At 36.3% G+C, this 51,808-nt stretch overlaps 6 protein-coding genes across 11 annotated transcripts in view; 4 read left to right on the plus strand and 2 right to left on the minus strand.

Annotated features, from left to right (window-relative positions):
- Positions 1-3,658, minus strand: part of GTL1 (GT-2-like 1) — a 4,224-nt gene extending 566 nt beyond the window's left edge. Inside the window, exons 1-2 of the mRNA XM_086228332.1 lie at positions 2,544-3,658; positions 153-1,827 (exon numbers count right to left, since the gene is read on the minus strand). Of these exons, the coding sequence (XP_086084458.1) occupies positions 153-1,827; positions 2,544-2,932 (2,064 nt within the window). The 5' untranslated portion in view covers positions 2,933-3,658. The remainder of the gene's footprint in view (positions 1-152; positions 1,828-2,543) is intronic.
- Positions 3,659-9,453: 5,795 nt separating this feature from the next.
- On the minus strand, positions 9,454-12,090 carry LOC147274419 (beta-1,3-n-acetylglucosaminyltransferase radical fringe protein, putative (DUF604)). Its single transcript, XM_086227841.1, has 3 exons — positions 11,002-12,090; positions 10,063-10,614; positions 9,454-9,961 (listed from the first exon to the last, which is right to left on the minus strand). Exons 1-3 carry the CDS (start codon positions 11,872-11,874, stop codon positions 9,854-9,856), a joined length of 1,533 nt encoding a protein of 510 aa, XP_086083967.1. The 5' UTR covers positions 11,875-12,090; the 3' UTR covers positions 9,454-9,853.
- Positions 12,091-19,420: 7,330 nt separating this feature from the next.
- On the plus strand, positions 19,421-25,947 carry LOC147274420 (Protein kinase superfamily protein). The gene is made up of 6 exons (XM_086228333.1): positions 19,421-20,227; positions 20,332-21,028; positions 22,147-22,496; positions 22,615-22,679; positions 24,753-24,840; positions 25,591-25,947. The coding sequence occupies exons 1-6, from the start codon at positions 19,537-19,539 to the stop codon at positions 25,710-25,712; spliced, it is 2,013 nt and encodes a 670-aa protein (XP_086084459.1). The 5' UTR covers positions 19,421-19,536; the 3' UTR covers positions 25,713-25,947.
- Positions 25,948-33,046: 7,099 nt separating this feature from the next.
- Positions 33,047-39,053, plus strand: NIP5;1 (NOD26-like intrinsic protein 5;1). Its single transcript, XM_086256601.1, has 4 exons — positions 33,047-34,029; positions 36,508-36,933; positions 37,137-37,198; positions 38,376-39,053. Exons 1-4 carry the CDS (start codon positions 33,814-33,816, stop codon positions 38,572-38,574), a joined length of 903 nt encoding a protein of 300 aa, XP_086112727.1. The 5' UTR covers positions 33,047-33,813; the 3' UTR covers positions 38,575-39,053.
- Positions 39,054-40,388: 1,335 nt separating this feature from the next.
- On the plus strand, positions 40,389-46,974 carry LOC147274422 (forkhead-associated domain-containing protein / FHA domain-containing protein). 5 transcript variants are annotated; one of them, XM_086256730.1, is made up of 13 exons: positions 40,389-41,800; positions 41,963-42,097; positions 42,193-42,337; positions 42,652-42,954; positions 43,461-43,719; positions 43,975-44,144; positions 44,271-44,381; positions 44,554-44,605; positions 44,732-44,835; positions 44,930-45,058; positions 45,269-45,358; positions 45,635-46,440; positions 46,533-46,974. In XM_086256730.1, exons 1-12 carry the CDS (start codon positions 40,494-40,496, stop codon positions 46,163-46,165), a joined length of 3,336 nt encoding a protein of 1,111 aa, XP_086112856.1. In that variant the 5' UTR covers positions 40,389-40,493; the 3' UTR covers positions 46,166-46,440; positions 46,533-46,974. The 5 variants fall into 5 exon arrangements, with proteins under 5 accessions (XP_086112856.1, XP_086112858.1, XP_086112859.1 ...); XM_086256732.1 differs by having other exon boundaries at positions 44,771-44,835; XM_086256733.1 differs by having other exon boundaries at positions 44,783-44,835.
- A 3,971-nt stretch (positions 46,975-50,945) lies between these two features.
- Positions 50,946-51,808, plus strand: part of ERD1 (Clp ATPase) — a 6,243-nt gene continuing 5,380 nt past the window's right edge. For both annotated transcript variants that reach the window (XM_086228614.1, XM_086228615.1), the window contains exon 1: positions 50,946-51,768. In XM_086228614.1, coding sequence (XP_086084740.1) covers positions 51,071-51,768 — 698 coding nt within the window. In that variant the 5' untranslated portion in view covers positions 50,946-51,070. The remainder of the gene's footprint in view (positions 51,769-51,808) is intronic.

The following is a 51,808-nucleotide window of genomic DNA, read 5'->3' on the forward strand; positions in this document are numbered from 1 at the left end:
AATGTCTTCTGGCTTCAACAATAGCCAAAACACAATAATCAGCATAGTATCCAATGCTCATTGCATAAAAGCAAACAACCGATTTTTGGACATAATTAAGCACCATATATTATATATACTAAGTTATTTATGTATGGAATAGCTTTAATTACCTTCTTGGCCGCCTCTTCCGCTCCCTCTCCAAAGAGGCTTGCTGGCAAACCTGTGTTGCTTGCTTCCGCATTTGTGCTATGATCTCCATTCTTGTTCTCTGATTCAGTGGCTACTGTCTGTTGTTGTGTTTGTGGTGCAGCCACATGGCTTGGTTGGACCTGAGTAGTAGTAGTAGTACTCCTATCTGGGGGCTTTGTAGCTGAATCCAATTTGGGGTTCTCCTGCTGACTCCTATTCTGGTTACCCAATGAGCTGCTGCTACCACCGCCACCGCCACCGCCAAGTATCCTTTTCCGGTAAAGTGCATCAAGTTCGTGAAAGTAGGGACACGTTTTTGCATCTTCTGGGCGTTGCTTGTTGCTTTCCTTCACCTTCTTGAAGTACTTGTTGATGTTCTCCCATTTCTCCTTGCATCTCTTGGAACTCCTCTTGTACCCCATCCGCTGCATACCGGCGGAGATTTCTTCCCAAAGTGGACCCTTTGGCCCTGCCTCTTGATACCGCGACTCGAGCCCACTCCTCAATTTTATGAGCGCCAGAACTTCTGCCTTTGGCCATCTTGAAGATGAGGAGGAGGAGGTTGGTTCGAAGCTCCCTCCTCCACTAGCATGGATCTCCTGTGGCGGGAGCTGCTGTTCCGGGATAGCCATGACTACCTCGGTAGAAATATTCGATGCTTGCTGATGATGCCTTGTGAGTCCTTGAGCACTTTGAGACTGCTGATGATGAGGTGGTACTTGTTGTTGTTGCTGCTGCTGCTGTTGTACTTGTTGATGTATTTGCTGTTGATGATGTGGCGGCGGAGGTGGCTGCAGCGGCGTGGCGACAGACACGGATGGCGGCACAGGTGGCGGTGGGGCTGCGTGAACGTTGACAGGAGGAGGTAAATGAATTGTCTGGCCAGTAATTTTCTGTAGAAAGGCAATAATGGCAGCATCTCTAGAAGCAGAGATGGCTCGTTCCTGAGTCATGAGGTCGTGCTCACGGGTGAGCCTGGCCATCTCCTGGCGCTTCCAAGCCTCTTCCCTTATCGTCCTGTCCTGCTCTCTCTTCTCTATCACCTCCAGAAACCTCTGCTGCATGGCCTCTTGCTTCTGCATCACCTGCTTCATTAGAATCTCAAAAAACTCCATCATCTTTCTTGTGCTACTGCTCCCTCCCCTCTTGCGTTTCCGGCTAACCCCGGTGTTCGATGGCTCTCCTTCCAAATCGTCGTCATCGTCAGAGCCCGGCGAAGATGATGTGCTATTCGATGAGAAGCTTATGCCCATTGGGGCGGCGGTTGATGCAGTAGCCGGTGCAGTTGCAGTTGCAGCTACAGTTGAAGTACCGAAATCTGTAGCGAACATTCCCATAGTAGCAGGTTGAGATGATGGGATTGCCGGAATTGTAGGAGACATTCGGAACGATGAAATGGGCATCGGGTTGCTAATGGACCCAAATCCAACGGAAACCGGGTTGGCGGCGGTGTGGGTGGCGTGGTGGACCGGTGGAGAAGCCGACACGTTGGCAGTGGTGCCGTGGAGAGCCTCCAGCTCGGTGAAAAACTTGTAGCTCTTGCCGTCTTGACGACCCGCGCGGCCTTCTTTAGTTCTCTTGTAGTACTTGTGCACGTTCTCGAATTTCTCTTTGCATTTCTTGGCATTTCTTTTGTATCCCAACTCCGCCAATTTCCTAAAAATGTACGCAACCATGCACTCACTCACTTGCATATAAATATATATTTATTATTTTGTACAATAAAAAGAAGCATTAATATCCATTAAAATAAACAAACCGTCATCTTCCCAACAATGACTTGAGAGGGGGGAAAAGAAGACAAAGAAGAAAGAACCTCCCAGGCTCCCACGGTCCCTCACTTGGTCTATTTCTCTCCCCATTAAAAATTAAATGATTTATTTTAAGGGTAAGAAAAGGAAATCTTATCGGGATTTTCAAATTTGCATAAAATAAAAAATTATTTTTAAAGAGGAGACAAAAAAGGGGGATTGGCTACAAGTCATGCAGTGGATCTGAGCCCCGCTCTATATTCCAAGAAGGAAAAGAAAGGAAAGATGCCCAACTCGTGAATCGTGATGGAAAGAGATAGGAGGCCATGTCCCATGTGCGGCTCTTTCTGCCTCTCTGGCTGGCTCTCTGTGTGTGTGTGAATTGTATGTATGCAGAAATAGCAGAATGATTCATTTTCTCAAGAGGAATTTTGCGAAAAAACCCATCTAACTATAATCAGTGATTCAGTATTGGGAATGCCGAATGGGAAAGAAAATGAATGAATTTTGATACCCAAAAGAAGAAACGAATTAAATTTTTGTAATTTGGAATTTGATTTGGTTTTGAAAAGAAAAGAAAAAAAAAAAAAAAAGAATAAAATTCGTATTGGGAATATATACCTGGAGACATCTTCCCATAAGGGACCTTTGAGGGTGGCGTCACGGAACGCCGCATCCATCTCAGACCTAATCTTGAGAAGCGCTAAAGTCTCCTGGCGCGGCCATCGGTTCCCTCCGGAACCGCCCCCACCGTCTCCTCCTCCGCCGCCTCGATCCGCTGCATCTTCGGCAGCAGCTGCGCCGGAGAGAGTCATGAGCTCGTCCAAATTGATGGCGGTGGATGCAGGCGGCCTGCTGCTGATAGGCGAGGCCGCTTCCACGAACTGAGCTGGGTCTGCTGCTGCTGCTTCTCCAGCCATGGAAGGAGCAGCAGGAGTGCTCATCTCTTCAGCTGACACGTAATGGGATTGGGATTGGGTAGCTCCTCCTCCTCCTCCTGGTTGCTGCATAATCCTCCACTTTGTGCCTAATTCGTATTAATCCCAATGAATTCTAGCTCCGCAGCCGGTATAGCGGTACATTAATTAAGCGGTGGATCTCTTCTTCTTCTTCTTGTTCTTGTTGCAGTTGCTTAATTGTTCTCACTCTCTCTCACTAAGCGGTGAAGAGAGAGAGAGAGAGAGGGAGGTGGGTAATGGGAAAAATTGAAGTGGGTACAAAGGGGAAGGTTGGTGAAAGATAAGAAGGGAGAAAAAGGGGAGGATTAGACAACTGGAAAGATGAAAGATAGGAGGCAGAAAGTGAATTCCTATGAGTTAGTGCTGGCTCTGGCTTTGGCTCTGGACTTTCACCGTCTCCGTAGTACTGCCACTACTACTCTCTCTATCTCTTTCAGATTTGATTTTTATTCCTTTGTGGGTTGCTTAAACAAACCCAAAAATAAACAAACCAACGAATAAACAATTAGGGAAAAGATGAAAGCAGTAAAGGAAGAGGTTGTGGTGGTGGTGATGAGCATGAGGAGAAGGGCATGAGAATCACCATCATCATCATCATCATCATCCCCATCAACTGCACTGCGGGCTCGCTCTGCAAAAATGACAGAGGAGAGAAAGGAAAGACAGAAAGAGTGGATGGCCTGTGGGGGGCGAGAGATAAATGAAGAGAGAGAAAGAAATGAATGAATGGAGAGATGACGATTATGAGGGTGATGATGATGATTAAGTGAGAGAGAAAAGGAGAGATAAAACCATATGAGATGCTGTGTTGTCAGCGGCTCTCACTTTGCTGCTAATAATTGTCAATACCATTTACCTCTATATTTTACTCTTTTTTTCCTTTCATTTTTCAAGCCTACAAATCTACAGCTGCCAAAAAAAACAAGTTGAGCATCTAGATTTATAAAATTGAGTCCGATTTTTTTTACATTCATTGTATAACATATACTCACATCTAATAGTAATAATGGATAGAATATTTAGCTAATGAAGGCATCAAAAAATTTTAAGCTATTCGATCAATAGTCAACATACTAGCTAATCGCCATTTAATTTAGTAAATGACATCCAATTTTTTTTTGTCAAAATTATAAAAATACAGTTTATCGAGTGTTTGAACGCTTAGATAGCATTCATTAGGCATGCATTTGAATGCTCAAACTAAATTCTATTTTTTCTTATTGTTGAACCCTAGTAGTGACCTAATAGTGGATAGCGAAAATCACATCCTAATAATAATTAGAAGGTGAATATATCAATATCAAAAAGACAAAAAATAATTATATGTCATACAATAATTATTTGATATAAAGTTTCTCGTATATAAAATAAAAACAATACATAATATAATACAGTACAAAACTCAAAATCAACTGAAAGGAAGAGCTAGCAAGAGGCCGGCATAGCTATTCCCAACCCTCACATCCATCTTTAGGAATAAAAATCCAGGGCCATCTTTCTTTGCCATTCCAATAATGTCTCTTTGAATTGACCCTACAATCCCTCTCTTGTGGGTGTGCCCTTGTCCAATTGGACTTTGCTTTCACTTTACCATAACTGGCCAGCACCAAATTTTGCCCCCCTCCCCTCAACTCCTCACACTCTTTACAACCAACTCACACAAATAAATTCTTGTTGCAACAAGATATTCATCTAAAGTAGAAATTTATATGTTTATGATCACGACTTATAAATTTAAACTCTATTGTTAATAATTAAATTTGTCAATTTTAAAAGTTAAAAAGTAATTATTTAGCATGTAAATTTCTATTATAAAATTTTCTGCAATGGATATATATAAGTTCTTTTGACAATAACTGATTACGTAATCAGATGGATTATTTGTCAAAATTGTTCCAACCTAAGAGAGTCGTAGAAGAATCTTTTTTTTTTTACATCCAAATTGACATCCTTTATACAAATTTATGAGCTGGAACAAACTCGAAAACCTGGGCATACCTACTAGCACAGGAATAAGAATATGTACACTTGAGACTTAACCATGGTTAAAATTGAACCCAACCACACTCTCTCTGGCTGCTAAGATCTGCTGCGGCTTTAATCGCTAGCAATTAAATTATACTACACAGTCTACACGCTCCTCTTTCTCTATCCTCAAATCTCAAACCTCATACAAAATTGTATATTTATTGTTAATTAATAAAGTGACTATTGAGTAATGATATGATGGAAAGAGGGAATTAAATTTTAATCCCACATGGAAACTTTGAATTAACCTGGAGGGAGGAGGGACTGGTTGTGATGTTGTCAGATACGACTTTAGTTTAAACAAAGTTGGTCGGTCCCATCTCCATCTGACATGCTTAATAAGTCCCATGTGATTGGAGCTCTAGGGAGGTTCTCAGGTTCATCAATATGTATATGGAATTCATCATTCATATATATTTATATATATGAGAGAGAGAGAGAGAGAGAGAGAGAGAGAGAGAGAGAGAGAGAGAGAGAGAGAGAGAGAGAGAGAGAGAGAGAGAGAGAGCCTATTTTACAACAATAATGCCAGCAGCAATTAATAGATAATTATATGCTCAAAATTAACACTTAATGACAGCGAACAACTCCTGTGTGCAACTCGATCATTTTTTCCATTTTAAACTTGCATGTTTGATTCACACAAACAAACCTCATGATCAAATGGTAACCATTCCAACTTTTAATCGCATTAACACATTGTGGGACACATTAAATACAGTACTGATCTCAACCTCATCATGATGATGCTGAGCAAACCAAATGTATCTATATCGATCATTGTGGCAATCATACGTTTGTGTAATATATGTGTATGCATGCATGCATGCATGTATTAATTAAGCTAATGTACTAATTATATGTTAAAACGAATTAAAGGTATTAATTACATTTGAGGAGCTGGCTAGCTGGAGAGTTTTGAAACAAATAATTAATTAAGACTATTCTTAATGTGGTGAGCTATATATATAGAATCATTAATCAAGGAACAGAATATATATACACATGGAATGAACTTACTAAGCCTAAGCAATCTGATTCTGGTATTAGTTGTCCGACAAGTTTTTGCTTCGTTGTGTGTGATTCTTTTTAATTAATTAGTAAAAATATAATATAATGGCACAAGTTAGAAGGGAACTTTTTTTTTTTTCTTTTCTTTTTTTCTTCATGATGAGTAGGAAGGGAACTTGGCTGCCATCACATGACAACCATCTTCGATCTGTTGCTCAAATGAAAATTTTATTAGGCCACCGGATTCTAACATGGATGCATATGCCCATGCAATAAAAGGAGGCAGCTAGCACTTGGTAAAATGTTGTTTAATTCGTTTCACCCCTTAGAATCACCAAAGACTAATGCTAACCATGCAATTGATATGTTAGCTAATATGATTAGAAAATATGACTCTTTTTAATATATTCTATCACAAATAAGGGCCTTAGGGTCGAAAATAAGAGGTTAAGATTAGTCTAACATATTATAACACAATAAATTTAAACAACTGTTGAGGTAAAATTATGTATAAATGTATTAGTGTTGGATTTATATTACATGATTATGATTAAAAAAGTAAAATGAAAAAAAAAAAAAAAAAAAGTAGAAACCAAATCCATGACCTTCATTGAATTAACTGTCGGTGAATGAAATGAAAATATGAAATATATAATTTACTGAAATAGGAAAAATAAAAAATTAACTGAACAAGGAAGAATAGAGGGAAATATAGAAAGTAGACAAGGATAGGATGGGTGGGTAAGAGTAAAAGTGAATGAATCTAAGGGGATAAGAGTTTGGGAAAAGGAAGAGAGAGAGAGAGAGAGAGAGGAGGCGCATTAGCATTAAGGAGGTTGAGGAGGGGCAGACAAGAACAGATTGGCACAGCTGTAGAAAGGGGACCCATACTCCATGAAAAGAGAGAGAGAGAGAACGTGCGTGGCGTTTCTCCCGGATTTCAGAAACCCCTAACTGCCTGGCATCTACCCTCCCCCCCCGATCACTCCACATGCCACTTGCTTCTCCTATCTTACCTTTCTCATTTTTAACCACTTCTCATTTTTGTTTTTCTTTTCCTTTTTTATTAATTAATACCACTACTCGTCTACTACTTCTCACCTCTGAGCTGGCCCCTAACATGCTCTCCTATCTCTTCTTTCTTGTTTTTACACCGACCTACCCTCAAACTGTCACACACACACTAATACACTATAGTGTTATGTTTGCATTATTATTAGATCAAACAAAATACATATAACAATCTTTTCCAATTTATTTCCTTCCATTCCTATACATGATCATAAGAGAATTTTTAAAAAAAAAAAAAAAAAGGACTCTATTTAAACCCAGTAAATTACTCTCTTTTTTTATATGGGGGTGAGAAAATTTGAATTTGAGACCTCTCTAAACTAGATTAACTAGCTCAATAAATTACTATTTAAGCTCATTATTAAGATATTTGGATTCCTAATCCCACCAAAAAGACTTTTTGGCTTCCACCCTAAGGTACAGCTAGGGAATTCCTACCATCCATATCCACAGGATGGGAGGTGGTGATTTCTTTTCTTTTTGTTTTTTTGTTTTAACTTTTTGAAGTTTAAAAAAAATAAAAAAAAAATGAATGTGTCAAATGCTTAAATATACTCTATCGTCCTTAAGTCCTGGTCATGGACATGAGGGCCTTGATTCAAAATTAAATAGAGCTTCAGGCGACACATAAATTTTGACAACTCCCATACCAAGCCCAGTCCAAGAAAAAGTCTACCCTCATGTCCTGGTCCTCAAATCTAAAATGCTCAAACTATTGGACCTAAAAAGGCAGTCCACCGTCCAAACTGGTAAAAAGTCAACAAAACCTTATAACGGTTCCACAATCTAAAAACGAAACCACAACGATTTATACAAATTGCTTTTCTTTTCTTTTTTGGTCATCAAGTGTGGTCCGAGTACTTGGTTGAAGGAGAAGGACTATAGTCTATACCAATTGCTTTTCAATGATATATGTACACACATTATATATTCTTTCTCTACAGTTCTCTAGTGGCTTTTGAACACATAAGCATTGCTATATAAGCTACAATGTGCATAAAATGTTTGCTTTAACCACTTCAGTCTTACCATTCCAATTGGTGAGGTTGAAGTTCTGAGTTCGAGTCTCCTCTCCTCTCTTTAAAAAAAATAATTAAAAACACTTGGTACAACCTTACCATCTCTCCAACAGTATAGCATATTAGTCAAGCAACATTTTCAAAAACATTTCGTTTTCACAAGCTTCAAAAAAGACAAAAAGGGTCCGTATTTGAAAATGCTAGAAACATTTTTTTTCCCATGGAAACAATCCGTTCATGCTAGTAGACTTCAACGTTATCACCAACTTTGTAAAATTGCCATACTTCATAAGCATGTATAAGAATAGTCGGTTCATCAACATGCAATTTCCACTCTGCTCTTATAGCCATGAAGTCCTATCCATGGCATCATCACCAACTAAATACAGATAATCCCTACCAAATACATTAAATCAACAGAAAGACCAAAAGTCATCAATATCTTCAGTAGGAGGGGACATCCTTCAGCTTCAAACTCATTAAGATTATAGTATATAAGCTCACCTAAATTATTCAGAAAATTATGATATATTTTGGCAAATACAATGCATATGTTAACTAAAATGGATGTTTATTAATTAAGGCTAGACTTGAACTTCATAGTGAATGCTTTATGCGCTTCTAATAACTAGTAGACAAATACTAAACAGATAGAAAGTTCAATAGAGGTGTATTAAGTTTAAATTCTCTAATGTTAACAAAAAAAAAAAAAAAAGGATTATATTGGTGGGCGAAAAACATGTAGCTCTTTCAGTGTCATTTCAACTAAAAGAGCTCCCATACTTGACAAACTTTGGAAACAAGCAAAGGAAACCATATTTTCACATAATAAGGGGAACAAAGACAAGTCCATTAAGGACCAAAGAAGTTTACTTGCACGTAATTGAGTTTATTCTCTAGATGGGCTTTTCTTTAAAATCAGGCAATATCAAGTGGCTATATCTATAATGTAGCTAATTGGCAAAATGAATTATACAGCCAACATCAAGTGGCTGAAAGCCTGAAACTATGTTGACATCATAAGAACTATATCAGTACATCACCTTCAAACCTGCCACTCTCTCACTCTTCAACCTTAAGTTCCTCAATATTTACAAGTCTCAGGTTTATCCACAAGGAAGTCCTATTCTCTAACCTAAGGGCCTGTATCAAGACCTCAAATTCATGTTTAATTTGTCATAAGTCTCGTTGAACCAACAAACAAACATAAGTCAGCAATTATATCGCCATCAATTTATGCACATCCCAAATTCAATTATTAAATCATTTTTTAAGAAGCAGGTTTTACTTGTAAACAATGCTCATTTTCTTGACTCAAGCAGCTCCATGGGCATAACAAGATATGTACTATATGTAAGAATTCTTAGCATTCTTACTTTAGATGATGATCTGCCCACAGCCTTTCTAATTTGCTCAAATCATTTCAACCATTGGGCCATAAATTGAAAGTTCTCTTGAGTAAATGTAGCTACACCACGACCAAAGAACAAAAGGAATAAAGAGAAACAGAAGCTCAACACCAAAGGTTCAATAAAATTATCACTAGTTTGCATATCTCATTTGTTAAAAGCTACCACTTTGTCTCACTTAATCAGCAAGTAGAAGATGTTATATCTCAATTTATGATTAGATACCTTCTGAACAAAATCGAAGGCAAAGAATGTAATCACCAAGCCGAATACTTGTCTTCAACTTTTTTGGGTTCAATGAAGCACTCTCATATCTGCAAGCACATGTTTTCAGAATTTGCCAGACGTCAGCCGAACAGATAGCAGCAAGTGATGATCATGTCCAAAATCCAAATTGATTGAGAGTATACCAAGCTCCACCATCCACCAAATAGTCATTTAGGCTCAGTATAGAACCGGGCTCCCAGAGCGCACTGTCCCACTGTCAATCTAAGGACTTCCTCACTTGTTTGGTTCAGTTTGCAACATAGCCGGCGTGGTACCTGTGAGAAAGGCATTCAAGATATCACTAAAACTAGGACAGACAGACAAGCCAACAGTGTGCACATGAAAAATAAAAAAACAGCTGAGTGAGGAAACACACCAAATGCCATTTCTTGGTGAGTGGATAGCCCAACACCTGAATTTTTCGCAGATTGCACAAATGCCGGGATCGGGGAAAGCAGAAAACTTTTCTCTTGAACTCATCTTTCGCTCTAGTCCGCATATATGAGCCCAATGTAGCATTACCCTGGGTCCTAACATCCTTCAAGAAGAAGAGGATAGGCTTCTTACAAACAGATCTATAAGGGTCCTTGGTATCGAAATCAAATTCATTCCTGTCACTTATCCCATTCCAAGCAGAGTAAGTCTGCTCTGAGCGCTCAAGGTCACGAGGGAGCACAATATGTGGAAACACTTGCACCACATAACCAAGCGAGACTGCAAATGTAAGACGGCGTCGACGATCATAACAAATGGACCGCTGCAAAAAGCTGGTGGGTTGGAGTCTCATAGCCTGTGTAAAGAGCTTCAAACTTTGTAGAGAGGTGGAACCAGGATACAAAGGGTCAACAGCTTCAACATGGTGAATGGACACAAATGGTGCTATTGGATGAGAAGACAGAAGACCATGCGCGTTTCCCCTAATATCACACTACCAGAACAAACCCATTTCAACCAATAAAACAATGCTCTACAAAATAGACAGAAATATGCACATGTATGCCTAATTAATCACACTAACAGAACAAACCCATTTGACTAATTAGGCAATGCTCTACAAATTTAGATAGATGTATGTATATGTACCCCTAATATCACACTACCAGAACAAACCCATTTGACCAATTAAGCAATGCTCTACAAAACAGATAGAAATATGCATATGTACCCCTAATATAATACTACCAGAGCAAACCCATTTGACCAATTAAGCAATGCTCTACAAAATATATAGAAATATGCATATCCACACCTAATATCATACACCAGAACAAACCCATTTAACCAATTAAGCAATGCTCTTCAAGATAGATGTTACCTGGTGGAAGCCAGGCTCTCTGGTTAGAGGGACACCAAGTTCAGTAATGCAGGCATGGAGTCGATCATCGCTTCCATAGAGCTTTGGGTACCTGTCAAGGCACTCGTCTTGCATTTCAGAGAGGGCTTCGGCGAGAGGGTGGCTGATAGCGATACCCCCACCACCGAAAGCCATGGAGTGACTGAAGTACGTGTTGGCCGAGTGGCTCTCGGAGGGGCTTCCCACGTAGACCATCTCCGTAGGGTCGTACTTGCCGAGCACCGCCACGAGGTTCTCGGCATTGATGATGGTGTCGTCATCGGCAAGGACGAACCAGCGGACGCGTGGCAAGCGGAGGCGGAAGCACTCGGAGACTATGCGGGAGATGCGGAGCCCTGACGGGTGACCCGTCGGGTTGGTGTACCGGAACCGAGACGTGTCCTCGGAGACCATGATCGGCGGCAAGGCCGAATCGCCGTCTTCTTCCGGAACCTTCTCTTCCAACCAAACGTGGCCGCGCATGTCATTTGGACGCCACCAGAGTTTGACGTACTCCTTGCGACGCTTCCAGAGTTGGGCCGACCCGGCAATGCCGAAAACGACGTCGGTTAAGGACAGCTCCGAGTTTTTCCATTCTTCGCTTTGGGAAACCGAAAGGCTGCGATTGTGGGACTGAGTCCGGTACCGAGTCAGGGACTGAGGGTGTGGTTTGTTCCAGTGGGGGACAGATAGAGACTGGGGGGTGCCGGAGAAAACGAGAGAGAGCCAAGCGACGCTGGAGATTAAGAGTGCGGCGACGGCGATTGCAGCTGTGGCCACGTGGCTCTGCCGCCACCGTCGGATTCTGGGTGATGGGTTGTTGTCGTGGTCTTTGATCATCATCACCCCCAACATTCATTTCTATCCACCGGTCGCCACCGAAAAATCGAAACCCCAAAGAATCCAAACAAATCAAGATTCAAGACAGGTTGAGTATTACATGGGGATTATGATACGGACCATTTTGGATTTGGGACTACCAAACGCACCGTTTTGAGTGTGTAACTGACTGACGAACTGACTCACTCTGGGTACTGAGTCTGTTTGTATTCATTTGTTGTTTCGTTTTTAAAAAATTTTGGAGCTCCGAGAGTGAGAGTGAGAGTGAGAGAGAGACTCTGATACAATATAACTATAAGTCTATAACCAATGCACGCGTGCGTTAGGTAAAGGGACGTTGGCGCGGTTGTGTGGCGCGTGGCGCAGGATGCGATGATGGATTGACAATTGGGGAAAGGAAAATTGTAAAAGGCTGAAAATCGTGGCCGTACACTGGGATGAATCGCGCCACGTGTGCGGTGTGTGGTAGCGGCAAAACCTCTGCTAAACCCTCAACATGCCACGTAAATAAAGCATTTCAACCGGGAATGATTCCCGCAGGCGCCGAAAACAGCAGTCGACGATGAGTCAACCGTTTATTTCGGCTCAATGTAGATCCCAAAAAAAATATTGAAACTTAGGTTCGAAATGATCAAATCTAATCCGAATTTGAATTTTATCAGCGGGTTCGAAAATAGTATTGTTAAGAGTTTGAGTTAGAGAAATTACCAATACAGTCAATAACATTTATGGATTTTCTCTTTTTACAACTTATGTGGCATGTTTTAAACTTTTGATATAATTACATTTTTTAAAATTTTACAATATTGAGATCTGTTCATACTTTTTTTTTATTATTATTAAAGAAGTTTTATTTACAAAATTAAAGCTGCAATATATCCAAATATAACATAGAATAGAAGACAGTCAATTTAGGCTGTCTTCATTTTACGCTTGAAAATTTGGAAATAAAAATGCATCCTTAATAAGAGATCCATTCATGTAAGTCTCAATGCATTTTGTGCTATCTTAAAATTTGAGTGTTAAAATTTAATCTTTAAGCTTTAAAAATAATTAACACATTGATATGAGATCAAAATGGATAAAAAAAAATATAAAAAATTCACATTTCCACACTTTTGTGATACATGTTAGTTTTTTTTTTTTTTTTAATACAGGGGAGGGGGGAGGATTCGAACCCGGGTGTGTAGGGGGAAGCTATTGTCCTCGGCCAACACATAAGATAGCCATACATTGAGCCAATTGATAGATATAAATCAAAGAGAAAACAAATTTATGAGTTTCATGTGACACAATGCATGTTAAACTCAATCTTGCACGTACGTCACAATGCATGTTAAACTAACAGTTGTGTAAATTCACCATATTAAAAAATAGTTTCGTAAGTACTCACTACCAGGGACGGACGCACATACAAGGTTGGGGGGTCGTGCGACCCCCCGGACGGCGGAGCAAGAAGGCTGCGACATCTGGACGGCGACACGGGCGACCCCCCAAAGAGAAGAACGACGACCCCCCAGGCTGAACGACGACCCCCCAAAGAAAAGCTTGTTTACAGATCTTATGGCAATAGCTTCATTTTCTGCTTCTTCTTGGCCTTGGGTTCTGTTTTCCTCTACCAAGTGAACCTGATGCAGAGGAGTGCAGACTGCAGAGGAGTGATGCCTGCAAGCTGTACCCACGTGCACTTTCTATGACGTGGCTGCTTTCTTGGGGTCTCCATCTTCACGTGCATTCCCTTGCTTATGGGTCCATATATATATTTACAAAGTAAAGTGAAAAGGACTCAGCAGCGTTTTGTAACCAAAAAACGGACTCACAGTTTGCTAGCATGTCTACCAAACAATGAATGTCGACCTTCAGCAATAACCTCCCCAGTTGCTTTGTTTCTCATAAGTATTCACCCAGCCCCTACCACCGGAGCCGGTCACCTGTCCGGTCCCTAAAAAATTTTGCCGCCGCTTCGCGGCGCCAAGTTCTACCTAACCATGACCCCCCAGGTTGGGGATCCTGGATCCGTCCCTGCTCACTACTCACTTAACAGTTTTGGTTTAGATAATACAATATGAATGCCATTGTCAATCAGCTAGTGCAGTATAGCCTATAGGCATGTAAATGAATCAGGTCGGGTCACCCGCAGATTTTTGAGCCCCAAACATTACTTGGTCTCGGTCAATCTTGGCCCGTTAGGGTCATCAAACCAGGTTGGCCCAAACCAGGTATTCAGTGTTAGTTGGGCTCAAAAGTATAAAAAGTAGTTGTAGTATTCCTGTCCCCTCCTCCAGTAAACATGGAAGACAATCCCTATCTACAAATTTGGTACGAAGTTGCTTTAGTTTGTGGTTACGTTATCATCATCAAACCATAAAGTTTAAATATAATACACACATAAAGAATAAGAGGATGAAAAATATGTATAACACAAAATAATAATTAAATGCTAACACAACCTCTAGGTCCTTTACTATCACAGGCTCACAGCACATATATATACAAGCATATAAAGATACTGATGTCGGAATTTGGTAGCCAGGTTCATGAAAACGATGTCGTGCCTGCAGCTTCATGGAATTTAATCCAAAACAAAGTCAGATTATACAAACAAGCAATTGTGAGGTTTGTCTTCTTAGCAAAGAGAGATGGACATAAAATAAAAGAAATTGAAATGGAGTTGGTATGTGCAAGGGTGATATAAGATAAGGCAATTTTTTAAAGAATTGTATATCCAACAAACAATGAGGAGCAGGCCACATATAAAAAAAATTATGAAATAGAGAAATGAGGCAAATTCTAAGTTCATTCCTACTTGCAAAATGCAATGGATGTGCCACATGATCACAATGGGTCAATGGTCCTTGCTTTGCTATATTGATTCATATGCTCTTTCTTAATTGTTCAAATGAAGCCCCACAGTCCCTAGCTACTTCTTTTTGTTGATCATATTCTCCAAACTAATTATTCAAATTATTTTAAGCATCAACTAAAGTTCATCAAAATCGAGTGCATTATGTTTTCAATGGATTCCTTAGTCTCATTAAAACGTGATTTTTCTGTTTTTTAACTTTTTTCAATTTGGGGAGGAAAAAAAAAAGGAATAGTTGAATTTCGGCGTCAATTTGAGGATAAAACATATTCTTATATGAATAATGCTGTAGGGACTTTTCCAACTGTCTATATGGGCTGACCATATGAAGTGTCAGTTGATATGTTAATCTCGATTGCAGTGTTAATGAAGATAGAGACGGATCATACCCCCTAAATTTTAAAAGAAAAAAAAAAAGCTATGTATCTATTATAGCTCAGCCCAGCCCAATTTAAAAAAATACAAATCATCACCTGCTCACCCATCACTTCCAGCAACAAGCACGTTTTCATCTCAGCAAGAGCAATCACATTTTCTTTTCTCTTGTATTTGCATTGCTTATTTTATTGTTTTGTTGTTGATTTTTAGTCTATATTTTTTTATAAATATGAATTTTTAAGGGTAAGACTCACTATATCCCCTTTAAGTAAATGTATTTTTTTTATTTATTAATAAAATTTTTTCATAGTACTGTCGAAGCTTTTTTAGTTTTGACATCTCATATAGTTCAGCTCATATAATTAATTGAGAAAGTCCTAACAACATTACTCATACTTATAGTACATGCTGTTAGTTTTGTCAGAAGTAGCACCAGTTCCATACTTATAGCTATAGAACAACCCAAAAATTCATATCCAAAACTAGAACAACCCCAAATTTCTACGTGACTTATGAAATTTTTAACATTCAAACATTGGGAGTTATTAAAACGTGTTATTCTAAAATGTTATCAAAATCATTTTTCCATTAATATACAGACAAGTACTGTGCCACAAGCAAACATGTAAATGTTATTGAAAATATGTTTGCTCACTTTGCTGGCATGCATGATGCATCATGTCATGACGGTCAAAATCAGAACCAAGAGGAGGACTAAAATGAATCGAGTAATTCACCAAAAAAACAAAAAAAAGAATGGAGTAGACTTGAAGAAAGATATTTAAAAGCCACGTGATATAAATATATAATCATTTATAATTTGATGGCTCTCATTTTTAATGTGAAAATTAAAAAGATAGCCCAACTGCCCAACCTAGCTTAATAATAATTTGGTGTGGGCTCATCTCATGTATGAATGTATGATGACTTCATAATAATCCAAAGGGGAAGCGACTTTTTACCAAATGTGATATATAAGTGTGATTTTGATGGTAGCGTATTGCATTTAATGAGAATAAATATAATCCTATTTTTTTCTAATACAGTATTAATTATTACTTATTAGTGGAAACACTAGCCTGTATATAGTATATACACAGTGTTTTCATATAATTATTTTGGTGCTCATTTCGATATGAAACCTTGATTTATTATAATGAGAGCAGTTTTGCTCACCTCCTTTAATTCAGGTGTATGCTCACCTCCCATCTAAAATGCTGTCATGTGTTTAAAAAATTAACCATGAGTTAATCTATTATATTTAATTATTTATGATATTATAATGATGAGAGAGAAAACTAATTTGACAACTATTTTCTACTTTTATCCTTATCTTTTATTACTCAACTTTTTTCCACTTTTTTTATTACCTATTAATTTTTATTTTCTCTTTTATTTAATTATTTCTAATAATTTTTGCTTCTTTTGTTTTTTTGCTCTTCTCCAGTACGCCTCTAGTATCTAAAAAACCACATGCATTTAATAATTTTTGCTTTTTTTTTTTTGGCTCTGTTCTAGTATGCCTCCAGTACCCAAAAAACCACATCCAATTTTTTTGGGTCTTCTCATGTATACACCTTTTATCTACTTTTTTAATTAATTAAAAAAAATAATCCAACAACACATTTTTTTTTTTGCCTAAGAATTCTTCTTTCTTGTCTCATACATGACCTTTTCAAATCAAACAAATTCTTAGGTCAATCCAAGGTGTTGCAGCATTTGAAGAGAGAAGAATAGTTGTAACGACGTAATTTTTTTTTTTTTTGAACTCATGTAACTTTTTTATTGGATTTTCTATGTATGTAAATGAGTTGTTTTAGATTTTTGTTTGGCCAACATTTTAGATTAAACTTTGCAAATGAGTTTTTTGTTCGAATTGCAAATGTGTTGTTAGAATATTTTTATTTTTTAATTAATTAAAAAAATAGATAAATGTGTATACATGAGAAGACCCAAAAAAATGGATGTGATTTTTTGAATACTAGAGGCGTACTGGAGAAGAGCAAAAAAACAAAAGAAGTAAAAATTATTAGAAATAATTAAATAAAAGAGAAAAGAGAAATTAACAGGTGATAAAAAAAAGTTGAGTAATAAAAGATAAAGATAAAATAAGAAAGGAGTTGTCAAATTATTTTTCTCTCTCATCATTATAACATCATAAATAATTAAATACAATAGTTAACTCATGGTTAGTTTTTTAAACACGTGGCAGTATTTTAGATGGGAGGTGAGTATATACCTGAGTTAAAGGAAGTGAGCAAAACTGCTCTCTATTATAATTAACATATCTAGGATGAAATAGAGACTCATATCAATGATATCTAGGATGTAATTTTTTATTTTAATTATATATTATAAATTTAAGAATTTATAAATAAAAAAATAGGTCCGTTGATTTTAGGTACCAAATTATAATGTTTTTTCATTTTAACTACCAAAACATTTATGTCATTTTACTTTAGGTACTAAATTTCAGTTTAGGTACCAATTTTTAAAAACATGGTTATATCGAGCTGTGATTGTCTAACAGTCATAACTTTTTTATTGATTTGTTATTTTTTCAATATTTGCAAGGCTTAAACTTTACTATTTAGTCTTTGAGTTAAATAACTTCATCCTCTAAGCCTAAATCAAAAGTATTAAACTCTTAAAAATTTTAAATTTTTATAAATTTGAAACAGTCACAGTTTAATCACAACTGTGATTGTTCGACAGTCACAACTATATAACAAACTGATTTGTGACCTTATCCAAAATGTCTTACTCTAGGTTAATACCTAAACTAAAAAAAATTAGTGGTTTGCTGCTTTATTGAAAAACTATTGATATTTGATATTTAATCCTAATTTTATATAAAAAAATAGTTTATAATACATCTAGAATTGAAACAAGTGAAAAATAAGCAATGCATATAATTCAAATCCAATCGATTAAGTCCATGTTAGAATTGACCAAAAAAGATATGAAAAATAATAATAATAATGTAAATTTTGACACCAAAGAATAACATTTTTTCTCATCTTGAAAATAGTAGTTTCCGTAGGGAAATCAAATATAAAACTACATATTTCTGTACTTTTTCTTTTGGGTCGAATAAAGCAATATCTTTGATAAATAGCATGTTTTAGGTACATGCAATTAATAAAGTTGAAGAGAGATCTGAAAATTGACATGAAATCATTAACGCAATAATGCCAGTATTGAATGACCGCTTTCAAATGTGCAAAAATTGACTACTGGTCACCAAGTCCTCGCAAAACAATGAAAAACATTGTAGTGCAAAACTTAAAAATAGTGAGCAAATAAGGAACTGCCAAGTGGCAACCTTATTTTGACTGGACCACAATATTAAACAATTGCTTGATAATAACCAGAAAGTATTTTATAGTTAGTAATTTAAATATTCCTTGTACATTTTTCTATAATATAAACTAATTATTTATATTTAAATTAATTTAGTATGTATTATAAATAAGCGTTTGATTCGTTTGAATACCATTATTACTGTTTTTTTTTTTTGGCCAAATACCATTATTATTGTTAAAATACTTACAAATATGTCATTGATCCACAATAACAATAACAATTATATTTTTACTTTTAATTTTTTTAAAAAATTCTAACATCAAGTATTTAAGAAAAAAAATTACATGTAACAAGTGTATTTTTTTTTTAACAACATCTTCTTATATGTTTGTTATGTGATCATATATTGTGAGAAAAATAATATGTACACTTGTTACATACAAATTTTTCGAGAAATTGTATGTACACATGTTATATACAAGTTTTTCGATAAATTTAGAAAACTAACCCATTTTGGTTGTCATTAAAGGCTTTTCACCCTTTTTAAAAATTTTTAGAATTTCAATCTTGTGTTTAAGAAGTGCTCGAACCCCCTCGAGTAGTACTTGAACCCCATCAAGTAGTACTCGAACCCTATTGAGTAGTGCTTGAGGGTGTTTGAGCACTTCTTGAGGAGAGTTCGAACATTATTCAAAGGTTAAATTTTTTAAAATTTTAAAAAGAAATTAAAAGTCTTTAATTGACTTCAATTTAGGTTAATTTTGTAAATTTCATCACTAATCTTGTGTGCCCAAACGGTTAATGCAAAAAAATTGAAAACAATTGGGTTTTGATTATTTTTGAGCGTCTCTTCTTATTTGTCTACTTTTCTATCTGTATTATTAATTAATAATTTTTTCTATATTTATTATGGAAATATTGCTGGTGTGAAGTGGGATATATGTTTTCGAATATTTAAGAAGAAATAATTAAAAAAACACTAAGACGTTGATTTGATTGGCTAGAGTCAAATACTCTCTTTTTCAGGTCCCTCTCTTTCTCTAAAAAATAGTGAGAAGGAAGCTTCAAGCTGGTGTAGTTTGTTTCCTTTGTGGGTAGATCGGGATCTGAGACTGTCAGATTGTGCTTCCATGGCCAAATCTAGAGGCAGAGTATTGAAGCTTTTATTAAGACCAGCACGCTCACACGGGTCTCAATCTGTCTGCTTGTGTAGCGACCATTACACCTCCATATCCATTCTCTTATTTCTCTCTTTCTCTTCCCAATTCATCACTTTCTCCGAGGCTTCTCGCTCCATACCAACCAATGTCTCTTCCTCTTCTGCCTCCTCTACTACTACTACTACGTCTTCTATCACAAACACACCACCAACCTCTCCTTTAAAAACCAGTCACACCCACTTTGACTCAAGAATCGTCATAGCTCTGGTTATATCCTCTGCTGTCTTCTTTGCATTTCTGATTCTGATCATGGCTTTTAAGTGCTTTGGGTTCAAATTGGAACGCAAACAGAATCGAGTCAGTAGCACTGTTATTGAAACCGCTGTTGATGATGATGATGATTTGGGCTTCGACGGTGAGAAGTCTGTGAAGAAATTCAGTTGGGAAGAGATGGAAAAGTCCACCGACAACTTCTCCATGGTGATTGGATCTGGAGGGTTCAGCACCGTCTTCTTGGCTCGATACCCAGTTGGGCTTCGAGCAATTAAGATCCACAGTGGCAGTGAGCGTCTCAACCAAGTTTTCAAGCAAGAACTGGACATTCTCCTCCACCTCCGCCATGACCACATAGTCAAGCTTCTTGGCTACTGTGACGATCGAGGTGAGTGATTCATTGTTAATTATCAGTAATGGTAATTTGTTTCCATTTCCAAACAATTATGAGTTCAAATGTGAATTTTTCGATTTGGGTTTTGTATATAACAGAGGAGGGTGCTCTGGTTTTCGAGTACGTCGCCAATGGAAACTTGCAAGAGAAGCTTCACGGTGAAGCTAGTGAGCTTCCATGGAAGAATCGAATGGCGATAGCTTTCCAGGTGGCACAGGCAATGGAATATCTGCACGAGAAATGCGCGCTGCAAATCGTTCACATGGACATCAAAGCCTCGAACGTATTGCTCGACGAGAATCTCAACTGCAAGCTCTGCGACTTCGGATCGGCGAAAATGGGGTTTTCCTCGACGGTGCAACCCCCATCATCTTCGTCGTCGCTAAAGATCAAGCAGGTGATGACCGGGTCGCCCGGGTACACCGACCCGCACTACATCCGAACCGGCATCGCCTCGAAAAAAAACGACGTCTACAGCTTCGGCGTCCTCCTCCTGGAGCTCGTGACGGGCATGGAGGCCTTCTGTCCGGAAAAGGGTCAGCTGCTGACGTCGGTTGTGGGGCCCAGGCTGAGTGATCTGGACACGACGGCGGAATTGGTGGATCCGCGGCTGGCCGGGTCGGGTGGGTTTGACGTGGAAGAAGCAAGGGCCGTGCTTTCGGTTGCTGCCACGTGTCTGCGGCAGTCTCCGAGTCTCAGGCCTTCTGCCACGTGCCTCATGGAGACCATTCAAAGCCAAATTAATTCTATCTCGTTCTTACAGGACCAGGACCGACACTCGCCCCACAAGTCATAGATGCCGATTAATTGCTCGCACGCAACGATTCGTCTGAACAACCGTAGTGATTGTATACAGCTGTAGATTTTTCACCAAATTTTAGTTTTTTTTTTTCCAAAAACAAAAAAAAAGTTTTAATAATGGTTCTGAATCTTCTGATGTAAATTGTACCGATTATTGTACACAAAAGGTTAGGAAAAAAAGAAATTTATGTTGCCCAAATTACATGTACCGATGATGGTCATCATTGTATTTTCTTTTGGCTTGGATATATTCCAAATGGTCACATGTACAATTTAAAAGAAAAAGAAATCAACAGAGTTAAAAGCTTTGTGCAAGGTTTGTGAAGATATACCCTGTAAACTACATAGTAGCTAGAATCATCGTTTTTTGTTTTTTTTGTTGGCATTTTCTCCTTCTTTAAATGTTCATGTGTATATGTTGTGGTCGTAGCTTTATATGCCTATTGTCACCATATTATTGGTAATTATTTTGTAATTGTCTTTCAACACTTTATGAATGTGATGTATTACTAGTTATTAGTGGTATTTTTCTTCATTTTATTGGTAGAAGTTTCAAGTTTGAATCACCTTTTCCCTAATGAAAAAGAAAAAAGAAAAAAACATTCTATAAAATGTAGTGCCAGATAAGTTTGTTCTCCCAATTTGGGGTGTAGGGGAATAGAGTGGGATGGTGAAGATAGAAAATAGAAAACTAAAAGCTAATAAACCAATTAGAAGTAAAATAAGGAAGAAAGAAAGGAACATACTAGGTAACAACAAAGGGTGATGCAATTCACAAACAAACAATTCCTTTCCACACCAAATCCTAATTTAAAAATAAGACTTTTACTCAATAATTGAATTTTAAATATTTGATTGTTTTTTAATTATAATCATGCTTGATAACAATTTTAAATTGGATAAATTTGTCATTAAAAGTCTGATATAGAAATGAATTATTATGTGTGAATAGAACTACCAACAAGAAAAGAAATGAAGAAAAAAAAATGGGGCTGGGCTTGAGAAAGGATTGGGCTTCTCCCAAGCCCATGTACAATTGGCGGGCTTGAAGCCCATCGTTCCGCAGAGTTGTTCAGTTCTCTCAGCCACCTTACAATTTACACACACTGGAGTGAAATACCCTCAACTCCATTAACACAGGCTACACAGCTCCGAAAACTCACTGAGAATTCACGGAGGATGTCATCGTCCACATTGAACTTGGCTTCAGTAGCAAGGGGCTATTCGTACGAGCACCATCCCAGAATACCCAGATGCAAATCTCCGGAATTTTCCAATCCTTATCCTTATCACCACGACTATGTTTTGGGAAATGGGAAAATGGCAATGAACAATACAAGCTTCAAAACCAAACCCAAGAGCCAACGCCGTCGTTTTTTGTGTTATTCTCAATTGGCAGAGTTGGCCCCAACTACCTCTGCTGTCTATGGCTTCCTGCTCCTCGGCGGTGGTCTCTTTGCCTGTAAGCTCTTCTTTTCTGATATATAATTAAAAAACAAATGCTAGAAAAGCACCGACTTTTTTTTTTTTTTTTTTTTTTTGCGTTTAATTTTCAATCAATGGTGGTCTTTTGTTGACAGTTTCGAGATCAGGAAGCAAAGGGTCACTTCTCGGAGGAGTTTCAGGGGCAGCTCTAATGGGCACTGTAAGACCCTTTCTTTCCTTACTAACACTAATTGTGTTTCCTTTGAAGTTTCAAGTTTTGAACTTGCTGGGAATTATTTATTTTTTTGGGTAATTACATTGTCTTTTTTACCATGCTTATTGTTCAATAATGTGGACAATTGAGTCTTACCAGTCTTTTACTAAAGCATAATCAAACACTGGCACTATTAGTCTTTTACTGAACCGCCTGATCCTACCTTGTATTGGTTCAGAGCCAACCCATAAGAGCATGTGCAATGCAAGGTCAATAGGAGGTCAGTTCAATATATTGACATTGTGGAAGAAAAAACACTTGCAATGGGAGGTCAATAATTGACTATTGAACTGACTTATCAATAGCCAAGTCAAAAAATTGACACAGCTATTGCCAATTGACATCCCTGGAACCAAGACAAGTGGGACTCAAGGCAGAGCGCTTTGAAATTTAATTGGCCAACACCTGCGCGACGCAGCTGGTAATCAAGCGATCGCTGGATTGCCTAGCAATCGGTAGTGGCCAAGCGATCGCTATTCATAATTTATTATATGAATTATGGTTTTTTATTAAATTTGGGTATTAATTTAAATTGTTAAAAAAATATTAAATATTGAGTTCATTTTAAAGATCTCATTGGGATAATTTCAATGTTATAATTTTTGAAATAAATAAACTTAAAAATTTTAATTTGTAAGAGAATATACGAAAATATTAAAAAACATATAGCTATTGACTTGAACCATTGCAAACAAAACAGCTTAAGTCAAGTCAATAATTGACTTATTTTAAAAATGGGGGTCAATAAGCTTGTATTGACATGCCAATTGACATTTTGCATTGCACATGCTCATGGGTCAATAAAAAACCGAGTTCACCTACTAGGAATTTTGGAAAGAGATTTTGGGACACCTCCATGTTTCAATGCTGGGAAATGCTCTAACTGGAGCTAAGTCTTCAACACATTGGTCTGCATAGAATTTTAGTACACATCCTCCAAGACCCTGCACAAATTCATTTGATTTCTTTGCCACTTCTTAAGAGTAAAAGACCATGTTATGCCTTTCCACCCCAGCTGCATCCTTTAGAAAGCAGTAGCAATGGCAACCTTCATCGCAGCACTAATTGCTCTGTATCATTTATGATTCATTTGAAAACATTCCATTTCCTGCTTCCAACCCATAATGCCTCTGCTGGTGTTGCACTTGACAAGCACACTGAGTTCATAATTTCTTTAAAGGATGAACCGCTTGAAAAAAAGGGCAGTGTGTTTGCTGCATTGACAAATAATACAGTTAGTTTCCATCTGACTATGTTCTCTTTCCATCTTCCTCAAAATAGTATAAAATAAAGCTTTGTTTCCACAAATATGCTTCCTTGCTTAAAACGTAATATTTATACTATACCAGGGAACCACACGCATGTTCACTGAAAATTGTGCAAGCTTGCTTTGTTGTTAACAGTCCAGAGTTGGGTTCTAATGACATTCCTTGTTGTTTTTTGTGAAAACTGTGACGTGTTCTATTATCTTCAATTGATTGCAAAGTTTCTTCTTCTTCTTCTTTTTTTTTTTTTTTTTTTTTTCCACAAATTATAGGAACACTTTATATTGCATCCATTGAGGATGGAACATACCCTTCATCCCTATTTGCTAAGCGGAGGTGAGACTAGGCCATGAATTAAGATATGGTATCACTGTGGAAATCCCAAAATTAGAACTACCAACAACAAATGGTTTATGCTTCCTGAAAGTAGCTGTGTTCATTTTAGGGATTTTACAAATGGTCTATAACTAGTTGTGGAAGATTGTCTATCAAAATAAACATAATCCAGTGCTGTAGTGCTACATTCTGTTCTATTTTTGTTCACATAAATGAGCTTCTGTTCTTTATTATTTTCTTACCTTTAAGAGATGGCTATAATTTTGTTGTTCTTGGGTAAGGCAAAAATTGCGAAATAATTAATCTGAATAATGTCTAAGAGCCTTATCTCCATGTTTAAGTTTTTAATACAAGTTTAGTCCCCTGACACAAAAAGGTTTGTCAGCGTTTTAATCTGTGGTGTTTGGTTTTCTTGTAGGCTTACTATCTGATGCAAACACCAGAGACAAAAGCAATTGGTGATGCCCTTGGGTTTGGATCGGCATTCCTTTTCGCTTCTGTATTTGGTATGCATATGCTATGCTTATGTTAAGATTTTTACCATGCCATCTATGTATTGAATGACAAGTGTGTGCATAATTACTTAAATATCTGTTATGTTCTGATATTTATAATCAGAGGAAATTACAGATTTAGTCCAGTTATTTTATACCTAGTTCAATTTTGGTCCACAATCTTTTTTAAGTTCTGTTTTGGTCTACTAATTGTTTCACTTGTTCAATAAAGGTCCAGATTTGTTTTCTCAAATTTGGCCTGCTTTTTACCCTATCAAATCTCACCCAAATTCAGCAAATATATACTTGTTTTAAAGCTATGCATTTCTTCTTTACAACCATATAAAGATCATTCAAATTGGAGTTCTAAAACTCAAGATAATTGACCCTAAAGTAGGGTACCCAAAACTGCCAATTTTTCAAATTTCACCAAATCTCAATTCTCTTAGATTATAATACTCCAAATTTGTTTTTATGACTAAAAAATGATGAAATATAACTTATACTTCAATTATAATTGAAGAAAACACAACCCAAAAGATTTAAAGTCACAAATCTGGACCTTTATTGAACAAATGAAACAATTAGTGGACCAAAACAGAACTTAAAAAAGATCGTGGACCAAAATTGAACTAGGTATAAAATAAGTGGACCAAATCTGTAATTTCCTCTTATAATCATTCTGGAACTTCAACTCTCTCTCTATCAACTTTTTCTTTGCGTTTTATTTTTGTTTTGCCTGTTTTCATTAAATGGTTCCAGGTATACGATTAGCAGCCACTCGGAAATTGGTTCCTGCTGGCCCTCTGTTAGCTCTTTCTATTAGTGCATTGGCTGTGTTTGTATCAGCATATTTACAAGATAGTATAGTCACTACTCCTTAGTTGTCCTTGAGATGATTTAATGCTAGTCAGAAATCATGTACCCTCATGTTAATGTGATGAACTTGTAAGGTATTTTTTGAGTTCTAACTCTTTTCTCTCTTTTTTTGGGGGTTTTAATTCTGAGCTGCTGCTGAATTTTTTAGTATGGGCGCTTCTACTCTCAGTTCCCACCTCCATTATACTCATTCCACCCACCTACTTTTTCTACTTACCACAATATTTTTATTTATTTAAATACCACATTCCTTACCTTCTCAATATTCTAAAAGTACCCTAATCGTATTTCTTTTCCCTAGCCATGGATGACAACGATTATGACCGTCACCAATCACCATGGCCTTGTGGCCCTTGTTGCCATGGCCAGATCTTGACATGTCAGTGACCTTGTGATATCATGACTGCTGGATTTTTTTTAATATTATCTTTTTAATTCTTTTTTTTTTTTTTAAATATGCTCTTTTTGATTCTTCTTTTGATGTATTCTCTTTTTAATTCTTTTTAAATTTTTACACAACGACTTTTTATAATTATTAAGATGAGGTGTGAGTCCAGACTGAGTGCTTTTTCTTCACAGCAAAACACATCCATTTTTTATTTGGCGCTCCCCTCTCCCTAGCTATATCTGCATTGGCTATGCTAACAATCCCAGGAGGATTGTTTTTGTTAGTGTCCATTCGGAAAAAGGACCAAGAATAATTTAAGTAAATAATCTAATAGCATGCAATGCCGATTAAAACTAAGAGATTTGAACAATCTAATAATTAATTTATATATTTTTATTTTAGAATAATGAAGCGCAAGATTCCAACTCTTACTTGTGTTTTTTGGCCACTTGATTCCAACTCCTACTTTTTTTTTTTCGGCCAAGGGATTCCAACTCTTACTTTGAATATGAAAAAGTGTTTATAATCTAGTAATATAATTATATAATGGTTGGTCACATAATAAGAGAATATAGACACTATAAATGTATATATTTATAATCAGATTCAATTAGGTGTGACAAGCGAACATATAAACGTATTGCTGAGCATTCCGCACTTTTGCACCTGGGTATGTATCCATAATACCATATATGTCTTTATTCGGACACTATAAATACGTAATACCATATATGACTTTTATTCAACTCTGGTCACTTCAAAGGGAGTTTTCACAAACTTCAAATCCACCAACTCATATCCAAAATAATACCATATGTCTTTTGGGTTTATGCCTATCTATGTCTTAGGTGGACTGGTGAGAAAAAGAGACCAGTACCGATTCATTGTGTACATGGCAGAAACTTCTGGTGAGTAGTAAGTGACCTACTCAACTGTTGGTGGTGTTGCTTGGCTCATCACATGATTATGGCTGGCAATACCCCCCACATAAAGTTGATAAAATTATGTACTCCACTACCTTGAAAAGAAAGACGAAGAAATGGAAAAAAGAAAAGGCACCCAAAAAAGAGAAGTCATGAACTGGTGAAGGATGGACCTTCCCTCGATCCCAGACCTTTGAGAATCATTTGGAGTATCTTCTACTCAACAATCACCATCCCAAAGTTCTGCCACACAAAACTCAAATTATTAAAGCTAGCTAGCTTATTGAATTTGAAGCTAGCTTTTCTTTTTTCTAATGGAATTATAAGTATTTAATAGTCAACCCACTCCAACTTTCTCACATGCAATCATTATGGTTCAATATCTAAAGGAGCTATGCACTTCACCAGTTCAAAGTCCAAACTGATTTTGTGGGATATGTGGGGCATAGAATTAGAAATTACATAGGTTGAGAACAGTTCCAAGTGATTAATGAGTGTCTCTCTTTTTAGTATTAAATTCTCAAAGCAATATGAACCACTGGGTTGGTCATTGTTATTCATAAGGGTCCATTTCACTTTTGGGTTTTTTATTTTGGTCTGGTTTCACTTTTGGTTTTTAAAGAGGTGGAGGAGGGTTGGGTTTTTGTCTGCTTCATTGTTTCATTGTTTGTGTGAGTTGATGAGCGTTGGCAGCACTCAAACAAAATCTGTAGCTGCAGCTCGAAGAATGGTTGCGGTTTCCACTGGGGAACTGAAAGGAAGAATGGGACTTTCCAACTTTAATGCCCGGTACCTTTCAACTTTCATCATTATAGCCCGGCCCTCTCTAAAGGTTTTCTCCACTAAGTATTGTCAACAAGTGATACTGAGTTATCATGTAAAGTTCACCTAGGGCTCGATAGTTCAACTCTAATATAATGCCCTTATCAAGTCTATTTTATACCGTAAGAGGGAATGAGATGAACTCATCGGGATTTACCCTCACAATTCAGTATAAAAAATAATGCTCGCCTGTTTAAAAAAATCATTGTCGAATGTTAGGTGGACGTTCGCATGTTCGCACGTCCGCACCTGATCGAATATGTTAATATATATATAATGTATTAAATTATATAAAACCAATTGGGAAACATATATAAAAAGAAATTGTATTTTGATTAGATAAATTGATGGATTTGATGATACTAAAAAAAATTTGATGGATTTTTTTTATTAATTAACTGGCGTATAAGACTTGAACTCATAATTTATTTCGACAAAAGAAAATTAAGTGTTATTCACTAGACCAAATGATTATTAACAAAAATAATAAATTTAGTATCAACAAAAAAAAAGATAAAATTTTATTTATCTAATATTGATATGAACGATATTTGAATAAAAACTTAATAAATAAACGGCTCTGATTATTAACTATAATATGGAGTGAGTCATGCAAATAAAAACTCATTATGACTAAAACGAGGTACACCTCATTGAGGTCCTCTGTACTACAATATCGGCAAGTATTAATATCAAGATTTGGCACCCGCTCTACTCATACACGTTCTAAGACACACATACTCATGGTGCAATAAAATGACTCCAAGATTAACTAAATCTGAATAAGACCAATCCAATTAACACAACTTAAAAGTTGCACACATTTATGGAATAGTATTGTTATATTTACCAAATTTTATTTGTTTGAGGGTGTATTCAATTGTAATTTTAATGGATTTAAAAAGAATTTGAAAGTCCGTAAAAATTTATGTGTATTTAATTCAGAATTTTAAAGATTTCATAAAAATTCATGTATATTCAATTCAAAATTTCAATAATTTTATAAAAATCTAGACGTATTCAATATCTCATGAATTTTAAAAGATTTTATTTTGTGATGGATTTTGAACTAAAAATAAAGGCAATGAGAATTTTAATTTTTTTCTCTTAAATTTTGATAGATTTTATAAAATTCAATAAGAATCTATAAAATCTATGAAATTAACAATAGTCCATAATTTCTTTAAAATCTCAATTGAATACACCTCCTTTAAATCTATTTTGATCATTGTATATTTATAATTAGTAATGTACAAATGTATATACCAACATACCATGTGGTAATTAAATTTGGAAAATCTAGCATTATTTTTCATGAAATTTTAATTAAAAATATTAGGATTACCAAATTTCATCATCAAAATAATGTGTTAACACACATTTTAGTAACTTGTTAAGAGTAGTTAAAGTTCATAGCAGACAAGTGGCCAAAAAAAAAAAAAGTTCATAGCAGACATAAATTTAAGGGTGTGATAATTTTGTTACCCAAAAAGACAGTGACTTAACTTGTGTTATTACACTTCAAGACAAAAAGCTGTGTTACATTGTTTGATTAACAAATTAATTTCCCATTGCACAATGAAGAAAAGGAATAAAGAGAAAATGGAAAGCAGGGCACAACTTCCCATTACACACATGCAGAGCCACAAGAGAAGCCACAGACACCCTGGAGCTGTAGATCGAGATATTCTTGTTGATGCTACGAAGTTAGCGAGAGCGCGGTAATCAAGAGACGTACTGCCAGGGAAGAAGGTGATTAGCACCTTACTAATCAAGTATTCTCTTCTCTGATTATTCTCTGATTATCCCAATGTTTTCTTAATTAAAGTATTAGCAATTTAGCAGCATAGCCTTAGCCTTAGCCTGCTACGTACACTACTACAGGAATCTTCACATGAAATAGGATTCTTTGTGAATTTAAGTGCCATCGACTCCACCAAACCCAGAAAGTGATAATCATAATTAATTAAATCAAACCCTCCAATGATGCCACACCATATTAATTAATCATATGATGATGAACAAGTAAAAAATACTTATTAATTGTGCAAATAATAATTGTTAATGATTATAGTGTTTCTTTTGCCCCTTACACATAATGATGCACATTCATTTATAAAAAGGTTCCCACAATGTCGAATGGTTTCCATTAAATACTTCTGCCCTCTGCTCTCGATCTGTTTTCATGTGTAATATGAAAGATATAATAATAGAAAAGGAATGCCAGTTGTTTTATCTTATTGGTTTTATAATGTAATTTTATGGTCAAATTCTTCATTTTATAAATTACCATTTGAAAGATTTATTGATTTGTAATAAATTAACTAAATTATAAATTATTTAGTCATTTAATTATTAACAAATAAATAAATAGTGTATCTTACTGCTATTAAAATTGATTATATATTTAATAGCAGTAAGATTACCAAATGATTTTTGATTTGAATAAATTTTTTTTTAATAGATGATTTTGAAAAGATTATTTTAAGAATAAATAGGAGAGCATATAAAGCACATAAAAGAAGACAGCTAACATTCAACATAAAATTACAACTCTGGACTTAAAATTACTTATGCTAATTAATTAATTGATTAATCTGTACGGAGATAATTGATTAACAGTCGATACATATATATATCCTGTCTGGTCATGGCGTGGAATGTATGATAGGTCGGTCACTCATGACCACGTCTGAGGGGTGATATTGTTTTTAGAATTAATAATAGCCAACTAGCAGGACTTATGATATGTAGCTGTCTCCTAGCTTTCCATATTGGTAAATGATAATGCTTTTTTTGTTTCTTGGAAAACAACCCATGCATTAATCTGTAAAACTAAATTAAAGTTTGACTAAGCACATGATCATCAAAGGTTTTATATGTGATTTTCCATACAAATTTAAAGGTTGACTACATATAAAATTGTTCATTTTGGAGGATGAGGAGGAGGAGGAGTAGGATATTTACTCAGACCCTTTCACAACTTGGTAGATAGGAACTTAGAATTTTGACAAACTTATTCATTGAACACCAAACTAGCTGGGCTGGACAACTTTATGACCCAACAAAAAAAAAAAACTAGCAATCTATTAAATTTTTCTAATGCATCAAGATTTGTCTTGATTGATATGTATGAAACATATGCTTGTACATACGTGAACGATTGTGAACCCTTAAACTGATATGAAATGATCTTAGAATCTTTACCAATAAACGATCACCGCGTGTTCAATTAATCTTAGCATATATTCCCTCTTGCTATTGACACAAAATAAGCTGAAAAGAAGGTGTATTATTATATACCGACAACGACAAGGGAGACAACTTTTGAAGATGTAGGCTGTAAGAAGAAGGGAGGGTACGTAGCTAGAGGTCTAAGCTAGCTTTGGCCTATGGCTATGGCTATGGCAAGTAGATGTTTTCTGCAATTTTCTTGTGACTCACGTGAAATTAATTAACACCTTATACGAGGTAAAAGCATTTAAGCATGGTACGTACAAAGGGCATATTTGTCCGATGTACAATATTTGTCCGGATACATTAATAATTCATTTGATTAAACACAAAATGATATATAATAATATAATTGATAATTGGGGTTTGCTTGTAAATAATGCATTGAAATGGAAAGAAAGTCCATGGTTTGTTTAATACTTTAATACATGATTGGGTGGGTGGTGGGAGTATAATAATTGATAGTAATATTGAGGGCCTAGCTAGCAATTAGCTTCACAGTTCACGGCCCATGTGGGTCGTGCTCACTGCCCTAGTCATCAAAGATGCCTCTTAGCCAATTGCCATCAGAGTCAATGAATTAAGCGTGCATCAAAATGGGGCTCTTACGCAATATATATATATTTATTCACTCTGTAAAAGTCCAATCTTCAATCTTGTGCTTCTATACTGTGATCACACGCCAGTAGGATTTTGTCTACGGTACTCTCTCTGCACGATCCGAACCCTCGGTCGAGTTTTTATTAAGAGTGTGCATGAAAAACTGAATCACATAGTTATAATTGTAATTAAATTAACATTTTCAAAATAGCCAATTTAAGAACTAATATCAAACCAATCATAGCCTAAGCTGACTAGTTTGGTTAACCGAGAATATCAATTTGGTTCGGTTGATTTGGTTATCCGAAAACCAGATAACAACTGGTATATCTTAAACCCCATATCTTATATCCTATATTTCATATCTTATCTCATATACTCATATACCTTATACTAATATACTCTATACCAATTACTTATACTATTATACTCGATTTATACCCTGAATCATATATATACCTTTAACTATAATTGTTTTAGTGTATATATATATATATACCCTAGTAGTATAGTATATACAAATTATAAATTATAGACTAATCCTATAAAGTATAAAATATACTATAAATATATATATAAACATATACTATAAATCTATAAACTATAATAAACATATATAAACATATATAAAGTATAATAGAGAATTTGGTTTACTCTATAATAGGTATTAAAACCATATAATATAAACTATTTACTAAATAAACTATAAAGTATATAACTTATAATAAATATATACAAACACATATAAACTACAATAGGGAATTTGGTTTACTCTATAATAGGTATTAAAATTATATATAAAAATGAAAAATATATTATCAGTAGTGGTTCGGTTCGGTTAAAATCGAAAATTTCAATATTAAAAACCAAAACCAAATTACAAAATTTGAATTGGTTTGGTTTGATATCTGAATACAAAAAAAATAAAAAAGACCGGACCAAACCGATCCAGTCGGTTTAGTTCAATTCGAAACTTGATTTTTTAGTATTTTTGCACACCCTAGTTTGTGTGTTCTCTTTGTTTTTGCCTGATTTTTAATAAATTCATAGTACTTTTGAATGCGCATGAGATCAAATATACGCATTTTTTGTTTTTGACCTCTCAAATATACACTCTTAAATTAATGACGGACGGCTAAAATTGAAGTCAGCAAAAACAAGTTTTGCAGACAATCCATTTCCCTTGGCGTACTTTACGGGTGGCAGTGACTCTAGCATTATGCAAGAAAGTAAGAAGCTGTTAAAAAATATGCAATGGCCTTTGACTTTTTCCTAATAAAATAATAAGAGAGGTTGGTTGAAGTTTTGGACCGTCTCGTTTTGTGTATATATAAACGTTCGATGCACAATGCATTTAAGCGAAACACACTCACTCTGCCTCTCAAACTCAACTCCTTCGCTTCCCTTCACTTCCCACGTCACATTTGTCAATTTGCAGCTCACCTCTCTATTATTGTAATCCCCCCCCTTCTCTCTCTCTCTCTCTCTCTCTCTCTCTTCCTTTGTCTGCTTTCACTTCTCTGCTTCAGGGTCTTGCTTTCTATCTTCTGCATTTGCTTTGCTCTGTTTTTTAATACTGGATCCCTCCATTTTCACCGATCTTCCTTGAAAACACCTCAAAAAAAGCATTTTCAGCATGTAATCTGCCTCTTCCACCAATCCCATAAAACCCATTTCCAGAAAAAAAAAAAAAAATAGAACTTTCGTTTATTGCTTGTATGAAGCAATATTAGAGTTATCTTTCTTCGTTTCCTGTGAACCTGGCTTTATTCCTTTCTTCTATCCCTTAGCAAAACATTTATAAAAACCTTCAAAGCATGTAACTTTCAGTCTTTCCAAAAATCCCAATTACCCAACTCAAAAAAAAAAAAAAAAACATTCTGTAGTTGATTTTAGTTTCTCTATGTATCCATAGCAATTCTCCATTAGCTGTACCTGGTTTCACCCATTCTGGCAAAGATCAGAAAGCTCGTGTAGAACCACTTTTATAAAAGCCATCCTATCATGTAATTAATATCCCAGCTCTCATTCCCAGAACCCCATTTTTAGTTTTATCCACCCCCCCAAAAAAAAAAAAAGAAAAAAAAAAGTTTTTGTTTTGTTGAAAAAGGGTATTATCGAAATTCGAAAGGGATAGAAATGCCTGAATCGGAGCCAGGAACGCCGTCGGTGTCGGCGCCGGCGACGCCGGGGACGCCAGGTCCTCTGTTTTCGGGGATGCGAGTGGACTCACTGTCGTATGATCGGAAGTCAATGCCGCGATGCAAGTGCTTGCCTGTGAACGCTCCCACGTGGGGTCAACCTCACACGTGCTTCACCGACTTCCCTACTCCCGATGTCTCCCTCACCCGCAAGGTCTGCACCCACTTCTCTCCCACCACTCCTCCTTATTCCTCACCTGCACCAGTTTTCATACACAATTCCATCCAATTAATTAATTAATTAATTAATTAATCAATTAAGTTAAGTAATCTAACATTAGTTTCTATTCGTAATAACATATAAATACGTAGTCATTGTGTGCATAAAAACATTGCGAATGCTCAGCCTGTAATGAAAGAGTTTTTGTTTTGGCAATTCACTATTAGTATTATGTACGTGTTATGTTATGTGATTATTAATCATTAATTAAATGATTAATTCTTATTATCAACGTAGGTGTGTATGTTGTCTTCGGTGTTAGTCAGTTCGATATGTATTTTTTCAACCAAAATCTCTTTTTTTCTTTTCTCCCGCCTACTCTGTTTTTGCCTTTTTGACTCTAAACAAGCAAATTAATTATATTATGTAGCATAGCATTAGAATTTACTAATTATCCAACGTCATTGAAACAATAAATTTTATATTTTTTTTGTAATAGCCAACCTAACCAAGTAACGGTTAGCTATTGGAGCATAACTAAAACGACACCACCAACTCTTTTCCTAGTGAGTAGTGACACCTGTTTCTTAATATATTAATTTTAAGTAATGATAATGATCGAGTATTTTTAATTGTACTTTCGACTCCTAAAACACACCAACTAGGTGCTTGAATATTACTGATGAAATTAGTAATCAAATCAAATTTCGAAGGCTTGTTGTCCGTTCTATTGTTTTATTCGTCACATTCCTAATTAAATATCTTAATGGATAAGAAAATCTTCAATGGATGGGCCAATTACTATTGTTTTTTTCGTTTTTTTGTGATAGCTAGCTGCATTTTACATGAAACCACACGAAACCTTTTTAAAAAAATCCCCTTAAATAAAAGTATTAAAAATTCATCATTCATGTCAACCTTTTACTGCGCGCGAGCAATATATAAGTATTAAAATAAATAATAGTAAATTTTGGATACTAATACTAATTGATGTGTGTATGTTACGGTATTTTTTTACATAATTTAATATTTAAAAATTGAAGAAAAATGTGCATTATTACTAGATAGACAAATGTAATATCATATTCAGAAAGCAAAACATATTATTATCTTTTTAGAAAGAGATAATTCCTTTGCGGTGACCTCTCTAGAACAAATAAAAAATAAATACATATTAATCTACTGGATGGGAAAAGATTTGTCCCCACTCTAATATAGAAACTAGAAAGAGATAAAAAAGAAAAAAAAGCCTCTTTATATATAGGAAAATACACATACGACCATTTCTTATTTAATTTCTTGTGTTTTAAATGAAATCGTTTCACCTAACTCTAGCCGTTTCCTGAAGCAACTTGGTCAAATATTCTTACAACCCCACAGTTATATATGCATGCATGATTACGTGGTCTATAAAAGTGTTTGTATTATTATCATCAGAGTAAGCATGACAGCCCAACTCTATCACTCTACAGCTGCCAGCCACACATTATAATATGCAAGGACGGTTCTGCAAAAAGGTTAATTATGTAATTGGGATTTGATTTCTATTTCTAGGAATTTATCTTAACTAATTTGTGGGTCAGGGGATGCTAGTTTTTTAGCTAGAGATTTCCACTTATAACCAATCTACCATGAGTTTGGTCCATCGTGTGTTCCTTGTTATAATGGTACAAGATTCATAGTGGAAGGTCAATCGACTACCATGAGAGTGAAAAAAATTGGTAAAGATGAGGATATATGGATTAGTTTTAAACTCAAATGTTATAGGCTTGAATTTTCAAACACTTAAAATACTTAAATATACCCGAATTGAAGATTTGCGTAGATTACGAGTGTATGTATCTGGTTTTATTTGTTAAAAGAATAATAAAATTTTGGAATATACTAATACTAATTAATTTCAGAAGCATATTAATTAATGTGGAAAGCCCTCCATCAATTGCTTTATGTTAACTATCTTATAGCTAGGAATAGGATCCACTCATTGTGCGGAGCACTTTTTAAATATGTAACATCCTTTATTGATGGTGGCCTGGTTGGCAAGACCTCAGGAAAAGAAGAAAGCAACCCCAGTATCATCCGTATTGGTCAAAAGCTTGTTTTTACACATGAGAAAAATATGCATCACCAATAATCTATATCAAACCCTTAATTAAACCCTTTACATATTGATCCGTAATACTGCTATTATATCAAACCCTTAATTAAACCCTTTACATATTGATCAGTAATACTGCCATTATATCAAACCTTACTAAACCCTTTACATCTTTATCAGTAATATATACTACTATTATATCAACTTTTAGTTTCTTGTGGTGAAAAATAAGGTCCAAAACGATGCAGATAAGAACGAATAAAATACTGCAATATCTACCACCAAATAAGCAATTTGAAAAGAAAGAAATTAAGCTAGGGTTGTGATGATGATGATCAATGTTGTATAATTGTATATATGTATATTATATGCAGCTTGGAGCTGAGTTTGTGGGAACCTTCATTTTAATGTTTGCGGCATCTGCTGGGCCAATTGTGAACCAAAAATACAACGGAGCCGGAGCAGATACATTGATCGGCAATGCAGCATGTGCAGGACTGGGTGTTATGATAGTGATTCTATCTACAGGCCACATCTCCGGCGCGCACCTGAACCCATCTCTCACCATTGCCTTTGCGGCGCTGCGTCACTTCCCATGGGTCCAAGTGCCCGCCTACATCGCAGCCCAGGTTTCGGCATCCATATGTGCATCGTTCGCTCTCAAAGGTGTTTTCCATCCCTACATGTCCGGTGGAGTCACGGTTCCTTCTGTGGGGAACGGCCAGGCTTTTGCACTTGAGTTCATCATCACATTTAATCTCTTGTTCGTTGTCACTGCTGTTGCTACTGACACTCGTGCGGTATGTATACATTAACGAGTAAAACTTTTATATAATGAATATATATATATATATATTAGTGTTTATCTTTCTCATCATGTGATTTGTCACGTGACAAGAAAAACAAATAGTATCAAATATTCACATCAAATATGCATGCTTAATTAATTGAATAATGATCTCTTAATTTCTGATGAGGGAGAGTTAATTTTGGTGGCATGCAGGTGGGAGAGTTGGCTGGTTTAGCAGTTGGGGCTACCGTCATGCTGAACATTCTTATAGCAGGGTTAGTAATTGAATTTGGCCATGCCCGCTCTCTCTTTCTATCAGTATTTAACCATCTTTCCTCTCTATTAAATGGTGCTAGTAAGCCGAATTAAATTGCATAGTTCTTTAATAATTGAATGGCTATGGATCACGTATGGTAATACTTAGAATAAAACTATGTGATTACAGCACACTTATTAATTGTTGAGCACAAAATTGAGTTTCGATACTCGATATGGTATTAGGCTATTAGCACACTTAACTAAAGTATATAAATTAATAACTCATTAAATCCCTCCACTTAACAACAGTTTATATTACCATGTTTATTATAAATCCTTGTTTATTATCCTTACACTAAGTTCTACTGCAATATTTTTTTTTTCTAAAGTATGCATTGGCTAATTAAGTACTATATATTCAAAAGTAAAATGCTAGACGACATGATATATGTTCATGACCACCATGTACTTGAAAAAAGGACTACTCCATAATGGAGTATTGCACTCTTCTGGCTTATGTATGCCTGATACAAACAAACAAATGTTTGTCATGCATTTCATATGTTTGTTTAAAGTTGGAGAAGGTTTTCTAAAGTATGCATTGGCTAATTAAGTACTATTCAAAAGTAAAATGCTAGACGACATGATATATGTTCATGACCACCATGTACTTGAAAAAAGGACTACTCCATAATGGAGTATTGCACTCTTCTGGCTTATGTATGCCTGATACAAACAAACAAATGTTTGTCATGCATTTCATATGTTTGTTTAAAGTTGGAGAAGGGATGTGGGCGGCAAGTTATTGGCAATTACCTTGGTAATCCAAAGGGTCACTCATTCATCATATCCATGTCGGTGACACGTCTCAATGTCTCATAATTGAGGGGAGGAATCAAATATAGGTTTTTGTTTTTGTTATCATTTTAGCTTCTACCATTTAGCTTCTTGGTTAATGAAAAAAAGATTCCATAACAAACTGTAGCAACCATTAATAATGTTAGTGCATGTACGTCAAGTTTCATGTAAGATAGTGTCGAAATTTTACTTGTTAGAAATAATATGAGTTCAAATTTGAATAAATAAAACACCAATGGACATATAATTTGATGAATAATCTTTAATAAATAAATTTATTAAGTGTAAGTGTAGTGTGTAGTATAGTAACAATTGTTTGTGATTTTGGCTTGACAGGCCGTCGAGTGGCGGTTCAATGAATCCTGTGCGCACTCTGGGCCCGGCTGTGGCGGCGGGGAACTACAGGGCATTGTGGATATACTTGGTGGCACCGACGCTTGGGGCCCTGGCAGGGGCAGGGACCTACACGGCGGTGAAGCTTCGGGGAGACGAGGTGGATACACCGGTACGGGAGGTTAGGAGCTTCCGTCGGTAAAAATGAATCATAAAGAAAAGACTTGATCAGCATGATTTTATTTGTATGATATGCTATGATAGATGCATGGCTTGAAACATACAGATTTTATTAGAATAACTAAGGGTGGGTCGATATAAAATGTGACTCAAAAGTCTACGCCCTTTTGTGACTACTTTCACTGTGAAAGTGTGAAGTAGCAGTGTGCTAGTGCTTGCTTGATGTGGTGTGAGGTACGTGGTGCCCATCATCTATCATCTCACAGGGTCGTTGTCTTCCAAATGTATGATCAGCGTTTGTTGTCTGGGGCCCTGTGGGAGACTTTGGATTGCCTCTGTTTGTTTGCTTTGTGTGCGTGTAAATGTGTAATGCTCTCTCTCTCTATATATATATGCCATCAATAAACTGCATTATGAATTCTTGGTGCATGAGCAAGACTTGTCTTCTTCATTTTCAACTATAAAAGAACTTCTGTAATTGCGTACACTTTTACATTTTCATGATTGTGATTTATATGCATAGCCACTAGCTTGAAGACCCACGTCTGTTGGCCCATATATGCCTATATATGCTGGATCGATAAATATCCGCAATATAACCATACAAACTTCTCGCAAATTAATCATAACCATAAGTCGCCTCTAAGCATGATCATTCAATAATTGGTCCTTGCAACTCCATCATCACCTATTGGGTAATTGAGTCACTATGTGATCATGCCTCCACTCCAAATGATGATCGCGTATAGTCGCACCTCTCTTAGCTTCATATTATTCCAACTTAACTACCTTAAGTACGTATACATGTGTGTTTTTAAGAAAATATGGCCTTAAGTGCGTGCATATGTGAGATTTTATCGCAAAAAACCTTAGTAAAACTTGAAAAAAAATCCCACTTAATTATATACTAATGCATGTTCAACATTTACTTATGTGATGTAAAATAATTATATTTGATCCACATAATTCTAACACAAATAAATGGGAAGGTCTTGATAGACTCCTCTAACCAAAGCACCATTTATATGACTAGTGATTTTATTTTTCCTTTTTTCAAAAAATTTTGAAGGTTGAAAAAACATTAAAAAAAAAAAAAATTGATTAGGGACAACCGAGTAAGTTTATGAAAAAAAAAAAAATTAAGGGACTAGCTAAGTAATTTCCTTTGCAAAAGTAGAAACTGATAAAGTCAATAATGAAAAATGGGCCAAATACGAGCTTGTCCAAGTAAGAATGGATTTGGATTACTTTTAGAAGTAATGCTTAAACCTCCATTTTTAAAGGGTAGTTCTACATGCATAAAATAATTTGATAAGTGAAGCCACTACCTAATTTTTTTTTCCCCCAACATTTCCATGTTTTCCCTTAAGTGCATTGATCAAATAATAAAAATATTTTTTCTATTTTTTGAAAGGGACCTGGCTAGTCTCCGTGGTTGCCTACACCACCTCAAAAAATTGGATAAGGGATCACTTATCAAATTACTGATGTATATAAAATCAAAGAAAAACTTATCTATAATGGGAATATGCAATTTACTCGTAGAATGTGCACATTTTAAAATAGGCAGATAATCCCCGGTCTAGGGACTAGGGGAGAAGTTGCTAAGAACATGAATGATGAATGTGTGTAATTACTAATTAGTAAAAAATTAACAATTAAGGTGGCCTAGCAATGGGCCTGAATTTTTGTCTGTTCAAATAATGGGCTTGAGTTATTTACCAAAAAGATCAACGGGCCTGAGTCCGACTCTATGACATGAGGTTAAGTTCCGTTATATCCTTATTAACCGCGCAAAAATGGAAATAAATTTTGGAGGGAAATGAAAAGCTAAAAACATGGAAAACAGGCCTCTTGCCATTCCGTCTTCCCTCTGCCTTTGCCTATATTCCAATAACTGTAAATTTTCATTGCAGATTCGTTTTCATTGATTTTATTATTATGACAGATTTATCAGAGCATAGTTACAGTCACACTAGCAATAACAAGCGATGCGTCGTCGTCGGAGGCCAAACGGCAGGTCGTCTTGTTCCTTGCAAGAGGCCCGAAACGACGATAAGCGTCGCGAGCACGACGCCGACGGCGTTAGTCGCCGTCAAGCGTCTCGGCATCCCTATCACATCGCCGACCACCGGTTCGCCTTGCGATTCCCTCCGCCTCCGCCCCAATCGCGCTTACACCATCGGCCGCAGCGCTCGCTTTTGCCAATTCGTCTTCGCCGACCGCCGCGTCGGTAAGCAACACTGCCAGATTGTCTATGATTCTGTCCACCGTAAACTGTATGTTATCGATGGCACGTTGGTTTCCATTTCTCAATTTAGGAATCAAGTGGAAGAGGGGTGTTGTGTCGTCGGGGCGTCTTTGAATGGTGTTTTTGTGAATGGGATTAGGGTTAGGGAAGGCGTGGCGGTGGAATTGTCCGCCGGAGACCAGGTCTCGCTTGCTTGTGCAACTGAAAATTCTTGTAGTAATCCGATTCGGGTTGGGTTTTTGATAAGTAAGATTGTTTTCGAGGACCAAGTAGTTCATAGTTTTGATAGCTCACAAGGATCTGTTTGTGTATCAAATCCAAAGGGATGTAAAAGAGTTTTTGCTTCCCGGGTTGATGGTTATTTGTCGTCGGTCATTACAAGAGCAAACTTGCTTTTGAGTGAGTGCAGGCACATTTTGCTTAGTGATGACCCTGTATCTTACATTCGAACACGCGGTAGATATTCTTTTGGCAATGGATCTATGGGAAGTAATGTGGTTGGATCTCCAGGTTTTGATATTGATAGACCCCCAGTTAAGGGGAAAGGATCACTGTTATGTCACAGAGATTGCAATATGAAAAATAAAATGCAGTCAACTTCAGTCATGCATCAGTGTGAAAGAGTAGTGGCTTCAGAGCCAGTCAGTGGCTTAGCTCATCTCCGTGTTCGTGGTAACCCTTTACATTCACATGACAATGAAGTCCGGGCTCGTCCTGATCCTTCTGAGACTACTGTTGCTGATGGGAACCCTGAGACTTCATCTTTCAATTTTGCAACCAGGGATTATCCTCCTCATTTTGATGGTGTTGACAAGAACAAAACATGGAGCAGCAATGTTGGTTCAAAACCTGGCAAGAACTTTTACCTGAATCGCCTTGCATTTATGGACCACAGCTCTTCAAGTCAACATCCTGTTATTTCATTGCCAGAGCTTCTTCATCCTGTTCAAAGTATTTCACAAATATTTATTGCAACATTTACAAGCGACATTTTATGGTAGGGTAACCAAAATTTTCTCCTACTTTGGTTTTGGAAGCATGTCTATCTATGAATTGTTTATATATAGCTTTTTCCATCTTATTATATTATGTTCAACTCATATGTTTCACCTTAATTTCTCTTTTCAAGTCTAACTGTTTAAGGATGGTGTATTGGTAGGTTTTTGTCATCCTGTGAGATTCCTTGCCATCTGCCAGTAACAGTTGCTTGTCATAATACTGAGAGATGTTGGAGTTCAAGCCCTGATAATAGAACATCTGCTCCTTACCCAGATTTTCCAAACTTAATTGTAGTGTGAGTATTATAAGTTGGATTGGGGCATAAGACCATTATGTTTTCTTAATAATTTTCCTTTTTAAAAAAAGAAAAAATGTTTCTCATTGTAATAGGTATCCCCCGTTCCCGGAGGCCATAGCTTTTGGTAAAGATCGCAAAAAACAAGGCATTGCTTGCCATCATCCAAAATTGTTTGTTTTGCAAAGAAATGATAGTATTCGTGTTATCATTACCTCTGCAAATTTAGTGGCAACACAGGTGATTACTTAGTTTAAGGTCCTGTTATTTACATTCTATAATTTCTATTGATGTTAATTACATTTCCTATTTGCAAAATGTCACATAATTTATTAAAGTACTATTTTTAAAGAAAAACTTCTAATTTATTCAAGTAGAACTTTGGGAATGATTGTAGTTTGTGCTTGGATGCATAGTACACAGATCCAGTCTCTTAGCGGAATTTTTCATGGATCTTTGAGCATTCAATTACCATATCTTAAAAGAAATATTGGGTTGATTATTAAAGAATTATCTTTTGCACAGATAACTCATTGCTTCTTGTAACTTGGCAGTGGAACACAGTGACCAATACCATCTGGTGGCAAGATTTCCCTCGTAGAAGGGCACCTGATTATTCATCCCTTTTTACTCAATTTCAAGATGGGGAAATAAATCAAGACACAAAATCAGATTTTGCTTCTCAGCTGGCTGGATTTATGGCATCTTTATTGACTGACGTACCTAGTCAGGCCCAGTGGATTGTTGAGTTGGCAAAATATGATTTTGGAGGGGCAATGGGACATTTGGTTGCTTCAGTACCTGGAATTCATTCTTATAAAACTCCCTATATATTAGAATCTAGGCACTTTGTACGTGTAAGTTCTTTCATTTATAAAGTGTCTGATCCTACATCTTCTTGTTTGAATGGGAAGCTGATCTGCAAATGTCAACAAATGTCAACGCCACTTTAACATTTCCTTATCTATAATCACAGATATTTATCATTTTATTGGTCCATTTGCTTGAAAGGTTACACAGAAAGTCATCTGACCCATGGGATAAAGTGATAAGAATATGTTTCAGTGTTTTTCGTGGAAGTTAAACTTCCACCTCTCCCCTTACGTGAGTGCAAGCTTTTTCTGTGTTTTCCCTTTTGTCTCCATCTAAATCATGAGTCTTTCATCATTTCATTTCCCCTCCGGGTAGGGAATTCAGTAAATCCCATATTCTCAAGGATAAATGATAGTTCTTTAGATGGATTAAACTCAATTTTATTAGTGGATGCATTTCATCAGTATTGATAGGGAAGACTTCATGTTAGTCTCTTAATGGCTGCTTGATTAAACTTGGTTTTTAATTCTGTCAGTAATTTTCATGTCAGGCTGATCATGGTGCATCAGGGTCATTTGGTGTGAAATTCCTTGGTTCAGTTGAAGCATCTGTGGTTGGTCTAAGCTACCTCTTTCACAATGCAACAGACACAAATGGTGCAAAGCTAAAGAAACTGGCTTCATTCCTAAGGAAATCATGTGAAAATGCAAACAAGTTATCAATTGTTTTAACAAGAAACACAAATGTACCTGCAGATGCAAATGCAGTGAGCATTCTTGTTCCGAACCCCAACGATTTCTCCGAGGGAGGTAAAATTCACATTGCTTGTTCCAGAAACACCCTCATGTTATAAGATTTTCTTATTCTATATTTTTGGTATTGGATATTATTTGAAGAATATAATCATAAAATTGTGTGAATGTGGGTTGTTTTGCTCTGACTGCATGCATCACAATTATTCTGTTTATCTGTCCAAAGTCCTCTAAATGTGTGAATGTGGTTTTAAGTTGTGACCGTTCATGCTGTTAGCTACCCAAGTAGTCTTACTGCTTTGTTTCTTGTAGTAGATTGCGTTCAACTTGGATTTTTGCCTAGAAATGTTGCAAAATGGGTCTCTCCATTGTGGGATATTGGATTCTTCAGATTCTCTGGTTATGTCTGTCCTAAAGAAGCCCTTGCAGCAGCTTTAGGAGGAAACAACAAGAAAGTACAACTGATACTGCATGTGTCACAGGCATGATATTCTGAATTTATCGGATATGTTTTGAGGATACATATGCTTGGAGCTTAATCAAAATGAAAATATGATGTTTTAGATTTAGGAGTGGCATATATTAAAGACACGATGCTGATTTTGCAGGGACCTCATTTTCAGGATATATCAAAGATGATGCAACCTCAACATGTTATTGCTTTATGCTCTCTGATTGCTGCAATTCAAAGGTGTACAGGCCTCTGGCGGCTGCAGGAGGTAATGGAAGTGAAATTCTCAGTCATCAAATCTCTGGAACAGTTCATTACATCACTGATTATCATATACTTCCTCACTATTAAGTAGTTTATGCAACTGATGTTGTTTAGTGACTTTTCTAAATTTACAATGTTATTGCCGGTATCTTATGAAATCTTTTATCTTTTATTAGGTTTTAGGTCAATATAAATGGCCTGAATCCCTTGACTCTGATTTTCTTTATGGTGAGTATATCTTGCACAATCATAATCTATTTGCAAGAAGTTTGGAAGATATATATTTGTTAATGAAAAGAGGGACTTCTAAATATGTTCTTTATTATTTTTTGTTGGATGCCTTTTTATTCTAAGGTGCATCCTCAATTGGATCAATCAACACAAAATTTTTAGCTGCATTTTCAGCAGCTGCAGGAAAGAGATCACTGCACTTCGAGTCTGAAGAGTCTGATCCAGAGGTATTATACACACCTCAAACTTTTATAGAAATTCTTTGAAAAATTTATGTCATGTTTGTTTATTGAATTCTGGAGTCATCAATGCTTTTAACAGTGGGGCTGTTGGGATGCTAATCAAGAATCAATAAGTCCGTCCATTAGAATCATTTTTCCAACGATTGAAAGAGTGAAGACGGCGTGTAATGGACTCTTTCCTTCAAAACGCATCCTTTGCTTCTCTGAGGTATGGTGATCTTTTTCAGCCTATTGTAATATTCTTTTATGGTTTTAATGGTGGATTACTGGATTATTACCTGTATCTGTTTTGCACTACAGTTGTCTGTAGGGCCAAAATGGGCCATTTGGAAGTTGGAATAAGATTCTAAGGAAAGAGAGATAATAGATTCTAGTTTTTATTATGTGTTGATTAATACAATTCTTTTTATTGACGTAGAAAACATGGCAAAGGCTGAGAACTGTAGACATACTTCATGATGCAATTCCTCATCCCGATGATAGAGTGGGGCATCCAATGCATATCAAGGTATGAAATTCTCCCTTGTTAAAATGATTAAAATTTCTATTGAATGTTATCAACTTTCATTGAGATGCTTGAGTCCCTTTGCGTGCGCATACTTTCTGTTCTCCTGAATGCTGTAGTTTCAGTTGCAGTGTTCTTTCTGCAAAGTTTTTGCATATGTTTCACCAGTGTGTGCTAATTTATAATAAGGATGTAAGTTATGTAACATCTTGTCATGCACTGCCATATGGTTGTAACAGTAGCATCTTATCTGCATTACGTTTTTAATATTGCAATCAGGTGGCACGGAGACGCTTCCAGTCTAGGACAGATGCATCTTCTTTTGGTTGGGTTTATTGCGGGTCACATAATTTCAGTGCAGCTGCCTGGGGCCGGCCAATTTCTAATCCATTTGGCTTAAAAATGAATGGACTAGGGGAAGCCAACTCTTCTTTAGGTCAGATGCTTCATATTTGCAACTATGAACTTGGGATCATTTTCATCTTTCCCCAAACAGAGACAGAAGGTAGTGCCAACAAAAATAGCACAAACTTGGATGATATTGTTTTGCCATTTGTTGTGCCTGCTCCAAAATATGGGCCACGAGACAGGCCAGCAACGCAGCAGGCAATGAGGGACGCAGTAGCTGAACTTACCGAACAAGAGAGAGAAAAACTTAGAGAAGAAGCTATGGGAGTGGAAATTATGGAAGAGAATCCAGATGAAGATGAAGTAGTTGAGGTAACTGATTATGTTGCTGAAGAGAAGGAAGAGGAGAAGGCTTATGCTGAGGAGCTTTGGAGCCAAGTAGACTCATCCCAGAGCTCTTGAAACCCTGCCAGGAGAAAAATGATTGATTACTTGGAGCAGAAAGAGTTGAGGACCATTGTAACTGCTTATTTATAAAAGATAGAAATCTTGCTGTGCATCTCTCAGCAAGATATTCTCTGTACCGTCTTCCTGATTAAGCCATTGATCTCACTGATGAGGCAGGAAGTATGTTACACAGTGTTGACTCTTCGAGAGGAAGACAGAACAACAAATTGGTATCTTTCATAGTCACAGATCATCATAGGCAACAATAAAAGAATGTTTCGGCCAAAGTGGTAATGACATCGCTCCTTTAGTCCTTTTTTTTTTACCTTGATTATTGAGCGGCAAGTAACATTAATTAGTTCCATGTCTTTTGTGTAAGCAGGTCCTGGAAAGTCAGCTCAAAATGGTGCTGCTTCTATAACTATTATGGTATGGTGAACCATTTTATAATCCCCTTTGCCTTCCACATCACATGACGAGTATGACTTCTGGCCCTAAAAGTATGCATGAAGGATAAAAGTAGTAGGCCAGCATTCTTTTAGGGCTCAAATTGATATTTAACAGAATATATATGTATATTTTATAAGCCAAACTTCCATTTCTATTTTTGGATTGGAATAAACCAGACTTTCATATGCTGGAAGGGAAGTTAGGTAATGTTATAAGCTAAAACAAACTGAACCCCATCACATTTCCAATAAACCCCAACCCAACCCAACAAAATCCCCATTATTTAAGGGTTCAAATTGATATTTAACTGAACAGTGTATAAACCAAACTTTCATATGCTCAAAGGAAAAGTAGGTAAATGTTGCATGCTTAAACAGACTGAACCCATCACATGTCCAATTAAACTATTAAACCCAACTAGGATTGCCCTTTGGTTTGGTTTTTATCTAACTGACCGACTATCGACCAAATTTTTTTAGTTTGGTATATTAATTTTCACAATTTGAAAATCGAAAATCCAAAACAGAAAAAATTCGAAAAAGTTGGTTTGGTTTTAATAAATATTGAAAAAAGTTGGCAAACTGATTGATTACTGAAAATTATTATTGAAAGAACCGAATTGATTATTACCGAAAAAACTGAAATATATATTGAAAAAAATTGAAACAATTACCGAAATTTAGTTATATATGCTTATATAATATTGTTATGTTAGTGGTACAATAAATGTTAAACTACTAATATCTTAAACAACTATAAGAAAATATAATTGTATAATGTTATCATATTAATATTATCAAAAGTGTGAGTTAAGATATAGAGTCATTCTCTAATAAAGTAAATATTATTATTTTTAGAAAAATAAGAATCTCATCTTTAGGTAAGTAATGCATATATATACATACTAAATTAATAGGATATGTACTAATACATATTATTAAACTAATTATACTAATATATATTATTACTAATATTAATATTATTGCAATTAATACTAGTACTATACTAAACTACTAAACTACCAATACTACTCGTGCAAATATATATTCATCAAACATTATATGTTATGCATCATATTTGATTAAATTTTAATTTATATTGGTATATAATAATTAATATTATTATAATTAAATTGAAAATGAACTGAAGATATATTGAAGTAAACCGAAAATATATCGAAATAAATCGAAAATGAATCGAAAGTATCCGATACAAAAATTACCAAAATCGAACTGAAAACTGAAGTTTACCAAAAATTATCAAATCAAATACCGAAACAAAAAAATATTAAAATTGAAAAATACCGAATTTTTTAGTTTTGATTTGATAAGCCATAATACCGAATCGAACTCATGGATGGACAGCCTTAAACCCAACCCAACCAAATCCGGCCAAGCCCAATACTAACCTAACGAGCCAGCTGTTCCTAGGGATGGCAACGGGGCGGGGCGGGGCCGGGGGTGCCACCCCCATCCCCCGCCCCCGAAATTTTTTGAATCCCCGAATCCGCCCCAAATCCCCGACTATGTAAACGGGGATTCCCCGTCCCCGACCCCGCCGGGGAGTGGCTTCCCCGAACCCGCCCCGAATCCCCCACCTATGTAAAGAGAGATCGCAGAGAGAGGATGGCGAGTGGCAAACGGCGACGGCGACCAGAGAAGGAGATCGCAGAGAGAGGACGGCAAACGGCGACGGCGAGAGGGCGAGACAGAGAGGCGACTGGCGAGACTCGGGGTTGCGAGACAGAGGGGCGAGATGGTGGCGAGAGAGTGGCGAGACAGAGATGGTGGCGAGATGGTGGCGAGAGAGCGGCGAGACAGAGATGGTGGCGAGAGGGCGAGACAGAGAGGGCGAGACAGAGAGTGCGAGACAGAGAGTGCGAGACAGAGGGACGACTGGCGAGAGTGCGAGACGAGCGGCTCGATGGTGGAGACTGGCGAGATGCTGGCGACTGGCGACTTGGCGAGAGGGCGGCGCGATTGCGAGAGAGACGCAGTGACTGAGAGAGATAGAGAGTTACAGAGACTGAGAATGAGAGGAGAGATTAGATATTTAGATCACAGTGTTTTTTTTTGTTTTTTTTTTGTTTAGGGTTTGGTGTATTGGGGTTTGGAAGTTTGGGAATTGGGGTTTTAAAACATATATATAAATATATAATTTAAAAAACATACATTTATATATGTTAATACATTTAACAAAAATACATATTAATACCCTAAACATATATATTTGTTAATTTACTTAAAAAATAATTTAACAAATATATGTTTTTTCATTTATATAAAGCTTAGGGTTTAGGTTATTAATTTTATGATCTAAATTATGTATAAATATATAAATTGGAAGAATAAGGTTAGGGTTTAGGGTTTAGGTTATTAATTTTATTATCTAAATTGTGTATAAATATAGGGTTTAGGATTAATAAGTTTAGGGTTTAGGGTTTATGGGGTTTAGGTTTTTAGGGTATAGGGTATAGGGTATAGGGTATAGGGTTTAGAGTTTTATTATCTAGATTGGAATAATAAGTTTAGGGTTTAGGCTGTATGGGGTTTAGGCTTTTAGGGTATAGGGTTTAGAGTTTTATTATCTAGATTGGAATAATAAGTTTAGGGTTTAGGCTGTATGGGGTTTAGGCTTTTAGGGTATAGGGTTTAGAATATATGGTATAGGGTATAGGTTTAGGGTATAGGGTATAGGGTTTTATTATCTAGATTGGAATAATAAGTTTAGGTTTTAGGCTTTATGGAGTTTAGGCTTTTAGGGTGTAGGGTTTAGGATATAGGGTATAAGGTATAAGGTATAGGGTTTAGGGTATAGAGTATAGGTTTTAGGGTATATGGTATATGGTAGGGTATAGGGTATAGGGTATAGGGTATAGGGTATAGGGTTTAGGGTTTAGGGTTTAGGGTTTAGGGTTTTATTATCTAAATTGTGTATAAATATATAAATTGGAAGAGTAAAATCATAAGAACTTGTTGGTCTGATGGTAAGGAGCTGTGGGAGAAAACTTGAGGTGCCAAGTTCGATCCCCCTATATGACACTTTTAACACTAAAATTTTAATAATATATATTTGGTGTAAACGGGGCGGGTTCGGGGTCGGGGGAGCCAAAACCATACCCGCCCCGCCCCCGACTCGGGTCCCCGCATAAATCCCCGAATCCGAACCCGGCCCCATTTATCTCCCCCATTAGGGTTTTAATCGGATCGGGTCCCCGCAGAGATTTTTGCCATCCCTAGCTGTTCCAATCTGTTCAAAAGAAAAAGGAAAATAAAAAAAAGTTATTTTCTTATTCTTTAACTAGACAAAAAAACAGTTGTAGAATAGAAACAAACAATATGCGACGTGTGCAAAGAGCAAAGGTACAAAAGGCTGTGATTGGATTAAAGTCTTGACTTCGTTGGTTCTTGGCGTTGACGTGTCGTCCTACTCTACTCAATACCTTCCGTCTTTCTCTCTTCTTCCTTCCCTGCAGTTCAAAGTTGATACTTCAAAGTTACCTACTGTCTTTTGTACTTTTTCAGTTTTTCTTTGTAAGAAGAAAAGTTAACATTGAAACAGAACCAAAAGAACCAACTTCTTTGCTTTTTATATGTGGCAAAAAATCCTTAGGTACTAGTCACCGTTGTCCTCACTCCTCACCTATCTTCCTTAACATATTCGAACTAATGAAGTTAATGAGACTTTGCTCTGTTCCAATCATATGCTACTTTGATATAAGCTATTTCTGGTAACATGTCATGTTTGGTTATCAGACTAGTCTAGTCCTTAAATTAGGTTAATTGAGCTTGATTCTTGAGATAGTGCCAAAACAAATGAGATCTATGTTTTTGAATTTTGACATCAAACTAATATTATGAGAAAAAATTATTTATCTTAAAGTCATAAAAAATTATGTACTTTCGAATATAGTCGATTTTACTTTCATTTTATAAAAGTATAGAACAATGCATAAGCACATACAGATTTTTTTTTTTTCTACCTTACTAAATACCTAATTAAAATTTTAAAAAACGACCAAATCATGACCATGAACTTAACTTCCGTGAAAGAAAATCAAATTCTAAATTGTGATGAGAAAATAGCTTAGAGGTTCTTTAGTCAATACACAATAGGCTCAATACCACACTATAACTTATACTTGTTTTCCTGTAAATGCTTATGAATTATGGTTGAAGTAGCATTGAATGGGATGTGGACAAATGATAAGTCATTAATTAAAAAAATAAATAAAAAACTTTTCTTGCAAATGAAGTGATGTTGGACGTGGTTAACAATAGCAGCATCAAACACTTTTATTCGGTCTTCAGCTTAACAGATTGATTAGTTTAGTTTGGATCAAAATCCTTCATTATTCTTATACTCTTTTTGAAGCAAAAGCAGAGCAAACCAAAACCAAACCAAACCTTCCCACCTGAAACTCCCTCTCCCTCTTTCTCACTCTCTCTCTCTGCCTGAGAAGTCAGAAGAATGCATGTGTCGTCATCATCCTCGGTGCTGATATCGTCACTTCAATGGAGGACTCCATCTCAACACATATCATTTGCTCATTTCCCATTACAATCTACTTGTTGTAGAAGCAGCAGAAGCAGCAGTGAAGGCTTTTCTGTGTACCCAATTCGCCTATTTCTCAATCCATCAACCCCCTTTTCGTCTTTCTTGTCTCAACCCAAAGCTCGTCCCTTGCTCAATGGCTGCACTGTTCGGAGGACGAGGAAGAAGCAGCTTCGAATCGTCTCTGCGGTGTTCGAGCGATTCACGGAGCGAGCAATCAAAGCTGTCATCTTTTCCCAAAGAGAAGCCAAAGCCCTTGGCAAGGACATGGTGTTTACCCAGCATCTCTTGCTGGGTCTAATCGCTGAGGAGGAACAGCATCGTCATCTTCATCCTTCCTCCCATGGCTTCCTGGGATCGGGCATCACCATTGACCAGGCACGCCAAGCTGTTCGCGCCATTTGGTATCATCATCTCAGTAGTCAAAGTACTACTACTGCTTCTGCTTCTTCTGGGTCTGCCACCGATGTCTCCTTTTCGATTGCCACAAAGCGCGTGCTTGAGGCTGCGCTTGAGTATTCGAGGGGTAGAGCTCATAATTTTATTGCTCCAGAGCACATTGCCATCGGCCTATTCACTGCTGATGATGGAAGTGCTGGTCAGGTCCTTAGAAGGTATTATTCTTGTGACTTGTGACCCATCTTGCATTTCAGT

Source organism: Dryas octopetala, chromosome 9, assembly GCF_963921425.1.
Source record: "Dryas octopetala chromosome 9, drDryOcto1.1, whole genome shotgun sequence".
Taxonomy (NCBI): domain Eukaryota; kingdom Viridiplantae; phylum Streptophyta; class Magnoliopsida; order Rosales; family Rosaceae; genus Dryas; species Dryas octopetala.

Bases quoted from the DNA above. Each gene is read 5' to 3' on its own strand.
- LOC147274419 (XM_086227841.1), bottom strand. From the start codon at position 11,874: ATGTTGGGGGTGATGATGATCAAAGACCACGACAACAACCCATCACCC. The intron at 10,615-11,001 runs GTAACATCTATC...TTGTTCTGGTAG, and splicing joins GAGAGCCTGGCTTCCACCAG to TGTGATATTAGGGGAAACGC. The intron at 9,962-10,062 runs GTGTGTTTCCTC...CCTTTCTCACAG, and splicing joins TCACCAAGAAATGGCATTTG to GTACCACGCCGGCTATGTTG.
- LOC147274420 (XM_086228333.1), top strand. From the start codon at position 19,537: ATGGCCAAATCTAGAGGCAGAGTATTGAAGCTTTTATTAAGACCAGCA. The intron at 22,497-22,614 runs GTAAGCTCTTCT...TTTTGTTGACAG, and splicing joins CGGCGGTGGTCTCTTTGCCT to TTTCGAGATCAGGAAGCAAA. The intron at 24,841-25,590 runs GTATGCATATGC...AAATGGTTCCAG, and splicing joins CCTTTTCGCTTCTGTATTTG to GTATACGATTAGCAGCCACT.
- LOC147274422 (XM_086256730.1), top strand. From the start codon at position 40,494: ATGACAGATTTATCAGAGCATAGTTACAGTCACACTAGCAATAACAAG. The intron at 44,382-44,553 runs GTAATGGAAGTG...ATCTTTTATTAG, and splicing joins GCCTCTGGCGGCTGCAGGAG to GTTTTAGGTCAATATAAATG. The intron at 45,059-45,268 runs GTATGGTGATCT...TTATTGACGTAG, and splicing joins GCATCCTTTGCTTCTCTGAG to AAAACATGGCAAAGGCTGAG.